This window comes from Zea mays, chromosome 4 (genome assembly GCF_902167145.1).
Source record: "Zea mays cultivar B73 chromosome 4, Zm-B73-REFERENCE-NAM-5.0, whole genome shotgun sequence".
In the NCBI taxonomy this organism is placed as follows: Eukaryota; Viridiplantae; Streptophyta; class Magnoliopsida; order Poales; family Poaceae; genus Zea; species Zea mays.
In genome coordinates this window covers 208,822,871-208,894,633 of record NC_050099.1, presented here as the reverse complement: position 1 = coordinate 208,894,633, position 71,763 = coordinate 208,822,871, and the positions used below count along the sequence as shown (strand labels likewise).

Sequence of the window (71,763 nt, the reverse complement as noted above, 5' to 3'; positions counted from 1 at the left end):
TTTAAAAGATGGTCCAGATTTTCTCATGCCTCTACCTCAATCATGTTGAGCTTGGTGGAAGTTGAGATTACCGGAATCGCGGTGCATGCTTGGTGCCGCTCAACAGCTGAATTCATATTGGGGGATTCTTGTATCATTGAGGAGGTTCATCCGGACACTCTGTTGCAGAAAACTCTTCCATCCTTTGTAGCAAGGGCTTGGTGCTTCCAACTGAAACAACTGCACCGTGATATGATTCTGCATATTCTGGAGCCAGGCCCACAAAGCTCTGAACGGAGATGCTTAGCCTATAATATAAGCGTAAGGGTACTTGCAATCTGCCATGATGGTATTAGAGGTTCCTCGCTGCTGACTCCACCGGAGGATGGCGATCAGTCTGATGGTTCGGACGACATGGATGACCAGAGGAATGATGAGCCACGGCGTTTGGGCAGTCCCTTGCCCCAGCGACAGTCTGTTCACATTCGCCTTAGGCCTCCCCCGCCGTCTGGACATGGAAGGACTTCACATACATCTAGGGGACATGAACAACCACTCTTTGACGCACCGGAGTTACAACAGATCGCCTCGGATAACGGGATGATACTCCTTAATGAGTTGCCTACAGAGAAGCCAAACAGTCTCCTTGATGAGCCCCCTATTAATAGCTGGACATGCACTATTGGGCCGCTGAACTCCACCCAGCCATTTTCGCCTCAGTCCAAAGTGACTGGGTCGCTGGAAATGACAGGGCTGAGTTCGCCCCTCCCGGTGATGTCTAGGCTTGGGCCCCTCGGGTCGCTGACCCCAGCCAGGCCGGTTTCGCCTCAGTCCGTGAGGAACGAGACGCAGAAATTAGCTAGGCTTGGATCGCCCCTTTCTCTGGCCTGTGTTCAACCCTGCATTTCTTCTGGGTCGCTAGCCATATCGAATCTAAAAGTCTATTCAAGAAGGAAAAATACTACTCCGCTGCTTCCAACTGAGGAACATGTCCAACCTGTTCCGGAACAGGACAGTCCACCCATTGCCAAGTTTTTCAGCAAAATCTGCAAGAAGTCGGATGCCCTACTACCAACTCCAAGAACCCCCCTGGTGGCTACACCCATATCTGGAGTGCAGGCCCCTAGACGCAGCAGGCGGCTTGCTGGTATTGGTGTCGAGTTCGACTTGCACAAAGAGAAATCCAACTTGCACAAAGAGAAATCCAAGCCGGTCAGGAAAGCTATGGTGGCCCTTAAATGCATATCAGAAAACGAAGGAATCAACAACGAAGCCTTACAAGAATATGCTACATTATTTAATCGCTGCTTGAACCAGGTTCAGGTGGAGGCCCTCTCTGCCTTGTTCGGCTGGACCCTCTCTGCCGACTTGGAGAGTTAGTGCTCAGGTCTTCTTTGTCTGTAGTTGGTTGCTGAAGGTTGTTGATGGATCCTGCTAAAATTTTATTTTGGAATGTAAGAGGTCTGAATTCCTCTCTTAAATAGGATGTTGTAAGAGATCTTGTTGATTCCTTTCATGTGGATGTAGTTTGCTGTCAAGAAACAAAAATGCAGCAGATTACTCATACAAATATTCTCTCTACCCTGGGAATTGAGTTTTCAGACTTTGTCTTCATGCCTTCGTTGGGTGCTAGTGGAGGAATTCTGGTTGCTTGGAAGAGGCATGTTGGTCACACAGGGTTAACAAGAATAGATAATCACTGCGTTTCGGTTCAGTTCTGTAAAAATGATGGCACACCATGGTGGTTAACTTGCGTTTATGGGCCTCAGTCAGATGCATATAAAATACTTTTCCTCCAGGAAATTAAGGAAATCAGAGCTGCCTGTGCTGGACCTTGGGTCATTGCTGGAGACTTCAACCTTATTTATAAGGCTTCGGATAAAAATAACTCAAATCTGAACAGGGTAATGATGTCTAGATTCAGGGCAGCTATTAATGATCTGGCATTAAAGGAAATCCAATTGCATGGCAGGAAATTTACTTGGTCAAATCAACATGCTAATCCTGTGTTGGTAAAGTTGGACAAAGTTTTTTGCTCTTCTGATTGGGAGGCTATTTTTCCAAATGTGCTGCTTCAAAGTTCTGCTTCTCAGGCTTCTGACCACTGCCCCTTACTCTTGGGACTCCATGATAGTTCCTTTGGGAAAAAAAATTCCACTTTGAAGCATTCTGGCAAAAAATTGATGGGTTTCTTGATACTATTCAGTCTGCATGGGACTCTGTGGGTATTTTGCATTCCCCCCTTGTGACCCTGGATAGAAAGCTTAAAGAGACTTCTAAAAGGCTGCAAAGCTGGAGTACTAAGAAAGTGGGTCATGTTGCCTCACAGTTGGCACTTGCAAAGGAGCTCCTTCATAAATTTGAAATTGCCCAAGATGACAGACTGCTTTCACCGACTGAGAATTGGCTAAAAAACAAGCTCAAGATGCAATCCTTGCTGCTGGCCTCCTTTAAAAGAACTATGGCCAGGCTGAGATCAAGAATAAGCTGGCTGAAGGAAGGAGATGCTAATACCAAATACTTCCATATGCATGCAAGGCACAGAAAAGGAAAAATCTGGTGACTAAACTTAAGGATGGGGATAACATCCTGACCAGCCACCATGAGAAAGATGAAGTAATTGACCTATTTTATTCAAAACTTATTGGCCATACGGCTGAAAGAGCTAGATCCATCGACCTCGAAGCTCTTGGATTACCGATGTATGACCTTGCTGATCTTGAGCTGCCTGTTTCTGAACTGGAAATATGGGAAACTATCAAGACCATACCTTCTGACAAGGCTCCAGGTCCCGATGGTTTCACAGGGAGATTCTATAAAGTTTGTTGGAATATCATTAAAAAAGAGGTGATGAATTCTGTGGCAGCTTTATGGAATAGAAACTTCTTGAATTTGTACAAACTTAATAGTTCTTATATCACTATGGTTCCTAATGTGGAGGGGGCTGATCAGGTCAAGGATTTCAAACCAATTAGTTTGGTTCACAGCTTTGCCAAATTAGTCACCAAAATTCTTGCCAACAGATTGGGAAAAAAGTTAAATAATATGGTGACTCCTATTCAAAGTGCTTTCATCAAAGGCAAATTCATACAAGATAATTTTATGCTTGTGCAACAAACTGCAAGACTTTTTCATTCCCAAAGCAAGGCACGCCTCCTTTTTAAGCTGGATATTTCTAAAGCCTTTGATTCTATTTCCTAGGCTTTCTTGATTGAAGTTATGAAGCATATGGGTTTCAGAGATCTTTGGAGAGACATCATTTGTGGGATGCTTGGTTCCTCCTCTACTCAGGTTATTCTAAATGGCTGGCCCGGGAAAAGAATTCAGCATAGAAGGGGACTAAGACAGGGAGATCCCCTATCCCCTATGCTTTTCATTCTTGTCATGGATGTTCTGGGGGTCCTTTTCTCTAGGGCTGAGGAGGCTGGTTTACTTCAACAACTTTACTTGGGGAAAAATCTTCACAGAATTTCAATTTATGCAGATGATGTAGTCTTGTTCCTGCACCCCATTCAGTCAGATATCTCCATTACTCTGGATATTCTTGAACTCTTTGGAGATGCCTCTGGGCTTCATAACAATACTCATAAATCCAATATTTACCCTATAAGGTGCTCTGAGGAGACTATCTTGGACGTCCAGCATATGTTACCTTGTGATATTGCCTCCTCCCCCTGCAAATATCTGGGCCTTCCTCTATCCCTTCATAGATTATCCAACCAACAACTCTGGCCCCTGGTGGATAAGATTGCTGACAGATTACCTAACTGGAAGACTGACTTATTAAATAGGGCAGGGAGAAGAATTCTAGTGCAATATGTTCTCACTGGGATGTGTGTTTATACTACTATGGCTATTGATTTCCCTATGTGGGTCATTAAGGAAATTGATAAGATAAGGAAAGGTTTCTTATGGAGAGGCAGAAGAGAGGTTAAAGGAGGGCATTGTATGGTGGCTTGGGGCAAAGTGTGTAGATCCTTGAACTTTGGAGGTTTGGGAATTTCCAGCCTCCCTGAACTCTGTTGGGCACTTCGGATGAGATGGCTATGGCTGCAAAGGACCGACCCTACCCGCCCCTAGAATAATCTTCCTGTCCATGTCCCCAGCAATGCTAAAGCCATCTTCTCTTCTGTGCTTGTCACAGAAATTGGTGATGGTGCTAACACCTTCTTTTGGAGTGACAAGTGGATTAATGCCAGAAGTGTTTCTGATATTGCTCCAAGGCTCCTCTTGACTGTTCCAAAAAGAATTGTTTCTAAAAGAACTGTTCGCGAGGCTCTAACTAATAGAAGATGGGTCTCTGATATTAATGGTGCCTTGACCTGGGGAGTTCTGGTAGATTACCTACATCTCTGGAATGCAATATCTGATGTTGTATTGCAACCTAACTCTGAGGATAAGCATATATTTTCAATCGCTTCTAATGGGCAGTATTCTACATGCTCGGCTTATAAGGGTTTCTTCACTGGCTCTGTTGGTTTTGAGCATTACAAAATGGTCTGGAAATCTTGGGCACCTCCTAAGTGTCAGTTCTTCCTTTGGCTGGTGGCTCATAATAGGTGCTGGACTGCAGACAGACTTGAAAAAAGAGGACTAAATCATCCTCCTAGATGCCCTCTTTGTGACCAAGAGCCTGAAACCATCAACCATCTTTTGGTTTCTTGTAGCTTTTCCAGATTATATTGGTACATCACTCTTCGGAAATTCGGGCTCCACATTCTTGCCCCTATCCAAGATGACACAAACTTCCTGCAGTGGTGGAAACATATTGCTGATATTGTGTCAGGCATGACCAAGAAGGGGGTAAATTCACTTTTGATTCTGGGAGCCTAGATGATCTGGAAGTTCAGAAATAGAGTGGTGTTTGACGGGTCCCCCCCAATATCACTACACTATTAGAGGCCACTGCTGAGGAAAGGGAGAAATGGATGGTTGCAGGAGCTAAGGGTCTTTCCTTTTTAGCTGCTCCCAGTACCAATGCCTGAGTTAAGTTGTATCTTATAATTGTGTATGGATTGTTTCCTTTATGCTTGTTTCTGGCCTCCATAAGGAGGTCCTGTATTCGGGTCCTTTTCCGACCCTATTTCTTCTTACTTAATAAAATGAGGCGTAGTTCTCCTGCGTTTTTCGAGAAAAAAAATATAGAATGCAGTGCAGGCCACAGCCCGTAGGCCGGACAACGGACTTAGGCAGAGGCAGTCAAGCTCGCATGACACACCGCATGTGGGACGCGGGGCCTCGACGCGGCACACGCACACAAATACACTGATAATACGTACTCTCTCTGGTTTCCTATTAGTTATCGTTTAGGACAGCGACATGGTCTCCAATACATAACTTTGGCTAATGTTTTTTAAAAATATAAATAAATTCTTAATACATTTATACTTTTATAAAAGTACTTATTAAGACAAATCCATGCATATAATAGTTTAAAAACTAAATAATAAAATAGTTATTTGTAGTCAAAATTTTATAAGTTTGACTCAAACCTTATCCAAAACCATAACTAATAGGACAATGGAGGAAGTACACGTTAAACCATTAATACATAATCGCAAGCGACATACGCAAAAGGCGAAACACAATACGCTAGGGGCTAGGGCAGTAGCAGGTAGCCGCCGCCACACCCCGCGTCACTGCCTGCACTCGCCTCACGCCGTGAGCGCTCAGCCCGTCACACGTGAGCGCGACTGCGACACGCTGATCGACGATTGCCGATGCTAAGACGCGGCTACTCCTCTTCTAGACTCTAGAGTTCCAGTATTTTTAATTGATTTAGCAAGTAATTATGTTTAACAAATTACATAAATTAATTTATTTTATTGATTCCTCGTGGATTGTTGTTGATATCATGCCTTCAAGAAAGTATGCATCTGGTAGTGGAAAAAGAAAAAAAATGAATCTTTTATATACTGAGAAGAAATTGTTAGATGATATTAATATTGAAGGCATCATGGATGATTTTGTATCAAGAAATGTTAGAAGATATTTTTAAGATGATCTATAATATTTGAGGTAATGATCTCACTTTTTTACCGCTTGTATTTTTCTATGATACATTAAATTGTTTTAATTAGTTGGTTTATAATAGTAAAAAAATATTTTTTATAGTATTAAGGCCCCTATTTATAATTCCGCGGCGGACCCCTCAAATCTCAGAACGGCCCTGATCTAGAATCACGGCTCGAGGGTGTGCATCTCTTGTGCGAGGCCCACGCACACAATGTGAAAATCCCAAGGACCACTAACAGTTGTAGAGTGTCAGCCGAGCGGAGAACCGCGGTGCAGCAAGGCACGGCAAATAGCGAGAGCGTGACCACTAACCATCGTCACTACAGGAAAACGCCCAGTTTCCGACGGCCTAAACCGTCGGAAATAAGTCCTGAACCGTCGGAAGTAGTTACTTCCGACGGCTTAAGGCGGGTCCCGTCGGAAGTAACGCCGTAGGGGATACCCAGTCGGAAGTACCCGCGTTTCCGACGGGGCCGTCGGAAGTACGTTTATTTCCGACGGCCAGGGTGGGACCGTCGGAAATAAAGTGAGGTGGGCCCCGCAGACGGCCGGCCGCCGGCGCCTGACGCCGTCACAGCTTATTTCCGACGGCCCCGTCGGAAATAAGAGGCCGTCGGAAGTAATTTAAAAACAGAGAAACAAAATTTTCCTGCTTTTTGTTTTACAAACAATCACACAAATTCAATCTGCACACAAATAATTCATCCAGAATCACATACAATACCACAAATATCCATAATTCATCGTTTCACATGAAACACACAATTAAATTCACAAAATGTTCACCCGTCCACAAATTAAATCAAAAGTTCACAAGTTCACATGTTCACAAGTTCACAATAACACAAGTTCCCAATACCACAAGTTCACAAGTCCATAGTACGAGAAAAACACAAGCAGACAGACTACTCAAATGGAGGAGGTTGATCAAATGGATGTGGTTGATTTGATCCGCTAGCTCCTCCACTGTTTAGAAGACCGTCCACAAAAGAAGCGACCGCATCTTCAGAGTCCTCATTTCCCGGAGTTAGCAAGTTTCCTGGAGGGACCTACAACATTCAAAAAAATGTGTTAGTAGTTAAATTCTTGTTATGCAACGTCAAAAGAAAAAGTCAAGTAATATAACCTGAGGTGCAGGTGTGGGCCAACTAAATTGTGGAGTCGGTACAAACTGCGGGATAGGTGGAGGAGGTGGCATAGTCATCGCTGAAAAATCTGGACGTTGCCCTAGTGCTATTTGCTGAAAGAAATTGAAAGCTATGTTACGAGGATATATTAGAAAATATGTGCTCCAATTATAGTAGAGGCTCACGAGGATCTAATTACCTGCATCATCTCCTGCTGTCGTGCAAATTGAGCAGCCCAGTACTCTTGTTGTTGCTTGTTATACTCCTCCTGCCGCCTCAAAGCTTCCTGCACCCGGATCAGCTCGGCGTTTCCTTGGGTACTAGAGCGAGGACCACGGCTAGACGACCTCGATGGACGAGACCTTTCAGGCCTCACCTGAGTCGAGTCGATAACACTACCAAACATGGGGTAACTAGAAAAAATAGAAAGTAGTTAAACACGCAACACATCATGTTAGAAAAGATCAAATCGACGAATTAATAATAGCAAACTCACCGTCCATGAGGTTTTCCGCCTCCACTAGCATACACAACCTGAGGATCGATAGGCTGATTCATCCAATCATAGTCTTGCCCATGCTCCGACATCATGGAAGCACCATATGAGGCCTGACAAATAATAAACAATGCAGTTATATTTTTCTCGACTCTTAGAATAGAAGTGCATTGTAACTAGTTGCGAAAGTCTCACCACACGCTCAGCAGCTGACTGAGAACACAACTGTTCTGGATTTGTAGGATCCGACCCCCTGTGACCTCTAAGGTAAACCTGAACATCACTCGGCGTAACACCAGAACTAGCTTCCTACAGGCAAAAGAAAATAACATAAAACACATAGAAGATTCATGATATGCACGACCATAAATTACACTTACCATGCGCTTTGCCAAACGAACGTGGCCATCACCACCATATCTGTGGTGAACATCATGCCCACGATTTGAGCTGTTTCTCAATGAAACACCTTTAAATCCATCTGTTGCCCAATATTTGCATACAGCCCGCCAACCAGCCTCATTTGAGGCCATCCATGGCACCGAGTCTGAAAACTTTATTTCGATCCAATGTATTGTTAGTACTAACACTTGGACATGAATTATGATAAAAACAATTTACCTCAAGATATTCTTCTTCGGTTAAGTATTTGTTTGATGCCTCACTTTTGAAACGTGGCCGACGTCCTTCCTGCCTTAATATGTAATCAGAAGTGACCTGGATCCGAGCATAATACATCTGATCCCTAACCAAGGTAGTCGCGCTCTTGTTAAAAACGATACGTGCACGATCGTTCATACTTCCATCTTCAGGCAACTTGTAACGTTTCTGAAAAAACAAGAAACAAGATTTTTAGCACATTGTATAGTTGAATCAATTCAAGTTGGGCTAGAGAACATACCCAGAACTCATGCCACACAGCACCTTGGGCATTCCTATGTTCCGCATTGAACGCGAGCCCGTACTGATCCCAAGACATACAAGGCACCTCAATGCCTTTCTCCATCACTACACCAGGCCAGAGATATTTGCATATACTTCCCAAAACTTTATTCACCTGTGTGCGACGTCCTTGACCTTGAAAAGATGCATCAATCCAAGACCTGCAACCACATTGTACAAAAGAAGCATTAACAAATTTCATATAATGTATGAACAAATATTTAAGATTAGAATCAACTCACTCGTCGCCACACGGTACGATCAGAATCTTATCCTCCTCACGAGCAGGAACTTTAGGAGGAGGCACCCAATGTGTTTTCCTCGACTTCCGTGCCCGAGAAGACCCTCCACCACTAGAAGCTCCAGCATCACTGCTAGGCCATGAGTCCCATCCGCCTGCTGACCCTCCACCCTCAAATTGACCACCACCGGAAGACCACCCATCTCCAGCTCCACCTCCAGCATCATCTTCCTGCTCATAGTCTGCATCAGCCGCATCGTAATCGGTCGCATCCTCACCCCTCGCCTCCTCCTCTCGAGTCTCGTTAACATCCTGCACATGAAACACTTTAATCATTAGATTCATATAAACATTACTATATTGAAATAAAATAATAATTTAGAGTAATCACACCTGTCCCTGCATATCAGGTGGAAGATGTTCCATCAAAGCCTGTCGTCTGTTGCTCGAGAGCGACTCGGTACCCTGGAACAGACACTCCTGTGCTTTGCTTCTTCCTGAAGAAGAAGAAGAGCCCTTCGTCATGCCCTTCACAAAATTCTTCAACTTTCGAGCCGCCATCCTGCATATTGAAAATCATATTAGTATAACAATAAAGAGATAACAACATAGTATAACAATAAATTAAATTTTAATTCATCAAAATAAATATTTACTTCTTAATCATATTCGAAATCAGGATTAATTTGTTGTCTTCTCAAGCGCGTCGACTTTCTCTCGGGCGTCTTTTTCTTCTTCGACTTTCGTTTCCTTTTTGGAGGAACTATTACATCATTAAGATCGCCCGCTACTGAATCTGGCTCCATTGTTGTTTCTATATTAAAAACGGGTGGAACTTCAATTTCTTGATAAATTTCTTCAACATCAGCTTCCACCTCATTTTGTCGATAACTTGTATCACCCTTTAAATATAATCTTTCACGGGGATTTACGTTGTACACTACCCACCAGTCTTTAAGATCGATACAGGGATATGACATATAATACACTTGGTCCACTTGAAAACCAAGAACAAATTTACTACAACCACGAGTCATTATACGCTCGTGTTTGACTTCTACCATACCAAATTGGTTTTGTCGTATCCCATGTTTAGGATCGATCCAATCACATTTGAAGAACATAACTTTCAGATTTTTTCCCCCAGCGAAGTCGAATTCCAATATATCTTTGATAGTTCCATAATAATTCATCTCCCTTCCTTGCTCATCAAAAGACCAACATACCACACCAGTATTTGTTGTCGCAGCTAAAGGTCGAGAACATTCAAATTTAGTTGAACGAAAACGATATCCCTTGACATCATAACGACCATAGCTTCTGACTTTGACAAGTGCACGTGACATCTGACGTAAGTCCTCGTCAACGTTGGAAGTTTTTTCGCACTGTCAGTTACGAATATAGATCAATAGGAGGAACTATTAAAAAGATAAACTATGAACACATAAGAAAACGGATGTGATATTTACATGAACTCGAAACCAATTAATGAAATTGGGAGTGCTGTTGGGGTCGTGCTTCGGTACGCCGAAGGTCTCACACGAAGAAGCAGCTTCGGCCAAAGTCGTTTCTAAGAGATGGCCGAAGGTCCCTTTTCATGGAGCTTCGGCGTTTTAAACCGACATAGAGGCAGAATGACCTTTTTATACATGTATGTCCGAGTCAATGTTGTAAACTTCCGCAAGGGGCATAATTGTAATTCGTCACAGGCTGCGACCTGTGTCTATAAATAGATGAACAGTACCTCTGTACTGTTCACGCGAACCTGCTTTTTGCCTTCGCATCACATTCGTACTTTTTGCCTTCCGCAAGACCGAAGGTACATTTGTACTTCAAAGTCATTTATATTCATTAATACAAGTAGAGATAATTCTATGATAATATTTACATGTTTATTTCATGATTTATGTGAATGCTTTATTCTTCGTTGTTATGCTTACGAAGGTATGTTCTTTGTAACCTTCGTCCGAGATGCTATATATCCCGAAGGGATATATCGTTATGAAGGACGAAGGACCTTAATACTTAACATTTTCCGTGTTGCCTTGTTCTTAATTCGAAGCATTTGAGAACAAGTCCCCAACATTGGCGCCCACCTCCGGTCAACTCACTTCCACCTTTCTGAGCTGATGGCTTCGTTCAACACTCAAGCTGGAGCTGCTTCGGCTTCGAAGCTGGTGCTCCCGATAACAGGCGGTTCTTGCTCAGAGCCAGCTAACAAAAAGCAGAAGAAGGAGGCTCAGAGAAGGGTGCAGCATGTTGGAGTGCAGGGACCCTTCATTAAGTCAAAATGGTCTCACATTCCAATTACCTTCTCTCAGGAAGATCTTCAGCTCAAGGACTATCCTCACAATGATGCTATGGTCATTTCTTGTGTGATCAAAGGGTTTCTGGTTCACAATGTCCTAGTTGACACAGGCAGTGCAGCTGACATTATATTTGCCAAAGCCTTCAGACAGATGCAAGAGCCTGAAGACAAGATTCATGATGCTACGCACCCTCTTTGTGGCTTCGGAGGGCGGCAGATTGTGGCACTCGGGAAGATTACCATGCCGGTAACCTTCGGATTTGTTAATAACACAAGGACTGAGCAAATTGTGTTTGATATTGTTGACATGGAATACCCCTACAACGCCATCATTGGTCGTGGTACCCTAAATGCTTTTGAAGCAATTCTTCACCCAGCTTATCTCTGCATGAAGATACCTTCGGACCAAGGGCCTATCGCTATTCATGGGAGTCAGGAAGCTGCCAGAAGGGCCGAAGGAAGCTGGACTGATTCCAAGGCAATCCATAATATAGATGGAGTTGAAGCTTGTGAACAGTACAAGTTCAGGAGGGAAAAAGCAGCTTCGGCTGATCAGCCGAAGCCCATGCTGCTGTGTGAGGATATAGCAGAGCAGAAGGTGCTATTGGGCTCGCAATTATCTGAAGATCAAGAGAAAACCTTGATAAGGTTTTTATTCAACAATAAAGATGTTTTTGCATGGTCAGCCAATGATCTTTGTGGAGTGAATCGGGATGTTATTGAACATTCGCTCAATGTTGACCCATCCTTCAGACCCCGCAAGCAGAGGCTTCGGAAAATGTCTGATGACAAGGCCGAAGGGGCTCGCAACGAAGTAAAAAGACTCCTAAGTGCAGGAGTTATCAGAGAAGTGAAGTATCCAGAATGGCTAGCTAACACTGTTATGGTGAAGAAGGCCAATGGAAAGTGGAGAATGTGTATTGATTTCACAGATCTCAACAAGGCTTGTCCGAAGGATGAGTTCCCGCTGCCAAGGATAGACTCTTTAGTTGATGCAGCAGCTTCTTCGGAACTCATGAGTCTCCTGGATTGTTACTCAGGCTATCATCAAATCTGGATGAAAAAGGAGGATGAGCCGAAGACTAGTTTCATAACCCCAAGTGGTACATATTGCTATCTTCGGATGCCTGAGGGGCTTAAGAATGCTGGAGGGAGTTTCAGCAGGATGACTGCGAAGGTTCTCCAATCTCAGATAGGCAGAAATGTGTTGACCTATGTTGATGACATTATTGTAAAAAGCACGAAGCAAGAAGACCATATTGCTGATCTGCAGGAGACCTTCGCCAGCTTCAGACAAGCTGGTCTGAAGCTGAATCCAGAAAAATGTGTCTTCGGAGTAAAGAAGGGTAAGTTCCTTGGATGCTTGGTTTCAACAAAGGGAATTGAAGCTAACCCAAATAAAATCGAAGCTATACTTCGAATGGAGCCACCAACCACAAGAAAGGGGGCCCAAAGATTGACAGGAAGACTGGCATCTCTTAACAGATTTATATCCAGATCAGCGGAAAGAAATCTACCCTTCTTCGAGGTGCTAAAATCAGCTGAAGTCTTTCAATGGGGCCCAGCTCAACAAAAAGCTTTCGAAGAACTCAAGCAATACCTGATAGATCTAACAACATTAACTCCACCAATGCCAGGGGCTCCTCTGTTGTTGTATGTGGCAGCTTCGCACTCAGCAGTAAGTGCGGCACTTGTGCAGGAGAAGTTTGATGGACAAATCAAGAAGCAGGTCCCAGTATATTTTGTATCTGAGGTCCTTAGTGTCTCAAAGAAAAATTATACAGAACTGGAGAAGGTGTTGTATGCCGTTCTAATGGCATCCAGGAAGCTTCGGCATTATTTTCAGGCATATAATATTATTGTTCCTTCTTCGCAGCCGTTGAAAGATATCATGAGAAATAAAGAAGCTACTGGCCGAATTGGAAAATGGGCTGCGGAGCTTAATGAATTTTACATTGATTATGTGCACAGATCCTCGATCCAGTCTCAAGCATTGGCAGATTTTATTGCCGACTGGACGCCAGGGGCTCAGGGCGAAGAAGCGAATAAAGATGCCGAAGCATGGACAGTGTTTTGTGATGGCTCCTGGGGAACCTTCGGAGCAGGAGCAGCTGCTGTTTTGGTTTCACCGTCCAAGGTTAAAACTTGCTATGCAGCAAGACTGGACTTCAGCTGCACAAATAATATTGCTGAGTACGAAGCCTTGCTCCTGGGTCTTCGGAAACTAAAGGCGATGGGGATCAGGAGGGCGGTCCTTAAAACTGATTCTCAGATTGTTTCGGGTCATATTGACAAAAGTTGCAAGGCTAAAGACCCGAAGCTTGAAAAATACCTAGACACAGTCCGAAGGATCGAAGCTTCCTTCGAAGGATTTTCTGTTAAGAATATCCCTCGAGGGCAAAATGAACATGCTGATTTGTTAGCCAGGTCTGCAGCACAGGGGCTGCCGCTACCTTCGGATGTATTCTTCGAAACAATAAAGGCACCTTCAGTGGAGTTACTTGAAAGAGCAGTTCTTACTATTTCTCCTGTGTACAGTGAAGATTGGAGAACTGAAATAATTTCTTACCTTCAGGGCAACTTCCTATCAGATGACGAAGCTTATAATAAAAGAATAGAGGCAAGAGCTCGTCCGTATATCATTATAGAAGGGGAGTTATACAAGCATGGAGTTTGTGCCCCGCTGCTCAAGTGCTTGTCTAGAGCCGAAGGTATAGAGTTGATGAAGGAGATACATGCAGGCCTTTGTGGATCCCACATCGGATCCAGGCCGTTACTTGGAAAAGTGTTCCGTCAAGGATTTTATTGGCCGAAGGCAGCTTCGGATGCAGCTGAGTTAGTTCAAAAGTGCGAAGGTTGTCAGAAATGTGCAAGAGATCAAAAACAACCTTCGTCTTTGACACAGCTAATACAACCCATCTGGCCATTGCAAAGGTGGGGCCTCGATTTGCTGGGCCCATTACCACCGGCTCAAGGCAATCTGAAATATGTTGTAGTTGCTGTGGAATATTTTTCCAAGTGGATTGAGGCGAAGCCATTAGCTACAATAACTTCGGCCACTGTCCAAAAATTTTTCTGGCAGAATATTGTCTGTCGCTTCGGAGTGCCGAAGGCTATAACTGTAGATAATGGAACACAATTTGACTCCGAAGAATTCAGAAATTTTTGTGATCAAATTGGCACGAAGATCCACTTTGCGTCAGTCAGGCACCCGGAGTCGAATGGGCTTGTTGAAAGGGCCAACGGCATCATAATGACAGGAATAATGAAGCTAATCTTTAATCAACCAAGGGGAAAGTGGCCAGATCAGCTTACCAAAGTGGTATGGAGCCATAACACAACAACATCAAGATCTACAGGCTTTACCCCATTTAAGTTGTTATTTGGTGACGAAGCAATAACCCCGGAAGAAGCCAAAGCTGGATCAATAAGAGTGGTAGCTTCGGCAGAATCAGGTCCCGAAGATACTTGTCTCGTGGAAAAAGATGCCTTAGAAGGGATCAGGCTTCAGGCCGTGGAGAATATCAATAAGTACCAGGCTGAAACAGTTAAATGGCGAGATAGAAAGGTCCGGCTAAAAAATATTGAGCCAGGACACTTGGTGCTTCGGAGAGTGGCCAATCCGGATACAGTGGGCAAATTGCAACTGAAATGGGAAGGGCCTTTCTTAGTAGCATCTTCGTCAAGGCCTGGTTCGTACAGACTGAAGGACATGGATGGCAATGAAATTCCAAGATCTTGGAATGCGGATGAGCTTCGGCGGTTTTATGTATAACTCGATGTAATTTTGACTTTTCTTTTCTTTTTCATGGCACCCTTTTCCTTTCTAAAGGGGGAGAAAGGTTTTTAATGGGGCCATCATATGTAATTTCCTTTTTAGTTTTATAAGAGCAAAATCCCCCAAAGAATGTAAATGTAAAAGCTGAGAGCGCACCATCGAGTGCCGAAACTAAAAAAGAGAAGAAGCTCCAAAGACGTCCCTAAGGGGATGCAGAGCTCACAGCGAAAAGTCAACGCTGATTCCGCCGAAAGTAAAAGGCGAAGAAGCTCCAAAGTCATTCCTAAGGGAATGCAGAGCTTATACCGTCTAAGTAAAAGACGAAGAAGCTCCAAAGACGTCCCTAGGGGGATGCAGAGCTTACAGCGAAAAGTCAACGCTGATACTGCCTAAGTAAAAGGCAAAGATGCTCCAAAGTCGTTCCTAAGGGAATGCAGAGCTGACGTGTGTTTGCTCCTAAGAAAATGATGGATGAGTGTGGCTTCGGACATACGCTTCGGACATTCATTTGCACATTACATCATGGCATTTGCATGCATAAGCATTCATTCATAGCATTTGTGTTCCTAAATGGTTGCTTCGGCACAGAGAAAAGTTTCGGATAAATGGTTTGTTATGATTCGTTATGTAAAAGAAAGGTTTCGAAGAAGTGGTTTTTTATGAATCGTTGTGTATAAGAGTAGCAGTCTTTTATGTTTTGTTATGTAAATAAAAGCTTCGGCAGATAAGAGTAGCAGTCTTTTATGTTTTGTAAGGAAAGGCTTCGGCAAAAAGAGGAAGCGGCCTTTTATGCTTCGTTGTGTACGAAAAGAAGGGAAGGTGTTTTTTCGCCTTCGGCTCAAAAAACTGATTTCGTCCACATCAAAGCACCTCAATCGAAGGGTAAGAATATATTACAAGGTATGTACAAAGTTCCTTGAAGAACAGTTTAATTCTATTTACAAGAGTTGTTACAAAATTATCCTGAGTTTTTCTAAAGCACACTTCTGCTAGTCTTCATTAAGCTTCAGCTTCGACGACAACTTCGGCGACATATCCTAGGCATCATCTTCACCTTCGTCATCCTACATGAGTCAAGGAATCATAAGAATCAAGCCCAAAGGAAAAGGTAAGCACGAAATGTCATTTCTTACTGGTTCAAGATGACTTCGGGCTTCGTCTCCAGCTTTCTCTCGCCCGCCCTTTGTCCATACCATTTTTATAAATCTATTGGAGATACTTCGGGCGAGGTCGGGCATATCATCCAGGATTGATGAAGATAAGGTGAAGTTGGGCCTGTTGACAACCTTTCCATGTTCGCAGCCGGCCTTCAGAAATGCAGCAGCGGTACCCCGAGAAGCTACCCAGGCACAGAAGTCGCCGTGCCCGGCTATAACTTCGTCAAGCTCTTCGATTTCAGCTTCAATATGATCGAAGGCCTGGGGTAAATTTTCCGCCGAAGGGTTAAATTTCCCACTGCTGGCTCCAACAGAGTAAAATATCTTCTTTAATCGTCCAATACAATTATTGCCAAAGTTCAAGCATTTGTCTTGAAGGCTTGTTAATGCTTTCTTCAATTCTGAGCTGGTCTGGACTTCGGCTTTAAGCTTCGAATTCAGTTCTAGCTTCTCCTGATCAAATTGTTTTGATTGATTGATAAGCTTCGAATTTAACTCTAATATTTTAGCCTCAGTTTCAGCCAGCAAGCCTTCGGTCGATTGGAGCTCGAAGTCTTTCTTTTCAATGATGGCAGATTGCTCTTTTATTTTGCTTTCCAAGTTTTCAATTATAGCTTCGTGCTTTTTGTCCTCCAAGTCTTGTTGCATCTTCAGAGCTTTGCTCAGTAGCATGCTCTGAACAGAAACAACTTATGTTAAGTAATATTTTCATTGTTAACGGCAATAAAAACCAGAGAAAAAGGTTGTTTACCTTGAAGTTAGAATAAAACAAGCTGCCGACGATATGTTGTCGTCGGTAGCGGCTGATGTCTGTCTCTAACTTCGGAAAACCGATACTCTTCGATAGAGTACAGATTACCTTAGCTCCAGTCTGGTCTCGAATACAGCCTAGTTTTTCATCATCTACACCCCCAAATAGAAGGGCTCCTGGCTTGTAGCCGCAAGATTTGGCATAGTCTTTGAGTTCTTCTATTTCGTCCTTCGTCAGTTTCTGCCCAATTAGATTCTGGAAAGAATAGGCTTCGTCGTCCGGAGTTTCTTCGACTATTTCTTTCCCTTTCCCTGGCACTGTGGCCAGGATTTCTTCAGTAACGGTGGCAGCTTCTTCAATGTTTTCCGTCAAAATTTTGTCAATATTTTCAAGAGTAGTTTCTAAATTTACATCTTCGGGCGTGGCAGCTTCGGTAGCCGCGACTTCCGAAGCTCTACCTTCAGCAGCTGCCGTTTTCTGAATTAACAACCTAGGTGGAGTTTTGTCGATAACCTCAGTTACCGCAATAATTCTTTGCCGTTTGGGTTTGTTTATCTTCGGTTGATCCGGCTCGTCCACCTTTTCAAAAAGCTTCGTCAGTTGGAGCCCTAGTGGACTTAGCTTCGTAGGCATGGGTTCAGTCATTACCTTTAAAATTTCCTCCACGTCGCTGGTAGAAGGCGGTGTGGGGGTCTCCTCTTCTTCGGGTGATTTGCGCTTCGGAGCAGATATTTTTCTTTTCTTGAGAACTTTCTTCTCCTTTGCTGGTATTTCTTCATCCCTGATCAGAGCTTCGGCTACTCTTTTTCTTTTGAGGCCCTCGGCGCCCTTGTTCAATTGTTCGTAGTCTGGGTATTCGAAGCCTAGGGCGTCAAGCACTCGGTTCAGCCTTCGTTTCGGTCGGGCACCGAAGGCTGCTGTCATTAGTTGATCCTCTTTTTTGGAGTAATTCCCCAGGATTTCGTTGCACATCACCTCAACAGTGTCTAACCATTCTTTGCAGGGTTTTTTGAAGAACTTCTTGAACTTGAAGTAATAGGGAAGCCGGACAAGCTCCCCCTTCTTCTTCTCTCCCTCCAGCTTCGGCATCTCCCACTCTTTTAGAGTAGGGAAAACTCTGAATGCCAAGAACTCTTGAACTAGATCCCTGGTGCCAATATGTTCTGAGATAATTTCAAATTCACCCAGAGCAGCCCAGGTGGGACCTTTTAGGTCGCCAATGCGGCATTGTGGCCTTGTCTCTCCGAAGATTAACTCCAGAGGGCTTTGTACCAATTTTTCTTTGTCTTCATCGACTTTTACATAAAACCACTCAGATTTCCAACCTGCTGGCCATTTGCTTCGGTAGCTGATGACAGGACACTTTGTTGTCTTCCTGTAGGCAAAATTATAGCAACCGAAATTATCATGTAGCCCATCTTTTCTGGCCTTTGTTTGGTAATGTAATTCGTGAGCTCGGCAGAAGCTGTCAGCAAATGGTTCCACAGCTTGGCTTCGGAGGGCCCAGATATAAACATTGAGCCTAACGATGGCGTTAGGAGTCAATTGATGAAAGTAGATACCAAACCTCCTTAGTATCTCCGCAACAATATCGTGGAGAGGGAATCTAAGCCCGGCTTTTAAAAAACTCTTGAAAATAACAATCTCATCCTTCCTTGGCTTCGGGGTGGTTTCTTCTTCCCCGAAGCGGAGTAGCTTCTTCTGGTCCTCATTGAAATAACCTGCTTTCACCATCTTCGAAAGGTCAGCTTTTGAAACAGTTGATTTCCCAAAATCCAGGTGACTAGGCTTGCTGGGCATAGCAAGGTGATAGTCATCTTCGGAGTCAGTCCCTTCAATGTTTTCTTTTCCTTCGGCAGTTGTTGGGCCTGCTTCAGCAGCAGGCATTTCTTCTGTAGTCAGTAGACCGGAACGCTGCATTGCTTCGGAGATGGGCACAGTGTCTGAACCTTCGGCTTCGTCTCCCTCACGTACAACTTTGGCAGTAGATCGTATTCTCGCCATTTGATTCTAAGTTTGGGAAGTCAAAAACTTTTTCCTTTTTTCTTTTCTCCGAAGCTCTTCTTTCTGACGAAGCGGACGTTGAGAAGCACCTTCGTTCGATTCTGAGACTTAAGCTTCGGCTATGGTGAAAAATTTTGGCAGCGAAACAGTGCAAATAGCAATGAATGCTGTGGTAACTTCACACCCACCTGTTTGTTTATATAGTGCTGCAGGTAGGAAGGCGAAGCGGTGGAACTGTTACACCAGGCGCGCAGTAACTCATACCCGCTGTGCAGTGGACCGCAAAGACCAAACAGTAACTCTACAAAGTGGGCTTGGCACGCGCTCGGAAGTCGGATCGTTTCTCCGCAACGAGCTCAGGGAAGGTGTTTTTTGGACCTTCGGCTTCCCGAAGCTGAAGAGGTTTTTTTTCACGGGCCAAGCTCGTTACGAAGAACGATCTAGCACCGCGAAAGGGGCTACTGTTGGGGTCGTGCTTCGGTACGCCGAAGGTCTCACACGAAGAAGCAGCTTCGGCCAAAGTCGTTTCTAAGAGATGGCCGAAGGTCCCTTTTCATGGAGCTTCGGCGTTTTAAACCGACATAGAGGCAGAATGACCTTTTTATACATGTATGTCCGAGTCAATGTTGTAAACTTCCGCAAGGGGCATAATTGTAATTCGTCACAGGCTGCGACCTGTGTCTATAAATAGATGAACAGTACCTCTGTACTGTTCACGCGAACCTGCTTTTTGCCTTCGCATCACATTCGTACTTTTTGCCTTCCGCAAGACCGAAGGTACATTTGTACTTCAAAGTCATTTATATTCATTAATACAAGTAGAGATAATTCTATGATAATATTTACATGTTTATTTCATGATTTATGTGAATGCTTTATTCTTCGTTGTTATGCTTACGAAGGTATGTTCTTTGTAACCTTCGTCCGAGATGCTATATATCCCGAAGGGATATATCGTTATGAAGGACGAAGGACCTTAATACTTAACATTTTCCGTGTTGCCTTGTTCTTAATTCGAAGCATTTGAGAACAAGTCCCCAACAAGTGCCTTCTTTTCCTTCGCGAAGCATGATTTCATACAGCCTCCTCGACAGTTTACCCTTATTCTGTCGTTCGTACTCTCTGTTGAAAAAAAGTAAATAAAAGAGTTACGAGGAGTAATGAGCACATGTTGCTCTTCAATTTTGAAAATCTATGCTTACTTGAAGTATGGAGTCATCTCTTCCATGTTTTCATACATGTAGAGTAATGCATCCAACTTTTCTTCACGTCCAATGTGATATTCAGTTGATGCTCCAACTGTCTTTCCCTCGAATGACAAAATTTTGAGTTTACTGCATGGACCAGCTTGATCAACATTATACCTTAATGTAGGTGCATTTACATTGTGTTGTTCTGCAAAGTATACACTCGTGAAGGCTGATATCTCTTTATATTTAAATTCTTCAGCAATACACCCTTCAACTCTTCCCTTGTTGCCAACCATTGCACTAAGCTTCTTAAGTGCCCTTTCTATGTGATACATCCATCTATACTGCACAGGACCCCCAATCTTAGCTTCATATGGAAGGTGTACAAGTAGATGTTGCATCGGATTGAAGAATCCAGGGGGAAATATTTTTTCCAATTTGCAAATAAGGACCGGAATCTCCTTCTCTAATTTCTCCATCACATCTTTTTTAATTTCTTTAGCACAAAGTTGTCTATAGAAGTAGCTTAACTCAGCTAACGCCGTCCACACATCATTATTCAAGTAACCCCGAAACATTACAGGAAGTAATCTTTCCATAATAATGTGATAATCATGACTCTTCAATCCATTCATTTTTCCTGTCCTCAAATTCACGGACCTTCTGAATCCCGCGGCATACCCATCTGGAAATTTTAAGTTTTTCAACCACACCATCACCTCTTTCTTTTGCTTAGATTTTAGACAAAATGACGCACGTGGCTTAGCACCACTCTGAAGCAAGACTAGGCTTGGTCGGTTACAAATTTTCTGTAAATCTTTTCTGGCCTTTATATTATCTTTGGTTTTATCGGGAAAATCCATACATGTACTAATAATGCTTTCAGCAACATTCCGCTCTTGGTGCATGACATCAATGTTGTGCATCAGAATCAAGGCCTCCGTATAAGGGAGTTCCCACAAAGAACATTTATGTGTCCAATTATGTTCTATTCCAAATCCCAGGTAACCAGTACCGTCTGGTTTCAAATTATCGAGCGCAACATGAATCTCTGCGCCACTCAAACGCTTCGGTGGGCCTTTGGTAACAATGGTGTCTTTTCGAAATTGATTTGCCTCAAATCTGAACGGGTGATCGAGAGGCAAGAAACATCTGTGGCAATCAAAGTAACAGATCTTCCCACCAAACTCAAGACGAAAACAATCTGTATCCTTACCACATATTGGACATGTCAACTTTCCATGACAACTCCATCCAGCAAAAATACCGTAGGCCATAAAATCATGAATCGACCACAAGTACGCAACTCGAAGATTGAATCTCTCTTTCTTGTAGCAATCGTAAGCTTCAACTCCTTCCCACAATTTTTTCAACTCATCGACTAAAGGTTCCAACATTACATTGAGATGTTTTCCAGGGTGTTCTGGTCCAGGAATGATTAGACACAGAAACATGTAATCGTATTTCATGCAAAGGTGAGGTGGAAGATTGTATGGAACTGCAAATACAGGCCAACAAGAATACGGCGATGCGGTCATATTGAAAGGTGAGAACCCGTCCGTCGCCAACCCGATTCGAATATTTCTAGCTTCACTAGCAAAATCCGAATCAAAATCATCAAGCGCCTTCCACGCATCACTATCAGATGGGTGCATCATAACTTGAGAGTTCTCGCGGTCACGTTCTTTGTGCCATCTCATCTGCTTAGCGGTGTTTTTTGAGAGAAACAACCGTTTTACACGAGGCGTGAGAGGCATGTAACGAAGTTGCTTCTTTGCTACTTCTGTTGTCAATTTATCTCCATCTTCATTTACGACCTCAACGAACCTTGATTTGCTGCATATCAAACATTTGTCTAATTTTTCATTTTCCTTCCAGAAAAGCATACAGTTATCTGGACAAACATCAATTTTTTGATACTCCATACCTAAGCCAGAGAGTAACTTTCTTGACTGATACACGTCTTTGGGCATTTTGTGATCTGGTGGTAATACGTCGCTGATCAAATTCAAAAGTTCATTTAAGCAGTTGATGGAGAATGCGAACTTAGACTTGATAGCCATAAGTCGCGTCACAAAAGCAAGAATGGTTACTCTCGTGTGTTCGTGCAACGGCTCTTCTGCTGCCTTGAGAAGTTCAAAGAATTTTTTAACTTCCGGCGGTTGAGGATCCTCAGGATTATCTGGAAACACTAAATCGGGATCCTCTCTTAAATCCTGAACCATCTCCTCCATTCGGTCTAAATCCGGGTCAAAATCGTCTTGACCTTCTGGAGCATATCCACGGGGAAGCTCCTCACCATGATGCACCCAAACTTCATAATTTGGCACGTAGCCATTTTTGCAAAGATGACCAGACATCTCTTTCTTGGTTTGGCGTTGATAATTTTTGCAAACACGGCATGGGCACCACACTCGACCATTTCTTGACGAAGAAAAAACACGATTGATAAAATCTTCGGTTTTCTGTATCCACTCAAGCGAAGGATCATTTTTTCGCCAGCCTTCATACATCCAGCGACGACTATCACCCATCGTTACCTGGGATTTGGAATAGAGATGAAAGTCGATGCGTTAACTACTGTCTACTCACCTCTCTAAACGAGCAGTGCTTCCAACTGGATAAGCTAATAGTTAACGCCATGCTAGTTGCTATCGCTACCAGAGAAGCACTAGCACAGGCGCACAGCCAGTACTGCCTTCTGCTCCATTTTTTCTTTAAACTAATGGTAGATGGAGACGGTGAGAGTCACACGCCGCCACTGCGTCTAGCTTGCCTACGTGTCTGGCATAATGGCCAAGCATGTTGGCGCCATGTCACATCAAATATTTGAACGACTATAATCTAATTATATTAAAAAAACTATTTACATAAGTGAAAACTAAACGACAGTGATGCCATTACCCGGAAGGCGGCGGCGGCGGGCAAAGCCGGGCGCGGGCGGCTCGAGGGGCGGCGGCAGCGGCGCGCTGTGCGGGCGTCGGGGCAGGTGTGCGGGCGTCGGGGCGGCGGCGCTTGTGTGCGGGCGTCGGGGCGGCGGCACGCTGACAGCGGGCGTCGGGGCGGCGGCGCTTCGGGCGGCGGGGCGGCGACGCTTCGGGCGTCGGGGCGTCGGGGCACAACGGCGTCCGGCGCAGGTGGCCGGCGAAGATGGCCGGCGAAGGTCCGGCGCAGGTGGCCGGCGAAGATGGCCGGCGAAGGTGGCCGGCGGCGGCGGCGTCGGGTCCTGGCGGCGGCGGCGTGGAGTGTAGAACGTGTGTGCGTGTGTGCGTTGCCTGTGTGCGCGGCCAGGGGGCCGCGCGGGGTAACGGCCGTTAGAAATATGCTTATTTCCGACGGCCTAGGTGGCCAGCCGTCGGAAATACGCTTATTTCCGACGGGGGGCTTGTGAGCCATCGGAAATAGACTTATTTCCGACGGCTGGCCCTGGGCCGTCGGAAATAGAGCTATTTTCGACGGTACCCTAGGAACCGTCGGAAATAATAGTGGCCGTCGGAAATATATCATTTTCCTGTAGTGCGTGCCCGGCCGGCCGTCGCCGGTTGCCCGACATCAATGCGGGCGCGTCCCGTGTTTGTTTGTCCGGTGGCCGCGAGGCGGTGAAGCCAGAGCGAGGAGGAAGGCGACGGCATTGGCCAGGGCCCAGGGGAGGTAGGGAGGCCCCACCGGGCCGCCGGAGCAGGAGCTGCCGGCTCAGCCCGGCCCGCGCGCGCCACTGCATGCGGCGTGTTCCCCCGCAGCTGGGGGCCCAACCGGGCTGGACCGTGGTCCGTGGGGCTCGCCCGACGCCTGGATCGACCGATCGGCATCGGTATTGGCTCGTGCCCGCATCAGATGTGCATGCATTCGCGTCGCGTCACGCGGCGTACGTACCCAGCATGCATATGCATATATGCAATGCAATGGTCCCAGTCGGTCGGCTGGTCCGAGTCCGACGAACGAAGGAACAGAGCGCAGCCGCAGCAGCTGGGCCCAGGCTAGGAGTTGGCATGCATGCATGCGCCACAGTGCAGTTCTGCTGGCTGCCGGCGCCGCGCGCCTAGGCCTAGGCCTAGCTAGCTAAGCTACCTACTGCGAAGGAGCAGTGCTAGACATCATGGCGCGCGCCACCGCCGCGCCGTCGCCAACAACTCCGACGGGCCGGCTCGATCGGCATGCCTTGCCCCTCCTCTCCATATGTGTTGTCGCCGTCTGGGCTTTGGTCCCCCCCCCCCCCCCCCCCCCCCCCCCTTGCGAGCACGTACGTAGCGCTGCGCGGCTCTCTCCGCCTGCGCCGCTCGCCGGCCGGTGGGCTTTGTAATGATTGGAGCCGCCTGCAACCGCGCAACTGCACCGCGTCGCATACTCGCATGCATGATGCAGGCACTGCGCTGCGCCTGTGGGCGCGCATGGCATGGGAGGCGCGCCGCGGCTCCTCGTGCACGGAATCCGGCGCCGATCGGGTGACGACGGCGTGACTCGGCTCGGTGGTCAGGGGTCAAACCTCACGGCATCATGGGTACTGTAAAGATGGGGGGGACCTGGCCCTGGCCCTGGCCGGCCGGGATAGCGAGCTTTTTTCTAGATCGACGTGCGTAGTGGAGATCCAGGCAGGTAGAGGTATCTCAGGCAGGCACGCAGCTAGCGCGGCGTTGCAGTTGCACAGGAAGGAGCAGCCAGGGATAGAGAGGATCGAGGACCATTTGTCCGTGTGGTTTTGTGCTGTGCCTGTATCTGTGGCTGTGGCGGCACTTATGAGAGGAACAGACGGTCTGATGAGGATGATGACGATGAGGACTGAGATAGTGCGCGCGTATGGGTCTGGGCGTGGCCCATGGTTCGCGGGGAACGAGAAGGGGCATGGGCCTGGACATGAATCATGATGACCTTTGGTTCCTTCCTGCCCCTAGGTGGTGTACGCCGGGCTGCTGGTCCTGGAACTGTGCCACAAGCCACTGGGCCTTGTGATGGGCTACAATAACCTTTTATAGTCCAAGTAGAGAGGGCAGTCCATGTAAAGGCGAGATAATTGCATATTTGGGACTCTAAATATTGCGCTTCGCACAAATGTCATTCGAAAGATTTTCTTCGTAAAAAAGGGACTACAAATATATTCTAATTGATTATACTACCATTTAACATGTATTGTTCCTTTTTATAATTTGTTTTCATGTATTTATCATCTAAGAGTCAAAATTGCCCCTGCCTCTCCCTGGGTTCCTACTTTCTCTCGTTCAACTTGAGCGCTCCCTCGTTCAGCTTGACCTCTGCAACACCGTGCAAGAGAGCACAAAGAGAAGCCCGAGGGTGGGAAGAAGCAGCGGAAGGAGGTGACCGTGGAGGAGCAGGCGTTTGTTGCAGTGCCAGAGGTCACCGTGGATCCGCGGGTGCCACAGAGTTGGCTCTCGCTGGACGCGGCGGCCCTGCCCGGCGCGTGGACAGCCGTGGAGGTGCGGTCACCACAGATGAGAAGTCCGCGCGCGTCCGCCGGGCTCGGCGAGAGAAGAGCCGAGAGAACGCAGAGGAACCAGGAGACAGAGACGAACGAAGAAACCCAGGGAGAGACAGGGGCAATTTTGACTCTTAGATGATAAATACATGGAAACAAATTATAAAAAGGAACAATACACGTTAAATGGTAGTATAATCAATTAGAATAGATTTGTAGTCCTTTTTTTACGAAGAAAATCTTTCGAATGGCATTTATGCGAAGCGCAATGTTTAGAGTCCCAAATATGCAATTATCTCTGTAAAGGCCAGGGACGGTTATTTTTTCTATATATTAAACGTGGGAGCAAACATGAGCTCTCGGACTGTCCACGTCATCGTTTTGTTCCGCAAGAGTAAGATGATCTACCAACGGTCAAGATCGATCAAAGCAGCATCCTCAAGATAAGGTTGGACGTCTTCGAGAAGGCAGCTGAAGGTGCGGTAGAAAGGGAAAAAGGCAGTGTGCTCATGTTTCTCTCCGCTACATCGCTCGTGCTCTCTCGATAGGACGACATTGAGGACTACCGTGCCGCGGCAACCCCTCCGAAGCGGTGCGAGGCGCTACCTTCCAAGATAGCGGACGTGCTGGGCTGCTGGCCGGCGCACTACGGAAGGTCGGGAGCACGAGTAGCGGGTGGCCACCACCGTCCGGGCCCTGGACGACGAGGTCGTCGTTGCCGTCGATCATCGCCTCAGCGGAGGTAGGTGCTTCTCCCCGCCCCAGCATTGGATTAAAGTCCACGTTCAATTCATTTTCGTTGACGGCGAGATCATACTATCTATGTCTGTTTAAAGAGCGGTGAAGAGGCAACGGACTCTATTTGCTTGAGTGGTTTCACTTAGATCCCATTCAAAGCGAAGTTCACTTAGTTGAGAAATGCTAGCGCTATGGATCGGAGTTGGTCCAAAAGCTAGAATTGGAGAAGATTCGATCAGATGATATATATGCATGGAGTTGGATCGAAAGACGATGGTGATGCATTGATGCTACTACTGCTGCTGATCTATATCTTCTAGCAAGACACCGCCAGCCTCCTCCTGCTCTTCTGGAGTTCTGGTACGGCACCGCCACGTCCCAGCATCTGGTTCTCCACTTAGTCGTCGTTGTTGCTCTCGCTCTTGTCCGAGATTCGGCGTCCGTCGGTGTCGGTACCGCCTGGCCACGCCCCTCTCTCCATCCTCATCCGTCGAGCGAACCCCCTGACCGGCATCAGATATTGCATTCCAGAGATAAATAGAAAAATATGAATTTATAAACTTTAAGCACAACTACAAGCCGGGTTAGCGTTAGAAATAAAGTCGAGTCCGAAGAAGAGGGTAAAATCAAATCACAAACAACTGAAAGCGGATGACACGGTGATTTGTTTTACCAAGGTTCGGTTCTTGCAAACCTACTCTCCGTTGAGGTGGTCACAAAGACCGGGTCTCTTTCAACCCTTTCTCTCTCTCTCAAACGGTCACCTAGACCGAGTGAGCTTTCTCCTTAATCAAACGGGTCACTTAGACCCCTCACAAGGACCACCATAACTTGGTGTCTCTTGCTTTGATTACAAGTGCTTGAAGAATAAGAATGGGAAGAAAAAAGCACGATTGCAAAAGGCCAAGCAACAAGAGCGACAAATAACACACAGATCACTCTCTCTCTCTCTCAAGTCACTAATCACTAATGATCACTTGTCTCAATAGTGGAACTTGGAGAGATTGGAGGCTTTGATTGTGTCTTGAAATGGATTGCTAGCTCTTGTATTGAATGTTAAAGATTAGAATGCTTGGTTGTAGTGAATGGAGGTGGTTGGGGTTGTATTTATAGCCCCCAACCACTTCCTAGCCGTTGCTTCATTTCTGCCAACCGCGGACGATCCGCGCTCCTGGTCCGGACGGTCCGCCCCTGTACATCAACGGCTGAAATTCCAACGGTCAGCAGTAACGGCTATATCAACGGCTATAATGCATTAAATGTGTCGTAAGATGTCAGATAAAGGCAGTCACGGACGGTTCGGTCGTGCACCCCGGACGGTCCGCGAGGACGCTATAATTCATTTTACCGAACCCGTCACCTTCGGGTTTTTCGGTTCTGTGCCGACCGGACGGTCCGCGCCTGAGGCCGGACGGTTCGCGCCTGGTCTCGGACGGTGCTTGCCTTTCCATCGGACGGTCTGTAGTGTTGGCTTGCGTTTATGCAGTGTTCCTGTCCGAGGCTCACTTGGGTGTCGCAGACGGTCCGCCGAAAGGGCCCAGACGGTTCGCGCTTGGTCTGTTTTTCCAAAAAGGTTCTCCTGTCCGGAATAATCTACGGTATTCCAGACAGTCGATTTAGAATAGTTGTAAATGAACTTATGCACCTATGAAATGATCAACTAGAGCAAACTAGTTAGTCCAATTATTTTGTGTTGGGCATTTCAACCACCAAAATCATTTAGGAAAAGGTTTGACCCTATTTCTCTTTCAATCTCCCCCTTTTTGGTGATTGATGCCAACATAAACCAAAGCAAATATATAAGTGCAGAATTGAACTAGTTTGCATAAGGCAAGTGCAAAGGTTGCTTGGAATTAAACCAATTTTATACTTACACTAGATATGTATGGATTGCTTTATTTCTTTTAATATTTTGGACCACATTTGCACCACTTGTTTTGTTTTTGCAAATTATTTTGGAAATTCTTTTTCAAAGTCTTTTTGCAAATAGTCAAAGGTAAATGAATAAGATTTTGAGAAGCATTTTCAAGATTTGAATTTTTCTCCCCCTGTTTCAAATGCTTTTCCTTTGACTTAAACAAAAACTCCCCCTCAATAAAATTCTCCTCTTAGTGTTCAATAGGGTTTTAGATACCAATTTTGAGTGGTCATACCAATTTGAAATATATCAAAAATAAAATACCAATTGAAAGACTTCTTTCTATAATAAGATAACAATTGAAAATCTTTTGTACTACAAATCTTCTTTAAAAACTTTGAAATTGGTGGTGGTGCGGTCCTTTTGCTTTGGGCTAATACTTTCTCCCCCTTTGGCATGAATCGCCAAAAACAGATACTTTGTGAGTGAAATATGAGCCCTTGTTAAATTCTCTCCCCCTTTGGCAAACAATATATGAGTGAAGGATTATACCAATGTGGAGAGCGATGAAGAGTGACGGCGAAGGGTAAATAATACCGGTAGAGTGGAGTGGAAGCCTTGTCTTCGCCGAGAACTCCATTTCCCTTTCAATCTATGACTTAGCATGTAGTACACTTAGAAACACATTAGTCATAGCACATGAAAGAGGTACGATCAAAGGTATATAAATGAGCTATGTGTGCAAAGTATCAATCAAAATTCCTAGAGTCAAGAATGTTTAGCTCATTCCTAAGTTTGGTAAAGGTTTTCTCATCTAGTGGTTTGGCAAAGATATCGGCTAATTGTTCTTTGGTGCTAACATAAGCAATCTCGATATGCCCCCTTTGTTGGTGATCCCTCATAAAATGATATCGAATGGCTATGTGCTTAGTGTGGCTGTGCTCAACGGGATTATCCGTCATGCGGATTGCACTCTCATTATCACATAGGAGAGGGACTTTGGTTAAATTGTAGCCATAGTCCCTAAGGGTTTGCCTCATCTAAAGCAATTGCGCGCAACAATGGCTTGCGGCAATGTACTCGGCTACGACGGTAGAAAGAGCTACTGAATTTTGTTTCTTTGAAGCCCAAGACACCAGGGATCTTCACAAGAACTGACAAGTCCCTGATGTGCTCTTTCTATCAATTTTACACCCTGCCCAATCAGCATCTGAATATCCTATTAAATCAAAAGTGGATCCCTTGGGGTACCAAAGACCAAACTTAGGTGTATGAACTAAATATCTCAAGATTCTTTTCACGGCCCTAAGGTGAACTTCCTTAGGATCGGCTTGGAATCTTGCACACATGCATACGGAAAACACAATATCCGGTCGAGATGCACATAAATAGAGTAAAGATCCTATCGTCGACCGGTATACCTTTTGATCTACGGATTTACCTCCCATGTCGAGGTCGAGATACCCATTGGTTCCCATGGGTGTCTTGATGGGCTTGGCATCCTTGATTCCAAACTTGTTGAGTATGTCTTAATGTACTTAGTTTGGCTGATGAAGGTGCCCTCTTGGAGTTGCTTCACTTGAAATCCTAAGAAATACTTCAACTCCCCCATCATTGACATCTCGAATTTTTGAATCATTATCCTACTAAACTCTTGACATGTAGATTTGTTAGTAGACCCAAATATGATATCATCAACATAAATTTGGCATACAAACAAATCATTTGCAATAGTTTTAGTAAAGAGAGTAGGATCGACGTTTCCAACTTTAAAGCCATTAGTGATAAGAAAATCTCTTAGGCATTCATACCATGCTCTTGGGGCTTGCTTGAGCCCATAAAACGCCTTAGAGAGTTTATACACATGGTTAGTGTACTCACTATCTCCAAAAAGCTTCTCCTGTCCGGAATAATCTACGGTATTCCGGACAGTCGATTTAGAATAGTTGTAGATGAACTTATGCACCTGTGAAATGATCAACTAGAGCAAACTAGTTAGTCCAATTATTTGTGTTGGACATTTCAACCACCAAAATCATTTAGGAAAAGGTTTGACCCTATTTCCCTTTCAGGCCCTCCAGCGACCCCCCGCCCCCTCCCCCACCCCCTGCCCACGCGCCAGCTCGCAGCGGCGGGGGCCCGCTAGCCAGCCCGTAGCAGTGTGGCTCCTCGCAACCTCTCCCCTGCCTACGGCGCCATCTCCTGCCTGCGCGTGGGCAAAGGCCATGTGCTCGGACGCCCTTCCCCTCCTCGGCCGAGCGGCCCTACGCTGAGCGTGGCCAGCTCCATCCCTGGCTAGTAGGTCGTGAGCCCACTCCCTTCTCCCCCTCATTCGCTGTCTCAATTCTCAACGAAAAGAGATTCGAGATTTGTGTTGCTGCAGTTATCGTGGAGAAGGGAAACTGCTACCTCTTCCCCACATGTACGAACTTGGCTTTCTTTTACTGACTCACTATTCGGATCTTCTATGGTTGCTTTCTATGTGGCTCTCCGTCTGGTTAAATTTCAGCCATTGGATTTGTGCCATGTCATTTAAATCCGAGTAAATAGAATTGGAGAAGATTCGATCAGATGATATATATGCATGGAGTTGGATCGAAAGACGATGGTGATGCATTGATGCTACTACTACTGCTGATCTATATCTTCTAGCAAGCCACTGCCAGCCTCCTCCTGCTCTTTTGGAGTTCTAGTACGACACCGCCACGTGCCAGCATCTGGTTCTCCACCCAGTCGTCGTTGTTGCTCTCGCTCTTGTCCGAGCGTCGGCATCTGAAAGGGAATTAGGCTTACACCTTTTTCCTAATTGATTTTGGTGGTTGAATTGCCCAACACAAATAATTGGACTAACTAGTTTCCTCTAGTCTATAAGTTTTACAGGTACCAAAGGTTCACAACAAGCCAATAAAAAGACCAAAGAAGGGTTCAAATAAAAAGAGCTAAAGAAATCCCAAAGGCACCCTGGTCTGGCGCACCGGACTGTCCGGTGCACCACCGGACAGTGTCCGGTGCACCAAGGAACTTGACGCTGAACTCGCTACCTTCGGGAAAATGGGAGACCGCTCCGCTCTAATTCACCACACTGTCCGGTGAAGCACCGGACAGTGTCCGGTGTCACACCGGACTGTCCGGTGTGCCAGCGGAGCAATGGCTACTTCGCGCCAACGGTCGACTGCAACCTCATTAAATTCGCTACAGTGTGCGCCAGAGTCAGAGCACGCGCAGAAGGGGCACCGGACAGTCTACAGGACCTGTCCGATGCACCACCGGATAGCCTAGAGGCCCCACCAGTCAGAGCTCCAACGGTCAGAACCCAACGGCCGGCTGACGTGGCTGGCGCACCGGACAGTGTCCGGTGGCGCAACGGACTGTCCGGTGCGCCATGCGACAGACAGCCTCCCAACGGCCACTTTTGGTGGTTGGGGCTATAAATACCCCAACCATCCCACCATTCATTGCATCCAAGTTTTCCAACTTCCTACACCTTACAAGAGCTATAACATTCAATACAAGACACACCAAAGAGATCAAATCCTCTCCCAAGTCCTTAGTTCATTCCAAATCAAATAATGACTAGTGAGAGAGTGACTTGTGTTCATTTGAGCTCTTGCGCTTGGATTGCTTCTTTTTCTCATTCTTTCTTGTGATCAACTCAATTGTAACCGAGGCAAGAGACACCAATTGTGTGGTGGTCCTTGTGGGGACCTTGTGTCCCATTTGATTGAGAAGAGAAGCTCACTCGGTCTAAGTGATCGTTTGAGAGAGGGAAAGGGTTGAAAGAGACCCGGTCTTTGTGACCACCTCAACGGGGAGTAGGTTTGCAAGAACCGAACCTCGGTAAAACAAATCCTTGTGTCTCACTCTTTATTTGCTCACAATTTGTTTTTCGCTCTCTCTCTCTCTCTCGGACTCGTTTATATTTCTAACGCTAACCCGGCTTGTAGTTGTGCTTAAGTTTATAAATTATAGATTCGCCCTATTCACCCCCCTCTAGGCGACTTTCAATTGGTATCAGAGCCCGGTGCTTCATTAGAGCTTAACCGCTCGAAGTGATGTCGGGAGATCACGCCAAGAAGATGGTGATCGGCGGTGAGAAGTCTGCTACAAGCCACATGAAGGCTCCATCGAGGGAGTCCGCCAACAACAAGAAGGATGGATCCCCTTCACGCATTCGATCGCACAAGAGTGGCGAGAAGAAGAAGAAAATGAAGAAAGTGGTCTACTACGAGACCGACTCTTCCTCGCCCTCTACATCCAGATCCGACGCCGCGTCTGTCACTTCTAAGCGCCAAGAGCGCAAGAAGTATAGTAAGATCCCCCTACGCTATCCTCGCATTCCTAAGAATACTCCATTACTTTCCATCCCATTAGGCAAACCACCAACGTTTGACGGTGAAAATTATTCTAGGTGGAGTGATATGATGAGATATCACCTAACCTCACTCCACAAAAGCATATGGGATGTTGTTGAGTTTGGTGTACAGGTACCATCCTTAGGGGATGAAAATTATGATGAGGACGAGGTGGCCCAAATCATGCACTTCAACTCCCAAGCCACCACTATACTCCTCACCTCTCTAAGTCGAGAGGAGTATAACAAGGTGCAAGGATTGAAGAGTGCCAAGGAGATTTGGGACGTACTCAAGACCACGCACGAAGGAGACGAGGTGACCAAGATCACCAAACGGGAGACGATCGAGGGGGAGCTCGGTCGCTTCCGGCTTCGCCAAGGGGAGGAGCCACAAGAAATGTACAACCGGCTCAAGACCTTGGTGAACCAAGTGCGCAACCTCGGGAGCAAAAAATGGGATGACCATGAAATGGTCAAGGTTATTCTTAGATCACTCGTTTTTCTTAACCCTACGCAAGTTCAATTAATACGTGGTGATCCTAGATACACACTAATGTCTCCCGAGGAAGTAATAGGAAAATTTGTGAGCTTTGAGTTGATGATCAAAGGCTCAAAGAAAATCATCGAGCAAGATGGCCCCTCCACGCCCGAAGCACAACCGGTCGCATTCAAGGCGACGGAGGAGAAGAAGGAAGAGTCTACATCAAGTAGACTCCCCATTGACGCCTCCAAGCTCGACAATGAGGAGATGGCGCTCATCATCAAGAGCTTCCGCCAAATCCTCAAGCAAAGGAGGGGAAGGACTACAAATCCCACTCCAAGAAAGTGTGCTACAAGTGTGGTAAGCCCGGTCATTTTATTGCTAAATGTCCATTTTCAAGTGATAGTGACAGGGGCGACGACAAGAAGGGAAAGAGGAGAGAAAAGAAGAGGTACCACAAGAAGAGGGGCGGCGATGCCCATGTGTGCCGCGAATGGGACTCCGACGAGAGCTCCACCGACTCCTCCTCCGACGAGGACGCCGCCAACATCGCCGTCACCAAAGGACTCCTCTTCCCCAACGTCGGCCACAAGTGCCTCATGGCAAAAGACGGCAAAAGGAAGAAGGTAAAATCAAAATCCTCCACTAAATATGAAACCTCCAGTGATGATGATAACTCTTGTGATGAGGAGGATAATTTACGCACCCTTTTTGCCAACCTAAACATGCAACAAAAAGAAAAATTAAATGAATTAATTAGTGCTATTCATGAGAAGGATGAACTCTTGGACTCTCAAGAGGACTTCCTAATTAAAGAAAATAAGAAGCATGTTAAGGTTAAAAATGCTTACGCTCTAGAAGTAGAAAAATGTGAAAAACTATCTAGTGAGCTAAGCACTTGCCATGATATTATTGCCAACCTTAGGAATGAAAATGCTAAAATAATTGCCAAGGTTGATTCAAATGTTTGTGATGTTTCAATTCCAAATCTTAGAGATGATAATGTTAGTTTACTTGCTAAGATTGAAGAATTAAATATCTCTCTTGCTAGCCTTAGAAATGAGAATGAAAAATTAATTGATAAGGCTAAAGACTTAGATGTTTGCAATGTTACCATTTCCAATCTTAGAAATGAAAATGACATTTTACATGCTAAGATTGTTGAACTAAAATCTTGCAAACCCTCTACATCTACCGTTGAGGATGTTTCCATTTGTACTAGATGTAGAGACATTAATGTTGATGCTATTCATGATCACCTAGCTTTAATTAAGAAACAAAATGATCACATAGCTTAACTTAATGCCAAAATTAATGAGCATGACTTAGAAAATGAAAAATTTAAATTTGCTAAAAGCATGCTCTATAGTGGGAGACGCCCTGGCATCAAGGATGGCATTGGGTTCCAAAAGGGAGACAATGTCAAACTTAATGCCCCTCCTAAGAGATTGTCTAACTTTGTTAAGGGCAAGGCTCCCATGCCTCAGGATAACGAGGGTTACATTTTGTACCCTGCCGGTTATCCCGAGCATAAAATTAGGAGAATTCACTCTAGGAAGTCTCACTCTGGCCCTAATCATGCTTTTATGTATAAGGGTGAGACATCTAGCTCTAGGCAATCAACCCGTGCAAAATTGCCTAAGAAGAAAACTCCTATTGCATCAAATGATTCTAACATTTCATTTAAGACTTTTGATGCATCTTATGTTTTAACTAACAAATCCGGCAAGATAGTTGCCAAGTATGTTGGGGGCAAGCACAAGGGGTCAAAGACTTGTGTTTGGGTACCCAAAGTTCTTGTATCTAATGTCAAAGGACCCAAAACCGTTTGGGTACCTAAAATCAAGAACTAAATTTGTTTTGTAGGTTTATGCATCCGGGGGCTCAAGTTGGATCATCGACAGCGGGTGCACAAACCATATGACAGGGGAGAAAAAGATGTTCTCCTCCTATGAGAAAAACCAAGATCCCCAACGAGCTATCACATTCGGGGATGAGAATCATGGTCTGGTCAAAGGATTGGGTAAAATTGCTATATCACCTGACCATTCCATATCCAATGTTTTTCTTGTAGACTCTTTAGATTATAACTTGCTTTTAGTTTCACAATTATGTAAAATGGGTTACAAGTGTCTTTTTACAGATATAGGTGTTTCTGTCTTTAGAAGAAGTGATGATTCAGTAGCATTTAAGGGAGTGTTAGAGGGTCAGCTATACTTAGTAGATTTTGATAGAGCTGAACTCGACACTTGCTTAATTGCTAAGACTAACATGGGCTGGCTCTGGCATCGCCGACTAGCACATGTTGGAATGAAGAATCTTCACAAGCTTCTAAAGGGAGAACACATTTTGGGACTAACAAATGTTCATTTTGAGAAAGACAGGGTTTGTAGCGCATGTCAAGCAGGAAAGCAAGTTGGTGTTCATCATCCACACAAGAACATCATGACGACTGACAGGCCACTCGAGCTCCTACACATGGACCTATTTGGCCCAATAGCTTACATAAGCATCAGCGGGAGTAAGTACTGTCTAGTTATTGTGGATGACTATTCTCGCTTCACTTGGGTGTTCTTTTTGCAAGAAAAATCTCATACCCAGGAGACCTTAAAGGGATTCTTGAGACGGGCTCAAAATGAGTTCGGTTTAAGGATCAAAAAGATAAGAAGCGATAATGGGACGGAGTTCAAGAACTCACAAATCGAAGGCTTTCTTGAGGAGGAGGGCATCAAGCATGAGTTCTCTTCTCCCTACACGCCACAACAAAATGGTGTAGTGGAGAGGAAGAATCGAACTCTATTAGACATGGCAAGGACCATGCTTGATGAGTACAAGACTTCGGATCGGTTTTGGGCCGAGGCGGTCAACACCGCTTGCTACGCCATCAACTGGTTGTATCTACACCGAATCCTCAAGAAAACATCTTATGAACTCCTCACCGGTAAAAAGCCCAATGTTTCTTATTTTAGAGTCTTTGGTAGCAAATGCTTTATTCTTGTTAAAAGAGGTAGAAAATTTAAATTTGCTCCTAAGGCTGTAGAAGGCTTTTTACTACGATATGATTCAAACACAAGGGCATATAGAGTCTTTAACAAGTCCTCTGGACTAGTTGAAGTTTCTTGTGACATTGTGTTTGATGAGACTAACGGCTCTCAAGTAGAGCAAGTTGATCTTGATGAGCTAGATGATGAAGAAGCTCCATGCGTCGCATTAAGGAACATGTCCATTGGGGATGTGTGTCCTAAGGAATCCGAAGAGCCTCCAAATGCACAAGATCAACCATCTTCCTCCATGCAAGCATCTCCACCAACTCAAGATGAGGATGAGGCTCAAGATGATGAAGGAAAAGATCAAGATAATGAGCTGCCTCAAGTGGAGAGCAATGATCAAGGAGGAGATGCCCATGATCAAGATAAGGAAGATGAACAAGCACCAAGACCGCCGCATCCAAGAGTCCACCAAGCATCCAACGAGATCACCCCATGAACACCATTCTCGGCGATATTCAAAAGGGGGTAACTACTCGATCTCGTGTTGCTCATTTTTGTGAACATTACTCCTTTGTTTCCTCTATTGAGCCACACAGAATAGAGGAAGCACTTCAAGATTCGGATTGGGTGGTGGCAATGCAAGAGGAGCTCAACAACTTCACTAGGAATGAGGTATGACATTTAGTTCCATGTCCTAACCAAAATGTTGTAGGAACCAAGTGGGTTTTCCGCAACAAACAAGATGAGCATGGTGTGGTGACAAGGAACAAAGCCCGACTTGTGGCCAAGGGGTATTCACAAGTCGAAGGTTTGGATTTCGGTGAAACCTATGCACCCGTAGCTAGGCTAGAATCAATTCGCATTTTACTTGCCTATGCTACTTACCGTGGCTTTAAGCTTTATCAAATGGACGTGAAAAGTGTCTTCCTCAATGGACCAATCAAGGAAGAGGTCTATGTTGAGCAACCTCCCGGCTTTGAAGATAGTGAGTACCCTAACTATGTATATAAACTCTCTAAGGCGCTTTATGGGCTCAAGCAAGCCCCAAGAGCATGGTATGGATGCCTTAGAGATTTTCTTATCACTAATGGCTTCAAAGTCGGAAAGGCCGATCCTACTCTATTTACTAAAACACTTGCAAATGATTTGTTTGTATGCCAAATTTATGTTGATGATATAATATTTGGGTCTACTAACGAATCTACATGTGAGGAATTTAGTAGGATCATGACACAAAAATTCGAGATGTCTATGATGGGGGAGTTGAAGTACTTCTTGGGATTTCAAGTAAAGCAACTCAAAGAGGGCACCTTCATTAGCTAAACGAAGTATATTCAAGACATTCTAAACAAGTTTGGGATGAAGGATGCCAAGCCCATCAAGACACCCATGGGAACCAATGGGCATCTCGACCTCGACACAGGAGGTAAATCCGTAGATCAAAAGGTATACCGGTCGATGATAGGTTCTTTACTCTATTTATGTGCTTCACGACCGGATATAAAGCTTTCCGTATGCATGTGTGCAAGATTCCAAGCCGACCCTAAGGAAGCTCACCTTACGGTCGTAAAACGAATCTTGAGATATTTAGTTTATACTCCTAAGTTTGGGCTTTGGTATCCTAGGGGATCCACATTTGACTTCATTGGTTATTCGGATGCCGATTGGGCGGGGTGTAAAATTAATAGAAAGAGCACATCGGGGACTTGCTAGTTCTTGGGAAGGTCTCTGGTGTCTTGGGCTTCAAAGAAACAAAATTCAGTGGCTCTTTCTACCGCCGAAGCCGAGTACATTGCCGCAGGCCATTGTTGCGCGCAATTGCTTTGGATGAGGCAAACCCTTAGGGACTATGGTTACAAATTAACCAAAGTTCCTCTTCTATGTGATAATGAGAGTGCAATCCGCATGGTGGATAATCCCATTGAACATAGCCGCACTAAACACATAGCCATTCGATATCATTTTCTGAGGGATCACCAACAAAAGGGGGATATCGAGATTGCATATATTAACACCAAAGAACAATTACCCGATATCTTTACCAAGCCACTAGATGAACAAACTTCAACAAACTTAGGCATGAGCTACATATTCTTGATTCTCGGAATTTCTTTTGATGTCTTGCACACATAGCTCATTAATATATCTTTGATCATATCTCTTTTATATGCTATGACTAATATGTTTTCAAGTGTATTTCAAACCAAGTCATAGATTGAAAGGGAATTGGAGTCTTCGACGAAGACAAAGGCTTCCACTCCACTCCATTGAATCACTCATCCTTCGCCGTCGCTCCGCGTCACTCTCCGTCTTTGGTATAATCTTCACTCATATTTTGTTCGCCAAAGGGGGAGAAATTAGTTCAAAGGGCTTATATTTCACTCAAAGTATCCGTTTTTGGCGATTCATGCCAAAGGGGGAGAAAGTATTAGCCCAAAGCAAAAGGACCGCACCACCACCAATTTCAAAAATTTGAGTTAAGAAAAGATTTTTCAATTGATGATTTTTCAATCGGTATCTTATTAGAATTTCAAATTGGTACAACCCTTTCAAAACTAATATCTAAAACCCTCTTGAACACTAAGAGGAGGATTTAATTGAGGGGGAGTTTTGTTTAGTCAAAGGAAAAGCATTCGAAACAGGGGGAGAAAATTTTAAACTTGAAAATGCTTCTCAAAATCTTATTCATTTACCTTTGACTATTTGCAAAAGGACTTTGAAAAGAATTTACAAAAAGAATTTGCAAAAACAAAACATGTGGTGCAAGCGTGGTCCAAAATGCTAAAAATAAAGAAACAATCCATGCATATCTTATAAGAGTTTATATATTGTTTCAATTCTAAGTAACCTTTGCACTTACATTATGCAAACTAGTTCAATTATGCACTTCTATATTTGCTTTGGTTTGTGTTGGCATCAATCACCAAAAAGGGGGAGATTGAAAGGGAATTAGGCTTACACCTTTTTCCTAATTGATTTTGGTGGTTGAATTGCCCAACACAAATAATTGGACTAACTAGTTTGCTCTAGTATATAAGTTTTACAGGTACCAAAGGTTAACAACAAGCCAATAAAAAGACCAAAGAAGGGTTCAAATAAAAAGAGCTAAAGACATCCCAAAGGCACCCTGGTCTGGCGCACCGGACAGTGTCCGGTGCACCAGGGAACTTGACGTTGAACTCGCTACCTTCGGGAAAATGGGAGGCTGCTCCGCTATAATTCACCGAACTGTCCGGTGAAGCATCAGACAATGTCCGGTGTCACACCGGACTGTCTGGTGTGCCAGCGGAGCAACGGCTACTTCGCGCCAACGGTCGACTGCAACTGCATTAAATGCGCTACAGTGCGCGCCAGAGTCAGAGCACGCGTAGAAGGGGCACCGGACAGTCTACATGACCTGTCCGGTGCACCACCGGACAGCCCAGAGGCCCCACCAGTCAGAGCTCTAACGGTCAAAACCCAATGGCCGGCTGACATGGTTGGCGCATCGGACAGTGTCCGGTGGCGCACCGGACTGTCTGGTGCGCCATGCGACAGACAGCCTCCCAACGACCACTTTTGGTGGTTGGGGCTATAAATACCCCAACCATCCCACTATTCATTGCATCCAAGTTTTCCAACTTCCTACACCTTACAATTGCTATAGCATTCAATACAAGACACACCAAAGAGATCAAATCCTCTCCCAAGTCCTTAGTTCATTCCAAATCAAATAGTGACTTATGACAGAGTGACTTGTGTTCATTTGAGCTCTTGTGCTTGGATTGCTTCTTTTTCTCATTCTTTCTTGTGATCAACTCAATTGTAACCGAGGCAAGAGACACCAATTGTGTGGTGGTCCTTGTGGGGACCTTGTGTCCCGTTTGATTGAGAAGAGAAGCTCACTCGGTCTAAGTGATCGTTTGAGAGAGAGAAAGGGTTGAAAGAGACCCTGTCTTTGTGACCACCTCAACGGGGAGTAGGTTTGCAAGAACCGAAACTCGGTAAAACAAATCCTTGTGTCTCACTCTTTATTTGCTCACAATTTGTTTTTCGCTCTCTCTCTCGGACTCGTTTATATTTCTAATGCTAACCCGGCTTGTAGTTGTGCTTAAGTTTATAAATTTCAGATTCGCCCTATTCACCCCCCTCTAGGCGACTTTCAGCGTCCATCGGTGTCGGCACCGCCTGGCCACACCCCTCTCTCCATCCTCGTCGGCCGAGCGACCCCCCTGGTCGGCCCTCATCTCGCTGGCCAGATTCGCCCTAGCTAACAGTGGCCCTCCGACCACCACCCGCCCCCTCCCCCACCCCCTGCCCGCGCGCCAGCTCGCGGCGGCGGGGCCCGCTAGCCAGCCCGCGGTAGCGTGGCTCCTCGCAACCTCTCCCGTGTCGGTGGCGCCATCTCCTGCCTGCGCGTGGGCAAAGGCCCTGTGCTCGGACGCCCTGCCCCTCCTCGGCCGAGTGACCCTACGCTTAGCGTGGCCAGCCCCATCCTTGGCTAGCAGGCCGTGAGCCCCCTCCCTTCTCCCCCTCAATCGCTGTCTCAATTCTCAACAAAAAGAGATTCGCTGTCTCAATTCTCAACGAAAAGAGATTCAACATTTGTGCTGCTGCAGTTATCGTGGAGAAGTAAGGGAAACAACTGCCTCTTCCCCACATGTACGAACTTGGCTTTCTTTTACTGACTCACTATTCGGATATTCTATGGTTGCTTTCTATGTGGCTCTCTGTCTGGTTAAATTTCAGCCATTAGATTTGTGCCATGTCATTTAAATCCGAGTAACTAGAATTGGAGAAGATTCGATCAGATGATATATATGCATGGAGTTGGATCGAAAGACGATGGTGATGCATTGATGCTACTACTGCTGATGATCTATATCTTCTAGCAAGCCACCGCCAGCCTCCTCCTGCTCTTCTGGAGTTCTGGTACGGCACCACCACGTGCCAACATCTGGTTCTCCACCCAGTCGTCGTTGTTGCTCTCGCTCTTGTCTGAGCGTCGGCGTCCGTCGGTGTTGACACCGCCTGGCCACACCCCTCTCTCCATCCTCGTCGGCCGAGCGACCCCCTGGCCGGCCCTCATCTCGCTGGCCAGCCCCACCCCAGCTGACCACGGCCCTCCGGTGACCCCTCGCCCCCCTCCCCCACCCCCTGCCCGTGCGCCAGCTCGTGGCGGCGGGGACCAGCCAGCCAGCCCACGAAAGCGTGGCTCCTCGCAACCTCTCCCCTGCCGGCGGCGCCATCTCCTGCCTACGCGTGGGCAAAGGCCCTGTGCTCAGACGCCCTGCCCCTCCTCGGCCGAGCGGCCCTACGCTGAGCGTGGCCAGCCCCATCCCTGGCTAGCAGGCCGTGAGCCCCCTCCCTTCTCCCCCTCATTCGCTGTCTCAATTCTCAACGAAAAGAGATTCGACATTTGTGTTGCTGGAGTTATCGTGGAGAAGTAAGGGAAACTGCTGCCTCTTCCCCACATGTACGAACTTGGATTTTTTTACTGACTCACTATCCGGATCTTCTATGGTTGCTTTCTATGTGGCTCTCCGTCCGGTTAAATTTCAGCCATTAGATTTGTGCCATGTCATTTAAATCCGAGTAACTAGAATAGGAGAAGATTCGATCAGATGATATATATATATGCATGGAGTTGGATCGAAAGACGATGGTGATGCATTGATGCTATCCCCCTGCCTGCGTGCCCGCTCGCCGCGGCGGGGGCCAGCCAGCCAGCCCGCAACAACGTGGTTCCTCGCAACCTCTCCCCTGCCGGCGGCGCCATCTCCTGCCTGCGCGTGGGCAAAGGCCCTGTGCTCGGACGCCCTGCCCCTCCTCGGTCGAGCGGCCCTACGCTGAGCGTGGCCAGCCCATCCCTGGCTAGCAGGTCGTGAGCCCCCTCCCTTCTCCCCCTCATTCGCTGTCTCAATTCTCAACGAAAAGAGATTCGACATTTGTGTTGCTGCAGTTATCGTGGAGAAGTAAGGGAAACTGCCGCCTCTTCCCCACATGTACGAACTTGGCTTTCTTTTACTGACTCACTATTCGGATCTTCTATGGTTGCTTTCTATGTGGCTCTCCGTCTGGTTAAATTTCAGCCATTAGATTTGTGCCATGTCATTTAAATCCGAGTAACTAGAATTGGAGAAGATTCGATCATATGATATATATGCATGGAGTTGGATCGAAAGACGATGGTGATGCATTGATGCTACTGCTGCTGCTGATCTATATCTTCTAGCAAGCCACCGCCAGCCTCCTTCTTCTCTTCTGGAGTTCTGGTACGGCACCGCCACGTGCCACCATCTAGTTCTCCACCCAGTCGTCGTTGTTGCTCTCGCTCTTGTCCGAGCGTCGGCGTCCGTCGCTGTCGGCACCGCCTGGCCACGCCCCTCTCTCCATCCTCGTCGGCCGAGCGACCCCGCTGGCCGGCCCTCATCTCGCTGGCCAGCCCCGCCCCAGCTGACAGCGGCCCTCCGGCGACCCCCCGCCCCCTCCCCAACCCCCTGCCCGCGCGCCAGCTCGCGGCGGCGGGGGCCAGCCAGCCAGCTCGCCGCAGCGTGGCTCCTCGCAACTTCTCCCCTGCCGGTGGCGCCATGTTCTGCTTGCGCGTGGGCAAAGGCCCTGTGCTCGGACGCCCTGCCCCTCCTCGGCCGAGTGGCCCTACGCTGAGCGTGGCCAGCCCCATCCCTGGCTAGCAGGTCGTGAGCCCACTCCCTTCTCCCCCTCATTCGCTGTCTCAATTCTCAACGAAAAGAGATTCGACATTTGTGTTGCTGCAGTTATCGTGGAGAAGTAAGGGAAACTGCCGCCTCTTCGGCTCTTCCCCACATGTACGAACTTGGCTTTCTTTTACTGACTCACTATTCAGATCTTCTATGGTTGCTTTCTATGTAGCTCTCCGTCTGATTAAATTTCAGCCATTAGATTTGTGTCATGTCATTTAAATCCGAGTAACTAATATAAACTCGACCTGCGGGGGTTAGACAGCCCCCGGACATTGTATCAAGAAGAAAAACTTCTCACATAGGTCGAGAAAACTCTCAAACTCTTGCCCCATCCATATAGGAGTGCTAATCAAACCAGCTAACCAACTCAGCTAGAGACCCTTTCGCGAGTAACTAATATCTTGTGTTATAAATCTGCTTCGACATGTGCCAGCCATGTTAGCTTTGTACTGACGACATCTACACATTAATAATGTTATTTTATCACATCAAATGTTCTAATTAATTAATTAAACATTTATTTAACTAATGTTTATTAAATTAGTTTTCAATTAAAAGTAATTTATAGATTTTAACTTGTTCATTTATAAATATACATTAGATTGATTAATATCAACTCAGGTGGTTCGATTCGATAACGTTTTCTGCTGCTGCCATCCGCAAGCGAGGATGCTGAGGCCGCCCGCGCTAGCGTGCTGCAAACTCTACATCTCCGAGGCCCGCAACTCGGGGGCGTTGCGTGCCATCGAGCACGCAGCGGCGGCGCTCCGCCCGTTGGCCGTGCTCGTCAACACCTTCGCCGACGACGCCTACAACCGGGTCGGGTACACGCTCGTGTCCCCCCTCGCGGGCGGCGGCGCCTCGCCGCCGCTGCGCTGCGCATCGTTCCGCGTGGTCGCGGCCGCGATCGAGGCCGTCGACCTGGACGCCCACGCCGGCGCGCACCCGCGCCTCGGCGTCGTCGACCACGTCGCCTTCCACCCTCTGGCCAGCGCCCACCTCGAGGACGTCACCGCGCTCGCCAGGGCCGTGGCGGCGGACATCGGAGACAGGCTTCAAGGTCCGTTAGCATTCATCCCTCCCAGACGCGAATTTACTAGAATCGGTAAAAAAAAATTAAAAAAAATGATAATTAGAGTCTGATCTGATGGATTTGGCCTTGGTGCTCATCGTGCATCCCAACGTACGTACGTAGCAGTGCCGACGTACCTGTACGGCGCAGCTCACAGAGACGGTAGGACGCTGGCGTCCATCAGGAGGCAGCTGGGCTACTTCACGCCGACCTCCCCCGGCGGAGAGCAGTGGCACGGCGCGCCGGACTCGCTGCTGCCAGTGGCCCCGGACGCCGGGCCCCGGACGTCGTCCGCGTCCAATGGCGTGGTGGTGGTGGGCGCCACGCCGTGGGTGGACAACTACAACGTGCCCCTGACCACGGCCGACGTCAGCGTCGCGAGGCGCATCGCGCGCGCGGTCAGCGAGCGCGGCGGCGGGCTCGCGTGCGTGCAGGCCATGGGGCTCGCGCACGGCGACGGCGCCACCGAGGTCGCCTGCAACCTACTTCACCCGGACGCGGTGGGCGCCGACCAGGTGCAGGAGAGGGTGAGCCGGCTCGCCGCCGGCCTCGGGGTCGGCGTCGGCCAGGGGTACTTCACCGACTTGTCGCGGGAGAAGGTCGTCGAGCTGTACTTGCAGGCCGCTCAAGCTGCCTGAGGCTTCTCGGCAGTGATAGATTGTTTATTGTTCAGAAAGCAGGGTAATGGAATAATCTACTATTGTATCTGTTAGGAATTATGGGCTAGTCCCAGTTAAAAAATTCAAATAAATCTCAGGAAAATCTCAAAAGCCCATATAAGTGTATGGCTAGGGGAATAGGTGGAACCAATAGCACCATATTGCTAGTTCTAGTGAAATAGAGCTAGCTTAAATATGGAAGCCACACTCACTCACCAAGTCATGTATGAGAGGAGAGAGTGTGGAGAGTCACACGCGCGCGCTCGCTCGTCTGGCCGGGGCGGGCCGGGGTGAAGGGCGCACGACATGCGCGTGAATGGTCCGCCGAAATCCGGCCCCTCGCCTTGCGGTGGCGCGGCTACCTTTTGCCGTTTGATTTTTTGGTTTCTTGGCTGTTACGTTTATCCTAACCGATCGCTATAAAATCTCAACTGATCGCGAGATTTTTGTGGGTGGATAAGATCGGGGGTCGCGGACTCGGCCCTATATAAGGAGCCCGGCAGCCAGCCTCCACATCATCCCAGTTTCGCTTTCGCCTCTCTTCATAGCTGAGCCGCCTTTTAATTCCCTTCGTCCCGACCGCAGAGGTGCATCTGCGATCAGGAGAGCAGGTCTCCGGAACCCTTCGTCTTCTAGATCCTGCACCGGGAGAGGGCGAATAAGGTTTTTGGGAAGCGTCTTCACGCGACTGCTCGTGATCTTCTGACCTCGTCGACCCTGCTAATTTCGCTACTTCGACATCGTCGACCCTGCTGATTCCGGCGCGCGCCATCTATTAGTAAGTCTAATCAGTACGCATCATCTGATTTGGCTTTTATTTCAGTTCTTCTGATTTGGTCATGATTTATATTCGGAATTTAATTTGGAATTTGTCTAATTATTCAACAATCCAAAAACCTTATTGTAGACAATTTCCTAGTTTTTCTATGGCTGCTTTTGCCGACGCGCTGAAGCCAGAAAAGTTTAATGGTATGCATTTTAAGAGATGGCAAGTCAAGGCCACGCTCTGGCTTACTGCTATGAATGTCTTCCATGTTAGTAAAGGCAGACCTGAGGGTCCACTGACTCCTGAACAGGAGAAAGAGTACGACCATGTCAATACTATCTTTACGGGAGCCGTTCTTAGCACCCTTGTTGACCGTCTGGTTGATGCGAATATTCAGTACACAGACGGAAAAGAGTTGTGGGATGCACTTACTACTAAGTATGGTGCATCAGATGCTGGCAGTGACCTGTGTATCATGGAGAGCTTTCATGATTATAAGATGGTTGATAATCGCTCTATTGTAGAGCAAGCTCATGAAATACAGTGTATAGCCAAGGAGCTCGACCACCTTAAGATAGTCCTTCCTGACCGATTTGTGGCTGGGTGCATTATTGCAAAGTTGCCTTCTACATGGAGGAACTTCGCCACATCTCTGAAACATAAGAGACAGGAGATATCAATTGAAAATCTGATAGCGTCTCTGGATGTTGAGGAGAAAGCTCGGGCTAAGGACACGGGATCTAAAGGAGGCGAGGGCCACTCCAGTGCCAACATGGTTCAAAGGAACCACAACAAGGGGAAAGGAAAGCCAAAATCTAACAAGCCCAACAAAACTACCAACTTCAAGAAGAAGAAGAAGAACAAGGCTGAATTGACATGTTTCGCATGTGGCGAGGCGAGTCATTTTTCCAAGGATTGTCCCGATCGAGCGGATCGCCGTGGCAAAAAGGGCAATGTCAACACAGTGGTCGCTAGCAATGAGGAAGACAAAGGGTATGGTAATTTACCTTTCATCTTCTCAGTATTTCAATCACCTAGCTGGTGGCTTGATACTGGTGCTAATGTTCATGTGTGTTCTGACATTAACTTGTTCTCTTCTTATCAGGGCGCCCGAGATTCTTCCGTGCTAATGGGGAATGGGTCACATGCTTCTGTTCATGGCACTGGCACGGTGGATCTGAAGTTTACTTCAGGAAAGATCGTGCAGCTGAAGAACGTGCATCATGTCCCTTCTATACACAAGAATCTCGTTAGCGGAACCCTTCTATGTAGAGATGGGTTCAAGGTAGTTTTGGAGTCCAATAAATTAGTTGTGTCCAAGTCTAGACAATTTATTGGTAAAGGCTATGATTGCGGAGGCTTGTTCCGCTTTTCTTTGTTAGATTTCAATAATAATTCTGTGAACCATATTTGTGCTAATGTTGATGATCTTGCGAGTATTTGGCATTCTCGTTTGTGTCATATTAATTTTGGCTCTATGTCTCGGCTTGCAACCATGAGTTTAATTTCGAATATCACCATAGTCAAAGGTTCTAAGTGCCATAGTTGTGTGTAGTCGAAGCAACCTCGAAAGCCTCATAAGGCTGCTGAGGAGAGACACCTGGTGTCGGTGTTTCGAGACCGGGGGTCCCTCGGGCCGACGAGTGAGTGTCGCCGCGTGCCCCAGCCCAGATGGGTCGAGCGAGTGGGCGAGCGCGAAGGGGGGAAGGAGCGAGGCGGCCGGCGTCCGGCGTGAGAGAGGTGGGAATCCCGCGGCCTTCGTGTTCGTCCCGCGCCCAGGTCGGGTGCGCTTGCAGTAGGGGGTTACAAGCGTCCACGCGGGAGAGGGAAGCGAGCGGCCCCAAGAGAGCGCCTGTCCCGTCCTCGTCCCCGCGCGGCCAACCTTCTCTAAGAGGGCCCTGGTCCTTCCTTTTATAGGCGTAAGGAGAGGATCCAGGTGTACAATGGGGGTGTAGCAGAGCGCTACGTGTCTAGCGGGGGAGAGCTAGCGCCCTAAGTACATGCCGATGTGGCAGCCGGAGAGATTTTGGCACCCAGCTGGTGTGATGTCGTGGCCGTCGGAGGGGCGACGGAGCCTGGCGGAGGGACAGCTGTCGGAGCGGTTGAGTCCTTGCTGACGTCCTCCTGCATCCGTAAGAGAGCTGAGAGCCGCCGTCGTCACAGAGCATGCGGGGCGCCATCATTGCCTATCTGGCGGAGCTAGCCAGACGGGACACCGGTCTTGTTCTCTGCGGCCCGAGTCAGCTCGGGGTAGGGTGATGATGGCGCTTCCTGTTGACGTGGCTGGCCTGCGCCCTAGGTTGGGCGACATGGAGGCTCCTCCGAAGCTGAGGTCGAGTCTGTCTTCCATGGCCGAGGCCGAGTCCGAGCCCCTGGGTCGGGCGAGGCGGAGGTCGTTCGACAGAGGCCAGGGCGGAGTCCGAGCCCTGGGGTCGGGCGAAGCAGAGTTCGTCGTCTTCCGGGGCTGAGCCCGAGTCCGAGCCCTGGGTCGGGCGGAGCGGAGTTCGTCGTCTTCTAGGGCTGAGCCCGAGTCCGAGCCCTAGGGTCGGGCGGAGCGGAGTTCGCCGTCTTCCGAGACTTAGCCCGAGTCCGAGCCCTGGGTCGGGCGGAGCGGAGTTCGCCGTCTTCCGGGACCTAGCCCGAGTCCGAGCCCTGGGTTGGGCGGAGCGGAGTTCGCCGTCTTCCGGGACTTAGCCCGAGTCCGAGCCCTGGGTCGGGCGGAGCGGAGTTCGCCGTCTTCCGGGACGTAGCCCGAGTCCGAGCCCTGGGTCGGGCGGAGCGGAGTTCGCCGTCTTCCGGGACCTAGCCCGAGTCCGAGCCCTGGGTCGGGCGGAGCGGAGTTCGCCGTCTTCCGGGACCTAGCCCGAGTCCGAGCCCTGGGTCGGGCAGAGCGGAGCTTCCTATGGTGCCTTTGGCAGGGCCTGACTGCCTGTCAGTCTCACTCTGTCGAGTGGCACTGCAGTCGGAGTGGCGCAGGCGGCGCTGTCCTTCTGTCAGGCCGGTCAGTGGAGCGGCGAAGTGACGGCGATCACTTCGGCTCTGCCGGGGGGCGTGCGTCAGGATAAAGGTGTCAGGCCACCTTTGCGTTAAATGCTCCTGCGATTCGGTCGGTCGGTGCGGCGATTTAGTCAGGGTTGCTTCTTAGCGAAGGCAGGGCCTCGGGCGAGCCGGAGATGTGTCCGCCGTTGGAGGGGGGCCTCGGGCGAGACGGAAATCCTCCGGGGTCGGCTGCCCTTGTCCGAGGCTAGGCTCGGGCGAGGCATGATCGAGTCGCTCGAATGGACTGATCCCTGACTTAATCGCACCCATCAGGCCTTTGCAGCTTTATGCTGATGGGGGTTACTGTTGGGTCTATGCTTCGTCGCCGAAGGTCTTCTAGGAAGAAGAGGCTTTCGGCTGAAGCTGTTTGTATGAGATGGCCGAAGGTTCCTTTTCATGAAGCTTAGGTATTACAAACCGACTTAAAGATAGAATGACCTTTTAGTCCATAAAGGTCTGAGTCAATGTTGTAAACTTTTATGAGGGGCATAATTGTAATTTCTCACAGGCTGTGTCCTGTGCCTATAAATAGTGAACAGTATTCCTTTACTGTTCACGCATTCTGGTAATTGCAATCGCATCTTTCAGGAACCAATCTTTGCCAAGGCAGAGGTATTATTGTATTCAATAATTCAATATATTAAGTAAATATAATATAATTCATCTATGATTTATTTACCTTTTTGTACCCTTCATTTTATGTTATCTCATACAATCTATTGAAATTATATTACGAAGACTTGAGCTTCGTAATTATGTTCTCATCAACCTTCGTCCAAGGCTCATTATCCTCAAGGGAATAATGTTTCATGGACGAAGGACGTTAACATTTAACATTTTATGTTGCCTTGTTCTTAATTCATAGCATTTGAGAACAAGTCCCCAACATTGGCGCCCACCTCCGGTGAACTCACTTCCACTTTTTGAGCTGATGGCTTCGTTCAACGATCAAGCTGGAGCTGCTTCGGACCCGAAGCTGGTGCTCCCGATTACAGGTGGTTCGTCCTCAGAGCCAGCCAACAAGAAACAGAAAAAGGAAGCACAGAGAAGGGTACAGCATGTTGGGGTGCAAGGACCCTTCATCAAGTCAAGATGGTCTCACATTCCTATTACCTTCTCCCAAGAGGACCTTCAGCTCAAGGATTACCCACACAACGATGCCATGGTTATCTATTGTGTTATCAAAGGATTTCTGGTCCACAATGTCTTGGTTGACACAGGTAGTGCAGCTGATATCATATTTGCTAAGGCCTTCAGACAAATGCAAGAGCCAGAAGATAAGATTCATGATGCTACACATCCTCTCTGTGGCTTCGGAGGAAGACAGATTGTAGCACTGGGCAAGATCACCATGTCGGTGACCTTCGGGTTCATCAACAACACTAGAACTGAGCAAGTTGTGTTTGACATTGTTGACATGGAATACCCTTACAATGCAATTATTGGTCGTGGCACTCTCAATGCTTTCGAAGCAATTCTTCATACTGCTTATCTTTGCATGAAGATACCTTCGGATCAAGGACCCATCGCTATTCATGGAAGTCAGGAAGCTGCCAGAAGGGCCGAAGGAAACTGGACTGACTCAAAAGCAATCCATAACATAGATGGAGCTGAAGCTTGTGAACAATACAAATTCAGAAGGGAGAAAGCAGCTTCAGCAGATCAGCCGAAGCCCATGCTCTTATGTGAGGACATAGCAGAGCAGAAGGTGCTGTTGGGCTCTCAATTATCCGAAGAGCAGGAGAAAACCTTGATAAGGTTTTTGTTCAACAACAAAGATGTTTTTGCATGGTCAGCCAATGATCTCTGCGGAGTTAATAGGGATGTTATTGAACACTCGCTCAATGTTGATCCATCCTTCAGACCCAGAAAGCAGAGGCTTCGGAAAATGTCTGATGATAAGGCCGAAGGTGCTCGTAATGAAGTCAAAAGACTCCTCAGTGCAGGGGTTATCAGAGAAGTAAAGTACCCAGAATGGCTAGCTAACACCGTTATGGTAAAAAAGGCCATTGGCAAGTGGCGAATGTGTATCGATTTTACAGATCTCAACAAGGCTTGTCCGAAGGATGAATTCCCATTGCCAAGGATAGACTCTTTAGTTGATGCAGCAGCTTCTTCAGAGCTCATGAGTCTGCTAGACTGTTACTCAGGCTATCACCAAATCTGGATGAAGAAGGAAGATGAGCCGAAGACTAGCTTCATAACCCCAAGTGGCACATATTGCTATCTTCGGATGCCTGAGGGGCTCAAAAACGCCGGAGGAAGTTTCAGCAGAATGACTACGAGGGTTCTCCAGTCTCAGATAGGCAAAAATGTGCTAACTTATGTTGATGACATCATTGTAAAAAGCACGAAACAGGAAAATCATATTGCTGATTTGCAGGAGACCTTCGCCAGTTTCAGACAAGCTGGCTTAAAGTTGAATCCAGAAAAATGTGTCTTCGGAGTAAAGAAGGGGAAATTTCTTGGATGCTTGGTTTCAACAAAGGGAATTGAAGCTAATCCAAGTAAAATTGAAGCTATACTTCGGATGGAGCCACCAACTACAAAAAAGGGGGCCCAAAGATTAACAGGGAGATTGGCATCTCTTAATAGATTTATATCCAGATCAGCAGAAAGGAATCTACCATTCTTCGAAGTGCTGAAATCAGCCGAAGTCTTTCAATGGGGACCAAGCCAACAAAAAGCCTTCGAGGAGTTGAAGCAATATCTGATAGATTTAACAACACTAACTCCACCAACGCCAGGGGCTCCTTTGTTATTATATGTGGCAGCTTCGCACTCAGCGGTAAGTGCAGCACTTGTCCAGGAGAAGCTTGATGATCAAGTCAAGAAGCAGGTCCCAGTATATTTTGTATCTGAAGTTCTTAGTATATCAAAGAAAAACTATACAGAATTAGAGAAGGTGTTATATGCTGTTTTGATGGCATCCAGGAAGCTTCGGCATTACTTTCAAGCATACAATATTGTTGTTCCTTCTTCACAGCCGCTGAAGGATATTATGAGAAACAGAGAAGCTACTGGGCGGATTGGAAAATGGGCTGCAGAGCTCAATGAATTTTGTATTGATTATGTGCATAGATCTTCGATCCAGTCCCAGGCGTTAGCAGATTTCATTGCTGACTGGACGCCAGGGGCTCAGGATGAAGAAACAAATAAAGATGCCGAAGTATGGGCAGTGTTTTGCGACGGATCTTGGGGAACCTTCGGGGCAGGAGCAGCTGCTGTGTTGGTTTCACCATCCAAAGTTAAAACTTGTTATGCGGCAAGACTCGATTTCAGTTGCACAAATAACATTGCCGAGTATGAAGCCCTGCTTCTGGGTCTTCGGAAGCTAAAAGCAATGGGAATCAGAAGGGCCATACTTAAAACTGATTCCCAGGTTGTTTCGGGTCATATTGACAAGAGTTGCAAGGCTAAAGATCCGAAGCTTGAAAAATATCTGGATATGGTTCGAAGAGTTGAAGCTTCCTTCGAAGGATTTTCTGTCAAAAATATCCCTCGAGGACAAAATGAGCATGCTGATTTGCTAGCTAAGTCAGCAGCACAGGGGCTGCCCTTACCTTCGGATGTGTTCTTCGAAACAATAAAAGCACCTTCGGTGGAACTTCTTGAAAGAGTAGTCCTCAATATATCTCTTGTTTATAGCGAAGATTGGAGAACTGAGATCATCTCTTACCTACAGGGTAAATTCCTCTCAGATGACGAAGCTTATAACAGGAGGATAGAGGCAAGAGCTCGTCCATATGTCATGATAGAAGGGGAGTTGTACAAGCATGGAGTTTGTGCTCCGCTACTCAAGTGTTTATCTAGAACCAAAGGCATAGAGTTGATGAAAGAAATACATGCAGGCCTGTGTGGATCTCACATTGGATCTAGGCCGTTACTTGGAAAAGTTTTCCGTCAGGGGTTTTATTGGCCGAAGGCAGCTTCGGATGCGGCGGAATTAGTTCAAAAGTGCGAAGGTTGTCAGAAATGTGCAAGAGATCAAAAACAACCTTCGTCCTTAACACAGCTCATACAACCCATCTGGCCATTGCAAAGGTGGGGCCTTGACTTGTTAGGTCCGTTACCAACGGCCCAAGGGAACCTAAGATATGTTGTAGTGGCGGTGGAATATTTTTCTAAATGGATTGAGGCAAAGCCTTTAGCCACAATAACTTCGGCCACCGTCCAGAAGTTTTTCTGGCAGAATATTGTTTGTCGTTTCGGGGTACCAAAGGCTATCACTGTGGATAATGGAACACAGTTTGACTCCGAAGCTTTCAGGGATTTCTGTGATCAAATTGGTACGAAGATCCATTTTGCATCAGTCAGGCATCCGGAGTCAAACGGACTCGTTGAAAGAGCCAATGGCATTATAATGACAGGAATAATGAAGTTAATCTTCAATCAACCCAGAGGAAAGTGGCCAGATCAGTTAACCAAAGTGGTGTGGAGCCACAATACAACAACATCAAGGTCTACAGGCTTTACTCCATTCAAGTTATTATTCGGTGACGAAGCAATAACTCCGGAGGAAGCTAAAACCGGATCAATAAGAGTAGTAGCTTCGGCAGAATCAGGTTCTGAAACTGCTTATTCTGTGGAAAAATATGCTTTAGAAGGGATCAGGCTGCAAGCCGTGGAGAACATCAATAAATATCAAGCCGAAACAATCAAATGGCGAGATAGAAAGGTTCGGCTAAAGAATATTGAGCCAGGACACTTGGTGCTTCGGAGAGTGGCCAACCCAGAAACAGTGGGCAAGTTGCAGTTGAAATGGGATGGACCTTTCTTAGTAGCATCTTCGTCAAGACCCGGTTCATACAGATTGAAGGATATGGACGACAACGACATTCCTAGATCTTGGAATGCGGATGAGCTTCGACGATATTATGTATAACTCGATGTAATTTTTCATATTTTTTATTTTTCTTTCATGGCACCCTTTTCCTTTCTGAAGGGGGAGAAAGGTTTTTAATGGGGCCATTACATGTAATTTCCCTTTTTAGTTCTATAAGAGCAAAATCCCCCAAGGTTGTAAATGTAAAAGCTGAGAACGCACCATCGAGTGCCAAAAAGTAAAGGCGAAGAAGCTCCAAAGTCGTTCCTAAGGGAATGCAGAGCTTACAGCGAAAAGTCAACGCTGATTCCGCCAAAAGTAAAGGCGAAGAAGCTCCAAAGTCGTTCCTAAGGGAATGCAGAGCTTACAGCGAAAAGTCAACGCTGATTCCGCCAAAAGTAAAGGCGAAGAAGCTCCAAAGTCGTTCCTAAGGGAATGCAGAGCTTACAGCGAAAAGTCAACGCTGATTCCGCCAAAAGTAAAGGCGAAGAAGCTCCAAAGTCGTTCCTAAGGGAATGCAGAGCTGAGGTGTGATTGTTTTTAAGGAAATAATGGCTATGAGTATGGCTTCGGATACGCGTTTGGACATTCATTTGCACATCACATTACATCATAGCATTTGCATTCATAAACATTCATCCAGGCATATGTAGGATAATCATCATCATGGCATAAGTGGTTGCTTCGGCAAAAAAGAAAAAAAAAGGAAAGAAAGAGCTTCGTGTACAAAAAGGAGAGCTTCGGAAAGAAGGGAAATGTTGTTTTCTATGCTTCGCTGCGTACGAAAAGAAGGGAAGGTGTTTTTTCGCCTTCGGCTCAAAAAAGAAAATTTCGTCCACATCAAAGCACTTCTCATACATCAATGGAAGGATAAGAATATATTACAAGGTATGAACAGAATTCATTAAAGACAAGTTTTAGTTACATTTACAAAAGTTATCTCAAAAGTTTCTCAAGTACTATCTACAGTCTACTATTTAATCTCCAAGGAGCTTCAGCTTCGGCGTCATTTTTTAATCATCGGCTTCGGCTTCGTCATCCTACATGAATAAGGTTGTTGTAAGTCAAAATCGAGCTTGAAGGAAGAGGTAAGCACAAGGTATGATTTCTTACTGGTTCAAGATGACTCCGAGCTTCGTCTCCAGCCTTTTCTCGTCCACCTTTTGTCCATATCATTTTTACAAATCTATTAGAGATACTTCGGGCGAGATCAGGAATGTCATCTAGGATTGATGGTGATAAAATGAAATTTGGCCTATTGACAATCTTTCCATGTTCGCAGCCAGCTTTTAGGAAAGCTGCAGCAGTGCCCCGAGAAGCTACCCAGGCACAGAAGTCACCGTGCCCAGCTATGACTTCGTCGAGCTCGTCAATCTCACCCTCAATATGTTCGAAGGTCTTCGGTAGATCTTCAGCTGAGGGGGTGAATTTCTCACTGCTGGCTCCAACTGAGTGGAAAATTTTTCTTAATCGTTGAATGCATTTGTTGCTAAATTCCAAACATTTTTCTTGAAGGCTTGTCAATAGTTTTCTCAAATCTGAATTTTGTTGAGCTTCGGCTTCAAGTTTTGCATTAAGATCTTGCTTTTCTCGTTCGAATTGCTCAGATTGACGGAGAAGCTTCGCGTTCAGTTCTGTTATTTTTTGCTTCGGCTTCCGCCAATAAACCTTCGGTTGCCTGGAGCTCAAAGTTCTTTTTCTCGATAGCATCTGATTGCTCCTTTATTCTGCTTTCCAAATTTTCAATTATAACTTCGTGTTTCTTGTCTTCAAAATCTTGCTGCATTTTCAAGGCTTTGCTCAACAGCATACTCTACACGAAAACAACCTTCGTCAGACATGTTTTCATTATTAGAAACAATAAAAGTCAAGGGAAAAGTAGTTCACCTTGAAATTGGAATAAAATAAACTACCAACGATATGTTGTCGTCGGTAGCGGCTGATGTCTGTTTCTAGCTTCGGAAAACCGATACTCTTTGACAGAGTACCGATAACTTTGGCTCTAGTTTGATCTCGAATACAATCTAATTTTTCATCATCAATGCCTCCGAAGAGGAGTGCTCCAGGTTTGTATCCGCAGGATTTGGCATACTCTCTAAGCTCTTCTATTTCAGCTTTTGAAAGTTTTTCTCCAACTAAATTCTGGAACATGAAGGCTTCGTTTTCTGAAGCTTCATCAGCAATTTCCTTCCCTTTCCCCGACGCTGCGGTCGCGGCCTCTTCGGCGGCGGTGGTAGCTTCTTCTGCAGCCATGTCTAGCAGTATTTTGTCAATGTGTTCGATTGTGCTCTCCAGGTTCAAATCTTCAGCTGAGGCAGCTTCGGCAGCCGCGACCACCGAAGGTGTGATTTCAATATCTGTCCCTTCCTCAGCTGCTGGTGTCTTCTGAGCTGAAGCTCTTGGCGGTGTCTTGTCAATGACCTCTGTCACACCGATGATTCTCTGCCTCTTTACTCTAGTCGTTTTCTTCATTTTCTCGGCCTCCTTTTCCTTCTGAAAAAACTTTGTCAGTTGAGGCCCCAATGGACTTAGCTTCACAGGCAGGGATTCAGTCATTACCTTCAAAATTTCATCCACATCAGTGGCAGAGGGTGATGCGGGGGTTTCTTCTTCGTCAGATATTTTCTGCTTCGGAGAAGATGCTTTCCTCCTCTTCGGAATTTTCTTCTTTGGTGGTTCTTTTTCATCTTCATTCAAGGCTTCAGTTATCCTTTTCCTTTTCTGGCCTCCGACACCTTTGTTCAGATTTTCATAGTCAGGGTATTCAAAACCCAGGGCGTCCAGCACCCGATTTAGTCTTCGCTTCGGACGGGTGCCGAAGGCTGCGGTCATCAATTGATCTTCCTTTTTGGAATAATTGCCAAGTATTTCATTGCACATTACTTCATTTGTGTCTAGCCACTCTTGGCAAGGCGTTTTAAAGTATTTCTTAAACTTGAAATGGTAAGGTAAACGTACAAGTTCACCTTCTTTCTTCTCCCCCTTTAGCTTCGGCATTTCCCATTCTTTCAAACTGGGAAAAACTTTGAAAGCCAAAAACTCTTGAACCAGGTCCCTTGTACTGATATGCTCTGCAATAATCCTGAATTCATTCATTGCTTGTTGTGTTGGACCTTCGGGTGTCATGTTGCAGCGAGGTCGGGTTTCTCCGAAGATTAGTTCGAGTGGACTTTGCACAAGCTTCTCCTTGTCGTCATCAACCTTGACATAGAACCACTCTGACTTCCAGCCTGCTGCCCATTTGCTCCGGTAACTGATTACATGAAACTTTGTGGTTTTCCGATAGGCGAAATTATAGCAGCCAAAATTGTCGTGCAATCCATCCTTTCTAGCCTTCGTCTGATAATGCAGCTCGTGAACCCGGCAAAAGCTGTCCGCAAATGGCTCCACTGCTTGGCTTCGGAGTGCCCAGATATAAACACTAAGCCTAACGATAGTGTTAGGGGTCAGCTGGTGAAAATAGATACCGAACCTCTTCAGTACCTCTGCAATAATCCCATGTAGGGGGAATCTTAATCCAGCCTTTAGAAAGCTTTTGAAAATAACAATTTCATCCTTCTCCGGCTTTGGGGTAGTCTCTTCTCCCCCGAAGCGTAATAGCTTCTTCTGATTTTCATTAAAAAAGCCCGATTTTACCATCTTGGAGAGATCAGCCTTCGAAACAGTAGATTTCCCGAAGTCCAAGTGGCTGGGCTTGCTTGGCATGGCAATGCGATAATCATCTTCGGGATCAGTTTCCTCAATATCTTCTTCTTCTGCTTCGGCAATTACTTGTTCTGCTTGTTCTGCATCATCACTAGGGATCTTTTCCGAAGTCACCAGCCCGGATCGTTGCATAGCTTCGGAGATGGGAACAGTCTCCGAAGCTTCAGTTTCGCCCCCCTCACGCTCAACCCTGGCGGTAGAACGCACTCTGGCCATTTAATTATGAATTTGTGGAAATTTAATACTTTTTTCTTCTGAAGTTTTTTCTTCTGACGAAGCAGGCTTCAAGCTGGAGCTTCGTTCGATTCCGAGAGTCAAGCTTCAGCGATGGCTAAGAATTTTGGCAGCAAAACAGTGCAAATAGCAATGAATGCTGTGGTAACTTCACACCTACTCGTCTGTTTATATAGTACTGCAGGTAAGAAGGCGAAGCGCCAGGATTTTTACACCAGGCGAACACCCGCTCGCACTCGCTGCGCGGTGGACCGCAGGGACAAACAGTAACTCTGCAAGGTGGGACCACTACGCGCTGGGAAACTGAATCGTTTCTCGACAACGAGCTCAGGGAAGGTGTTTTTTGGACCTTCGGCTCCCCGAAGCTTAAGAGACTTTTTTCACGGATCAAGCTCGTTACGAAAAACGATCTAACACCGCGAAAGGGGCTACTGTTGGGTCTATGCTTTGTCGCCGAAGGTCTTCTAGGAAGAAGCGGCTTTCGGCTGAAGCTGTTTGTATGAGATGGCTGAAGGTTCCTTTTCATGAAGCTTCGGTATTACAAACCGACTTAAAGATAGAATGACCTTTTAGTCCATAAAGGTCTGAGTCAATGTTGTAAACTTTTATGAGGGGCATAATTGTAATTTCTCACAGGCTGTGTCCTGTGCCTATAAATAGTGAACAGTATTCCTTTACTGTTCACGCATTCTGGTAATTGCAATCGCATCTTTCAGGAACCAATCTTTGCCAAGGCAGAGGTATTATTGTATTCAATAATTCAATATATTAAGTAAATATAATATAATTCATCTATGATTTATTTACCTTTTTGTACCCTTCATTTTATGTTATCTCATACAATCTATTGAAATTATATTACGAAGACTTGAGCTTCGTAATTATGTTCTCATCAACCTTCGTCCAAGGCTCATTATCCTCAAGGGAATAATGTTTCATGGACGAAGGACGTTAACATTTAACATTTTATGTTGCCTTGTTCTTAATTCATAGCATTTGAGAACAAGTCCCCAACAGTTACCAGCTGAGAATTAGGAGTCTTGAGGGTACCCCTAATTATGGTCCCCGACAGTAGCCCCCGAGCCTCGAAGGGAGTGTTAGCACTCGCTTGGAGGCTTTCGTCGCACTTTTTTGCAAGGGGACCAGCCTTTCTCGGTTGCATTTTGTTCCGGTGGGTGCGCGCGAGCGCACCCGCCGGGTGTAGCCCCTGAGGCCTCGGAGGAGTGGTTTCACTCCTCCGAGGTCTTAATGCCTTGCATAACGCTTCGGCCGGTCTGGTTGTTCCCTCATGCGAACTGGACGTAGCCCGGGTGTACGGTCGGGGCCCAAGTTCTCGGGCTGGTACGTTGACGCTGTCAACGGTTCGGCCGGAGCCGGGTTTGCGAGAGCAGCCCCCGAGCCTCCGCATAGGGCGAGAGGGCGATCAGGGACAGACTCGGCTTTTTTACATACGCCCCTGCGTCGCCTTTCCGCAAGGAGGAGAGGGGGAAAGCGCCATGTTACCCTCGATGGGCGCCGAACATGGTGTCTCCGGTGAGCTGCAAGCGGGTAATCCGAGTGGACGTCCGTGCCCCGTTCATTAGGGGTCGGCTAGGGGCCCAGAGGCACGCCCAAAAGTACCTGCGGGTGATCTGCCGGACCCGGTCCCCTAGCGACGGGGTCCGAGGGCTCGATGCCTCCCTCTGATGGGATTCCGTTACAAGATCGCTCCCGCTGGTCTCGGAAATGTCCTAGGGTACCTCGGGAGCGCAGCCCGAGCCTTGGTTATGTATCGAACGTACCCCTGGTCATCCCTCGCTCGGCGTCTGAGGCGGCTGTGAACCCTTCGGGGGCCAGCCTTCGAACCCCTGATCAGTAATGGGCGCGGAGCCCGAGTAGCCTGAGGCGGCCGTGGAACCCTTCGGGGGGCCGGCCTTCGAACCTCTGACCAGTAGTGGGTGTAGGGCCCACGCGATCTGAGGCGGCTGTTGAAACCCTTCGGGGGGCCAGCCTTCGAACCTCTGATCAGTAAGGAGGCTCGGAGCCTGGTTCCTTCACGGGGAAGGATCTTTTTCAGGGTATCCCCCTTTCCCGGTCCCTGTTGCAAGAGATAGAGAAAGAGGAAAAACGGAAAAGGATACGAAATCGAACGACGCGGCGTACCTTTTTTGGCGCGGTTATTACGGCGAAGGCGAAGCGTCGCCCGCTTCTCCTGCCAGAAGCGCCGTCTGTCCCGCCGCGGAGTTAATGCGACGGGGCGAGTTGTTGGCAGGGTGGTCGTTGTGCGTGCGCGAGCCGTTCGAGGAACGACTGTTTCGCTTCGCGTTTTTTGAATCCCGCATCCGGTCCGGGCGGAACGTTGGAAACGGTCTCGCCTTGGTCTTTATATACCTGGGAGAGGGTCTGGTGACGGTTCTTCGCTCCGCTTCCTGCCTCCTTCTTAGGTTTTCGCAACCCGAGAGACTTTAGCCAGAGAAGAGAAAACCGCCCTTCCTGCCCCTTGCGCCGCCATCCCTTCCGTTTGGTGATGGCTGACCGGGTGACCATCATCTCGCCGCGCGATCCATGGCCCTTTTCCACGGTGACGGCGAGCGATCTGGAGGATCTGGTCGGCGAGGGTTTGCTTCGCCCTCTCACCGATGAGCAGCGACCGGAATGGATTCCTCCCGTGGGCGGAGCCGCTCCATCCCCACCGCCGGGGTACGTCGTGAGCTTCGTCTCCTTCCACGAGCGGGGATTCGGTGTGCCGGCGGGCCGCTTTATGCGGGCGATCCTGTACCACTATGGGGTGGAGTTGCACAACCTCACCCCCAACTCCATCTCGCAGGCCGCTATCTTCGTAGCGGTGTGCGAGGGGTATTTGGGGATCGCCCCCCATTGGGATTTGTGGACCCATCTCTTTTTCGTGGAGCTGTTTGCTTCGCCGACGGGGGAGAGGAAGGTCCGCGCAGCGGTGCGGGCCGGCGGCTGCACCCTCCTGCTGAGGCAGTCGCAGGCGTCGCAGTATATTCCTGCCATCCTCGCGTCCTCGAACAAGGGGTGGCAGCGCCGGTGGTTCTACCTCCGGAATGACGGCGAGTTGCTTCCGCCGTTCTCCCAGCGGGTAGTCACCACCGCCACCGACGCTTGGCGCCACGGGACCCCGCACGAAAGACAGAAGAACCTCGAACCCTTTCTCCAGGCCTTGGAGGCGTTGCGGAAGGGGGACTCACCGCTGTGGGAGTGATTGCCGCCATCCACCGTCGGAGGGTGCTTCCCTTGGCGGAGCGACGACTATCGCTTTGGGAGATGACCCCGGAGGCTGACTGGGAGGGCTCGCGGATGTCCCCTGATCCTCTTCCCTTCGACGCCCTCCAATGTCGGGTGTCCGTTGCGTTGGGGAAGCCGGACCCCCACGCCTTCTCCCAGCTTCTGATGCGCCCCGACCAAGGGTGCGTGACTCTGGTGAGTGTTCGCTCCTTCCTTCTTCATACATTGGGTTGCTCCTGGTTCTTACGATCGGGCTTCTTCCCCCCCTTCTTCAGGAGGTGGGGTGGCACAAGCCTTCCCGGCCACGGGTCCCGCAGGATGCGGTGGACCGAGCAGCGCAGCGGGTCGCCGCGGAGGAGAAGAAGAGGAAGAAGGACGCGGAGAAGGCCCAGGCCCGTGAGCGGAGGCGGGCTCGAGACACCTTGGAAAAGCGTCGTCGCCAGCAGGAGAGGGAGGGACTCCCGAGGGAGCCGTCGCTGGAAACGCCCGACGACGACGACGACGACGATGATGATGATGAGGAGGACGACATGGCCGCCCGTCTTGGCCTCAGCCCCGGCTTGGGGTGTGGCCAGGAGCCATCGAGCCAGCCCCCGAGCGGGTCGACGCCGTCAGTCCCTGGAGTCGGGGCGCCGGGGTCCCGGCCCGAGGCACGGGGGCAACCCGAGAGGGCACCTGACCCCTCGGCTGGAGGAGCTGAGGTGACTCCGGGGGGCCAGGCCAGGGCGTCTGCTCTCCGAGAGCCGCCGCTCGCGCCGACAGCGCATGGGGGTGACCCTCAAGTCACCGTGACAGTGCCTGGGCAATCTGCTCCCCGGGTGTCCAAAGCAAGGGTGGTGCCGAAGTTGCCGGCGAAGCGGACCTCGGCGGCTGTTCCAGGAGCTGGGATCCAAGAGACTTCCCCCCAGGCGCGGTGGATCATGGCCCGGAGCGGGTAGGTATCTCGGAATGTCTTCGTCCTGGCTTTCCATTCATATGTCTCGGCCGTGATTTTCCTTCTTCCCTCAGCAAGCGAAGCCATGGCCAGATCGACCTGGCACCCCGGAAGGCCCTTAAGACGGCGCCGGCCTGTGCGGCCAGCGCGGCTCCGGGCCTGGTCGTTCAGCCGACCCTCTCGCAAGGCGTCCCACCGCAGGGGGCTCGGGCGATACCTGTCGCTGTGGAGCAGGTTCCCGAGGCTGGCTCTTCTGCCGAGGCGGCCATCGTGATAGGGGAGGCGGCTGACGCTGATGTGGTCCCGAGCCCACCTGACGTGCCGGCCATGCCGGCGCCTGCCGCTACTGAAGTCGCCGCCGTCCCAGTCGGAGAGCGACTGGTTGCTGCCGGCGTCGAGACGGCTGATGCGTCGGCGCCCAGTGCCTCGGAAGAGGTGGGCGTGGAGGCGCGATCCGTCCCGCCGGGCGGCAGCCTCATCGCTGTGTGGCGGAGCCCCGGGGCCCGGCGCCAGTTGCTCCGGTTTCGGACCCGCGAGGCCTCGGACCCTGTCTTCATTCTCGACGATGAACAGGAGGACCAGTCCTGGGATGAGCTCCGCGAGTGTGCTGAAGCAACGGTGGGGTCGCTCCGGTCGTCGCTGGAGGTTTTCTGCAGGGACATCCCCAAAATCCTCCAGGTAACGGTTTTAGGCATACCTTTTCTTTTCTGTGAACGAGGCATTCTTCGTGATGCCCCGTTTCCTTCCCCCAGGATCTGATGGATCGGAGCGCCGCCAAGTCATCGTTCATCCGCCGCGAGGTCGATGTCTGGGGCTCGCTGCGATCCCTAAGGACCTCGCTCGCCGGGGCTACTGCGCGCCTTTCTCAGCAGGGCGCCAAGGTAGCGGACCTCCAGTTGCTCTGCACTGACCTGAGAGCCGAGGCGGCAGCGGCGCGCGCAGAGGTGCAACGGCAGCGGTCGGAGTTCGTCCAGGTCGTCGAGGAGCGGGACCAATCTCGGGGCCGGGCCGCCGAGGCCGAAAGCCGGGCTGAAACCCTCGAAGCCGACTTAGCCGCAGCCCAGGTCGCGGCCTCGGAGCAGCGTGCCCGAGCCGGAGGTACGCCTTGGCCGTCCTTGGTTCTTGTTCTTGTCTGTTTCCTCTGCTTGTGTTTGAGATCTTTCTTCTGGCTATTCGCAGAGCTCGAGTCCGCCCTTGACGAGTCCACCAAGGCGCTTGCCGAGGCGCTTGCCGGAGCTGCCGAGCAGAGGGAGGCCGACCTCGCGGCCATGTCCGAGGCCGTCTCGGACGTTTATCGGATCCTTGGCTCCGACGACGTCCCCTCAGGAAGCTCCCCTCAAAGCCGCCTTCAAGCCTTGGGTGATCACGCGCGCGGCAGACTCCGCGAGGCGCTACACCACGGCGTCAGGCGGGCCTTCGCCGTGCTCGCTTCCCACTACGTTGTGGACCTGGAGCGGGTTAGTGAGGGGTATTGTCTTCCTGACGAAGACGAAGCTGCCCTGGCAGAAGTTCAGCGGCTCGACGCGGTCGCCGCGGGTCTGAGCGCAGTGCTGGCGACCACCTTTGAGGCGGAGATCCTTCCCCCTGCGCCGTCGCCGGAAGCCGAGATGGACCTTACCGAAGGCGGGGACGGAGCTGAAGGCACGGCTCCTTCCCAAGGCGACGCTTAACTCTTGTTGGAACAGTTTCTGTTGGATGCGCGTGTGTCTTGCTGCGGCCGCTGAGGCCTGAACACTTTGTTTTCATTGCATGAAGTCGTACTCTTCTTCCTTTTATTTTGCGTGTCCGGCTTAGCCTGTCAATAATAGGGTGGCTTCCCGAGTAGGGTCATTTTTCGTGGCGGGTGATGAGTGAGGTGTTCCTAACCCGGGGGCATAGGAGTTCCTCGGCTCAGTCGGCCTTGCCACTTACATGCACCCACGTTCGCTCCTTGGGGCCCTGCTTCTGACATAGCCGGGAGAACGCAAAAGCCTTTTTGATCGAAAATTTTGGATGCGGAGAGATACACCCAATCTTGACGCAGAGGGGTTCCCCCTTTTTAGCCCCCGAGGGAGGGTCGGGCTCTGCCGAGGCGAGGCAGGCCCTTCCTTGACGACTGAGACTTGTGTGGGAGCGAGGTATACGAACAGCTTGAAAACATCTTAAGGGTAGAAGTGACGTAGCTGTCGGATGTTCCAAGCGTTGCCGTAGACCTCGCCTTGACCGCCGGCCAGCTTGTACGTTCCGGGTTCCAGAACGTCGGCGATGACAAGCGGCCTTTCCCGGGGGTGCGTGCAGCCCCCGGGTGCCCCTAGCAAGGGCTCGGGGTGCTGTGCGATGGTCGGGGTCTTCTCCTGGTTGGCTTCGATGCCCCGCTTGGAGATGATGAACCCCAAGACCATGCCCTGGGGCGCCCCGAGGACCCACCTTTCAGGGTTGAGCTTGACGCTTTTCACTTCTTTTAGCTTGTGTATCTCCTCGCCTATCACTCTGCGCTTCTCCTCGTCGAATCGGCGCAGAGGCTGCTTGACGGGTCGGGCTCCGGCCCGAATATCCAGCGAGTGCTCGGCGACATCCCTTGGTATGCCGGGCAGGTCCGAGGGACTCCACGCGAAGACGTCGGCGTTCGCGCAGAGAAAGTCGACGAGCACTGCTTCCTATTTGGGGTCGAGCCCGGAACCGATCCGGATCAGCTTGGAGGCGTCGCCACTGGGGTCGAGGGGGACGGCCTTGACCGTCTCCACTGGCTCGAAGTTGCCGGCATGGCGCTTCACGTCTGGCACCTCTTTGGAGAGGCTTTCCAGGTCGGCGATGAGGGCCTCGGCGTACTCCACGCACTCCACGTCGCATTCGAACGCGTGTTTGTACGTGGGGCCGACGGTGATGACCCCGTTGGGGCCCGACATCTTGAGCTTCAGGTAGGTGTAGTTGGGGACGGCCATAAACTTCGCGTAGCATGGCCTCCCCAGTACTGCGTGGAAGGTTCCTCGGAACCCGACCACCTCGAACGTCAGAGTCTCCCTTCGGAAGTTGGAGGGCGTTCCGAAGCAGACGGGAAGGTCGAGTCGTCCGAGGGGCTAGACGCGCTTCCCGGGAATGATCCGGTGGAAGGGCGCAGCGCCTGCTCGGACGAAGGACAGATCGACGCGCAGGAGCCTGAGGGTCTCGGCGTAGATGATGTTGAGGCAGCTGCCCCCGTCCATAAGGACCTTGGTGAGCCTGACATCGCCGACGACGGGGTCGACGACGAGCGGGTATTTCCCCGGGCTCGGCACGTGGTCGGGGTGGTCAGCTTGGTCGAAGGTGATGGGCTTGTCGGACCAGTCTAGGTAGACTGGCGCCGTCACCTTCACCGAGCAGACCTCCCGACGCTCTTGCTTGCGATGCCGAGCCGAGGCATTCGTCGCATGCCCACCGTAGATCATGAAGCAGTCGCGGACCTCGGGGAACTCTCCTGCTTGGTGATCTTCCTTCTTGTCGTCGTCGCGGGCCCTGCCACCCTCCGCGGGTGGCCTGGCCCTGTGGAAGTGGCGCCGAAGCATGACGCACTCCTCAAGGGTGTGCTTGACGGGCCCCTGATGATAGGGGCACGACTCCTTGAGCATCTTGTCGAAGAGGTTAGCACCTCCGGGGGCTTCTGAGGGTTCTTGTACTCGGCGGTGGCGACAAGGTCCGCGTCGGCGGCGTCGCGTTTCGCTTGCGACTTCTTCTTGCCTTTCTTCTTGGCGCCGCGCGGAGTAGACGCCTCGGGAGCATCTTTCGATGGGCGGCCCTGGGGCTGCTTGTCCTTTCGGAAGATAGCCTCGACCGCCTCCTGGCCAGAGGCGAACTTGGTGGCGATGTCCATCAGCTCGCTCGCCCTGGTGGGGGTCTTGCGACCCAACTTACTCACCAGGTCGCGACAGGTGGTGCCGGCAAGGAACGCGCCGATGACATCCGAGTCGGTGATGTTGGGCAGCTCGGTGCGCTGCTTCGAGAATCGCCGGATGTAGTCCCAGAGAGACTCTCCCGGCTGCTGCCGGCAGCTTCGGAGGTCCCTGGAATTCCCGGGGCGCACGTACGTGCCCTGGAAATTGCCGGCGAAGGCTTGGACCAGGTCATCCCAGTTGGAGATCTGCCCCGGAGGCAGGTGCTCCAACCAGGCGAGAGCGGTGTCGAAGAGGAACAGGGGGAGGTTGCGGATGATGAGGTTGTCGTCGTCCATTCCACCCAGTTGACAGGCCAGGCGGTAGTCCGCGAGCCACAGTTCCGGTCTCGTTTCCCCCGAGTACTTTGTGATAGTAGTCGGGGGTCGGAACCGGGTCGGGAACGGTGCCCGTCGGATGGCCCGGCTGAAGGCCTGCGGACCGGGTGGTTCGGGCGAGGGACTCCGATCCTCCCCGCTGTCGTAGCGTCCCCCACGCCTGGGGTGGTAACCTCGGCGTGCCCTCTCGTCGAGGTGGGCCCGACGGTCACGATGATGGTGCTCATTGCCGAGGTGGCCCGGGGCCACAGGCGCGGTGTTGCGCGTGCGCCCGGTGTAGACCGAGGCTTCCCGCATGAATCGGGAAGTCGCGGCATGAGGTTCCGAGGGGTATCCCTGCCTTCGGGAGGCAGAGCTCTCGGCCCGTCGGACCGCAGCGCCTTCCAGGAGATTCTTGAGCTCTCCCTGGATTCGCCGACCCTCGGTGGTTGATGGCTCCGGCATCGCGCGGAGAAGCATCACTGCTGCAGCCAGGTTCTGACCGACCCCACTGGATGCGGTTGGCGGCCTGACCCTGACGTCGTTGGCGACGCGGTGCTGGACACCCTGGGGTAGGTGACGTATTTCTCCGGCCGGGGGTTGGCCCGCCCATGCCTGCCCGACGTCCCGGCAGATCGGCTCAAGCGCTCCTGCTCCCTCGTCGAGCCTGGCCTACGCCCCGCGGACTTGCTCGAGCTGTGGGTCGTGACCCCCCGCCGGAACGGGGACCACAGCTAGCTCCCGTGGGATGTCAGCGCGAGGCACCGGCCTAGGGAGATCACCGTCCTCCGGCATGCCGAGATGATTGCCTTCGGAGGGATCCCCTAAATCGACGTGGAAACATTCGCGGCTTGGGCCGCAGTCCTCGTCGTCGAGGCTGCGGCTTGGGCCGCAGTCCTCGTCGTCGAGGCTGCGGCTACCGTCGGAACAGTCGGAGAGGCAGTAGTCACATGCGGTCATGAAGTCCCGCATGGCACTGGGGTTGCCAAATCCAGAGAAATCCCAACAGATGTTGGGGTCGTCATCTTCCTCGGACCCAGAGGGCCCGTAGGTCGAGACGTCCGTCAGCCGGTCCCAAGGCGACCGCATGCGAAACCCCAGAGGGTTTGAACTCGCCTCTACGAGAGCGCCCGCCAAAGCAAGGTCGCTAGGCGGGTTGAGGCTGAGTCCAAATGACGTAGGATGGGAATCGGTCGGTACCTTTCGGTCGACGAGCAGCGACATAGTCACGTCGGGGACTGATTGCACCGCCGTCTCAGGTACGAGGGCGACGTCCTGCAAGCTCTCCGCGAGCGCACTGGCGTCGTCCACTTGCTCGGGATTGGCGTGTCGCGGGGAGATGGCGCTCGCCTTCGTCTCAAACGCGAGGTCGACGCCCGACGCGCCCCCCTTTGGAGCGCTGGGGACGTCGACTCGCTCGACAGCCGACGAGGCGCAGCCTCCCGCTTGGCCTTGGTTGCCCCGCCTCCTCCTCCGTTGGCGGGGGAGAGGACGGGGCGAGCTCGAATGTTGTTCTTCCACTACGCGGGGAAGACGTCGTCGATTCCGCCGCCGGCGGGCGGGCTGTCGGCCGCCATTGTCGTTGTCGCGCGGCGGTGGAAGGAGTATCATGTCGTAGCTGCCGTCGAAGGACATGAACTCAAGACTCCCGAAACGGAGCACCGTCCCGGGTCGGAGAGGTTGCTAGAGACTGCCCATCTGGAGCTTGACGGGAAGCTGTTCGTCAACACGCAGCAGGCCCCTACCTAGCGCGCCAACTGTCGGCGTTTCGAGACCGGGGGGTCCCTCGGGCCGACGAGTGAGTGTCGCCGCGTGCCCCAGCCCAGATGGGTCGAGCGCGGGGTCGAGCGCGAAGGGGGGAAGGAGCGAGGCGGCCGGTGACCGGCGTGAGAGAGGTGGGAATCCCGCGGCCTTCGTGTTCGTCCCGCGCCCAGGTCGGGTGCGCTTGCAGTAGGGGGTTACAAGCGTCCACGCGGGAGAGGGAAGCGAGCGGCCCCAAGAGAGCGCCTGTCCCGTCCTCGTCCCCGCGCGGCCAACCTTCTCTAAGAGGGCCCTGGTCCTTCCTTTTATAGGCGTAAGGAGAGGATCCAGGTGTACAATGGGGGTGTAGCAGAGCGCTACGTGTCTAGAGGGGGAGAGCTAGCGCCCTAAGTACATGCCGATGTGGCAGCCGGAGAGATTTTGGCACCCAGCTGGTGTGATGTCGTGGCCGTCGGAGGGGCGACGGAGCCTGGCGGAGGGACAGCTGTCGGAGCGGTTGAGTCCTTGCTGACGTCCTCCTGCTTCCGTAAGAGAGCTGAGAGCCGCTGTCGTCACAGAGCATGCGGGGCGCCATCATTGCCTATCTGGCGGAGCTAGCCAGATGGGACACCGGTCTTGTTCTCTGTGGCCCGAGTCAGCTCGGGGTAGGGTGATGATGGCGCTTCCTGTTGACGTGGCTGGCCTGCACCCTAGGTTGGGCGACATGGAGGCTCCTCCGAAGCCGAGGTCTTGTCTGTCTTCCATGGCCGAGGCCGAGCCCGAGCCCCTGGGTCGGGCGAGGCGGAGGTCGTTCGGCAAAGGCCAGGGTGGAGTCCGAGCCCTGGGGTCAGGTGAAGCGGAGTTCGTCGTCTTTCGGGGCTGAGCCCGAGTCCGATCCTTGGGTCGGGCGGAGCGGAGTTCGTCGTCTTCTGGGGCTGAGCCCGAGTCTGAGCCCTAGGGTCGGGCGGAGCGGAGTTCGCCGTCTTCCGGGACTTAGCCCGAGTCCGAGCCCTGGGTCGGGCGGAGCGGAGTTCGCCGTCTTCCGGGACCTAGCCCGAGTCCGAGCCCTGGGTCGGGCGGAGCGGAGTTCGCCGTCTTCCGGGACTTAGCCCGAGTCTGAGCCCTGGGTCGGGCGGAGCGGAGTTCGCCGTCTTCCGGGACCTAGCCCGAGTCCGAGCCCTGGGTTGGGCGGAGCGGAGCTTCCTATGGTGCCTTTGGCAGGGCCTGACTGCCTGTCAGTCTCACTCTGTCGAGTGGCACTGCAGTCGGAGTGGCGCAGGCGGCGCTGTCCTTCTGTCAGGCCGGTCAGTGGAGCGGCGAAGTGACGGCGGTCACTTCGGCTCTGCCGGGGGGCGTGCGTCAGGATAAAGGTGTCAGGCCACCTTTGCGTTAAATGCTCCTGCAATTCGGTCGGTCGGTGCGGCGATTTAGTCAGGGTTGCTTCTTAGCGAAGGCAGGGTCTCGGGCGAGCCAGAGATGTGTCCGCCGTTGGAGGGGGCCTCGGGCGAGACGGAAATCCTCCGGGGTCGGCTGCCCTTGTCCGAGGCTAGGCTCGGGCGAGGCATGATCGAGTCGCTCGAATGGACTGATCCCTGACTTAATCGCACCCATCAGGCCTTTGCAGCTTTATGCTGATGGGGGTTACCAGCTGAGAATTAGGAGTCTTGAGGGTACCCCTAATTATGGTCCCCGACACCTGGCACCGCTAGACCTCATACATTCTGATCTTTGTGAGATGAATGGTGTGTTGACAAAGGGTGGTAAGAGATACTTCATGACATTGATTGATGATGCGTCTAGATTTTGCTATGTATACTTGCTAAAAACTAAAGATGAGGCTTTAGACTACTTTAAAATCTATAAGGCTGAAGTTGAAAACCAACTAGAGAGAAAGATCAAACGTCTTAGATCAGATCGTGGTGGCGAGTTCTTTCCCAAAGTCTTTGATGATTTCTGTGCAGAACATGACATTATTCATGAGAGGACTCCTCCCTATTCACCCGAGTCAAACAGGATTGCTGAAAGGAAAAACCGTACGTTGACTGACCTGGTGAATGCCATGTTAGACACTTGTGGTTTACCTAAGGCATGGTGGGGGGGAGGCAGTCCTGACTTCATGTCATGTTCTGAATAGAATTCCTATGGGCAAAGAAGAGAAAAGCCCTTATGAGAAGTGGGTTGGGAGAAAACCATCACTTTCATACTTGCGCACTTGGGGGTGCATGGCGAAAGTCAATGTACCAATTAATAAAAAGCGCAAGCTTGGTCCAAGGACAGTGGATTGTGTCTTTCTTGGATATGCTTCGTGTAGCATAGCATATAGATTTTTAGTAGTTAAATCTGAAGTTCCTGATGTGTATATTGATACTATTATGGAATCACGTGATGCTACTTTCTTTGAACATATATTTCCAATGAAAGACATTCATAGCAATTCTAGATATTCTTCTGAGATAACTCCTGAACATAGTACACCTATTGAGAGTTTTGAACAGCCACATGAAATTGTCCTAGAGGAGGATGACAATGATGCTCCTAAAAGGAGCAAGAGACAAAGGGTTGAAAAATCCTTTGGTGATGATTTCATTGTGTACCTTGTGGACGATACTCCTACTACCATTGCAGAAGCATTTGCATCTCCAGATGCAGATGATTGGAAAGAAGCAGTTCATAATGAGATGGACTCCATTCTTTCAAATGGTACGTGGGAAGTCACTGATCGACCCTATGGATGCAAACCTGTGGGTTGTAAGTGGGTGTTTAAAAAGAAGCTCAAGCCTGATGGTACAATTGAAAAGTACAAGGCTAGGCTTGTGGCTAAAGGCTATACTCAGAAAGAAGGAGAAGACTTCTTTGATACTTACTCACCTGTTGCTAGAATGACTACTATGCGAGCACTACTTTCTTTGGCTGCCTCGTATGGTCTCCTTGTTCATCAGATGGATGTAAAGACAACTTTTCTTAATGGAGAGCTGGACGAGGAAATCTATATGGAACAGCCTAATGGATTTGTAGTAAAGGGTCAAGAAAGCAAGGTGTGCAAGTTACTGAAATCTTTGTATGGTCTGAAGCAAGCACCAAAGCAGTGGCATGAGAAGTTTGACACGACTCTAATGTCTGCAGGCTTTGCCATTAATGAGGCAGACATGTGTGTATATTATCGCTGTGGTGGGGGCGAAGGAGTTATATTGTGCTTATATGTTGATGATATATTGATATTTGGCACAAACATTGATGTGATCAATGAAGTCAAGTCTTTTCTATCAAAGAGTTTTGATATGAAAGATCTGGGAGAAGCTGATGTGATTCTAAACATCAAGCTGATTAAGGCAGATGGTGGGATTACTCTCTCGCAATCTCACTATGTTGTAAAGGTTTTGAAGCGATTTGGCTTCTCTGAGTGCAAACCTTCTCCAACACCTTATGATCCCAGTGTGACACTGCGAAAGAACAAGAGAATTGGTTTAGACCAATTGAGATACTCTCAGATTGTCGGTTCACTCATGTATCTTGCTGGTGCAACAAGGTCCGATATCTCGTTTGCTGTGAGCAAATTGAGTAGGTTCATGTCAAATCTCGGGACTGATCATTGGCATGCACTTGAGCGGGTTATGCGCTACCTGCAAGGTACAATGAGTTATGGAATTCACTATTCTGGTCAGCATGCAGTACTTGAGGGATATAGTGATTCGAACTGGATATCTGATGTAGATGAGCTTTATGCCACCAGTGGTTATGTCTTTACTATTGGTGGAGGTACGGTATCATGGAGGTCATGCAAGCAGACCATCTTGACGAGGTCAACCATGGAAGCTGAGCTAGCTACACTTGACACAGCAACCGTTGAGGCAGAATGGTTGCGTGAACTCTTGATGGACTTGCCGGTGGTTGAGAAACCAATACCAGCTATCCTTATGAACTGTGACAATCAGACAGTGATTGCTAAAGTGACGAGTTCTAAGGATAATGGAAAGTCATCAAGACATGTCAAAAGACGATTGAAGTCTGTCAGAAAGTTGAGAAACTCCAGAGTTATAAGTGTGACTTATATTTCAACAGATAAAAATCTGGCAGATCCTTTTACCAAGGGACTACCACGTAATGTGATAGAAATCGTATCGAGAGAGATGGGTATGAGACCCGAATAAAGTTGTCATGGTGGAAACCCAGTCTATGTGATCGGAGATCCCGTGAATTAGGTCCTGGAAAGAACAAGCCATTGGTGAACTGAGGAGAGTAACCTTTGACCCTCTCTAAGTAAAGATGCAATACTCTCAAATGTTGTAAGGCAGGTTGGCTTTGTGCCTTAATGTGTTCTGTTGGCTTGTATTAGCGAAGATGTTGTCCTGCAGAACATTCTTTGAAAGAACACACCTATATGAGTTAGACTGTCTAACGTCGCAGTCTATGGGATTTGGGTGATCTCTAGTAAACTCATGAAGAGACCTTGGAGTACGACGTATATGCTCCACCCGAGAAGGGGACTACTGGTAGCCAAGTACTGGTCATGACTTCAAGTGAAACCCATTCACGCAAAACTTGCAATTCAAGGCATAGTCCATTGTCCAAGTTGTGGGTTGGTGTAGCTTGGAGTTCTAGGCGGAAGTTCAACTTAACAGTCTCTGCTGAAAAACTAGTATATTAAACAGTAGTGAACAGTGGCGAAAACTGCAGATGGACATTTGAGATCTGGTAGGGGATTATTAGGATTTATGGGCTAGGCCCAGTTAAGAAATTCAAATAAATCCCAGGAAAATCTCAAAAGCCCATATAAGTATATGGCTAGGGGAATAGGTGGAACCAATAGCACCATATTGCTAGTTCT

The 71,763-nt window shown here is 48.9% G+C and overlaps 1 protein-coding gene across 1 annotated transcript; it reads left to right on the top strand.

The window, feature by feature from the left end:
* Positions 1-25,913: 25,913 nt before the first annotated feature.
* On the top strand, positions 25,914-44,404 carry LOC103654540 (formimidoyltransferase-cyclodeaminase). Its single transcript, XM_008681375.2, has 3 exons — positions 25,914-26,158; positions 43,157-43,595; positions 43,734-44,404. The coding sequence occupies exons 2-3, from the start codon at positions 43,205-43,207 to the stop codon at positions 44,243-44,245; spliced, it is 903 nt and encodes a 300-aa protein (XP_008679597.1). The 5' UTR covers positions 25,914-26,158; positions 43,157-43,204; the 3' UTR covers positions 44,246-44,404.
* Positions 44,405-71,763: the final 27,359 nt, after the last annotated feature.

Coding starts and splice junctions, on each gene's coding strand:
- LOC103654540 (XM_008681375.2), top strand. CDS start 43,205: ATGCTGAGGCCGCCCGCGCTAGCGTGCTGCAAACTCTACATCTCCGAG. Junction 43,596..43,733: donor CATCGGAGACAGGCTTCAAG/GTCCGTTAGCAT, acceptor CGTACGTAGCAG/TGCCGACGTACCTGTACGGC.